We start from the raw sequence: 51,052 nt of genomic DNA on the forward strand, positions 1-51,052 counted from the left end.
ACAAATTTACAAGAAAAAAACAAATAACCCCATCAAAAAGTGGGCAAGGGATATGGACAGACATTTCTCAAAAGAAGACATGCATACAGCCAACAGACACATGAAAAAATCTTCTAGATTTTCTAGTTGATTTGCACAGAGGTGTTTATAGTATTCTCTGATGGTAGTTTGTATGTGGGGTCAGTGGTGATGTCTTCTTTATCATTTTTTTATTGTGTCTATTTGATTCTTCTCTCTTTTCTTCTTTATTAATCTAGCTAGCAGTCTATCTACTTTGATATTTTTTTCAAAAAACCAACTCCTGGATTCATTGATTTTTTTGAAGGGCTTTTCCTATCTTTATGTCTTTCAGTTCTGCTCTGATCTTAGTTATTTCTTGTCTTCTGCTAGCTTTTCGATTTGTTTGCTTTGCTTCTCTAGCTCTTTTAATTTTGATGTTAGGGTGTTGATTTAAGATCTTTCTAGTTTTCTGATGTAGGTATTTAGTGCTATAAGTTTCCCTTGTAACACTGCTTTAGCTGGGTCCCAGAGATTCTGGTACATTGTTTCTTGTTCTCACTAGTTTCAAAGGACTTTTTGATTTCTGCTTTAATTTCATTATTTACCCAGGAGTCATTCAAGAGCAGATTGTTACATTTCCATGCAGTTGTGTGGTTTTGAGTGAGTTTCTTAATCCCGAGTTCTAATTTGATTGCACTGTTGTCTGAGAGACTTTTTGTTATGATTTCAGTTCTTTTGCATTTGCCGAGGAGTGTTTTACTTCCAATTATGTGGTCGATTTTGGAATAGGTGCCATGTGGCACTAAGAAAAATGTGCATTCTGTTGATTTGGCATGGAGAGTTCTGTAGATGTCTATTAGATCCACTTGATCCAGAGCTGAGTTCAAGTCTTGAACATCGTTGTTAATTTTCTGTCTTGTTGATCTGTTTAATATTGACAGTGGGGTGTTAAAGTCTCCCACTATTATTGTGTGGGAGTCTAAGTCTCTTTGTAGGTCTCTAAGAACTTGTTTTATGCATCTGGGTGCTCCTGTATTGGGTGCATATATATTTAGGATAGTTAGCTCTTCTTGTTGAATTGGTCCCTTTACCATTATGTAATGCCCATCTTTATCTATTTTGGTCTTTATTGGTTTCAAATCCGTTTTGTCAGAGACTAGGGTTGCAACCCCTATTTTTTTTTTTTTTTTCCTTTCCATTTGCTTGGCAAATTTTCCTTGGTAAATTTTTTAAGAAAATCCATTCAGCCACTCTATGTCTTTTGATTGGAGAGTTTAGTGTATTTACATTCAGTGTTATTATTGATAAGAAGGACTTACTCCTGCCATTTTGTTATTTGTTTTCTGGTCTTTTTCTTCTTTCCTTCCTTCCTGTCTTCCTTTCAGTGAAGGCGACTTTCTCTGGTGGTATGATTTAATCTTTTGTTTTTGTGTATCTGTTGTAAGTTTTTTGATTTGAGGTTACCGTAAGGCTTGCAAATACTATCTTATAACCCATTATTTTAAACTAATGACAACTTAACACTGCCTGCACAAACAAACAAGGAAAAAGAAAAGTAATAAAAACTCTACACTCTAACTCCATCCCCGCTGCTTTTTAACTTTTCCTTGTGTCTATTTATATCTTATTGTAATGTCTATATGTTGAAAAGTTGTTGTAGTTATTATTTTTGATTGGTTCATACTTAGTCTTTCTACATAAGACATGAGTAATTTACATACCACAGTTAACAGTGTTACATTATTTGTGTTTTTCTGTGCTTACAATGACCAGTGAATTTAGTATCTTCAGATAATGTCTTATTGCTCATTAATATCCTTTCCTTTCTGGTTGAAGAAATTCCTTTAGCATTTCTTGTAGGGCAAGTCTGGTGTTGATGAAACACTTCAACTTTTGTTTGTTGGGAAAGTCTTTATTTCTCCTTTATGTTTGAAGGATATTTCTGCTGTATATATTATTCTAGTGTAAAGGTTTTTTTTTTCCCTTCAGCACTTTAAGTATGTTATGCCACTCTCTTCTGGCTTGTGAAGTTTATACTGAAAAGTCTGCTGCCAGACATATTGGAGCTCCATTGTATGTCATTTATTTCTTTTCTCTTGCTGCTTTTAGGCTATCTTTTTTATGCTTGATCTTCAGGAGTTTGATTATTAAATGCTTTGATGTAGTCTTATTTGGGTTAAAGCTACTTGGTGTTCTATAACTTTCTTGCACTTGCATATTGATATATTTCCCTAGATTTGGAAAGTTCTCCTTTATTATTTCTTCTGTTGTTGTTGTTGTTTTTGAGACAGGGTCTGATTCTGTCTCCCAGACTGGAGTGCAGTGGCACAATCTCATCTCATTGCAACCTCCATCTCCTGGGTTCAAATGATTCTCATGCCTCAGCCTCCTGAGTAACTGGGATTACAGGAGCACACCACCTCGCCTGGCTAATTTTTGTATTTTTTTCATAAGGATGGAGTTTCACCATGTTGGCCAGGCTGGTCTTGAACTCCTGACCTCATGTGATCTACCTGCCTCAGCCTCCCAAAGTGCTGGGATTACAGGCATGAGCCATCATGCCCAGCCCCATTATTGTTTCTCTGAATAAACTTTCTACCTCTATCTCTGTCTTTATGTCTTCTTTAAGGCCAGTAACTCTTAGATTTACCCTTTGAGGCTATTCTCTAGGTCTTCAAGGTATGCTTCATTCTTTTTGCTTTTGTCTCTTCTAACTGTATGTTTTCAAATAGCATGTCTTCAAGCTCACTAATTCTTTCTTCTCTTGGACCAGTTCTGCTATAAAGAGACTCTGATGTGTTTTTCAGTATGCCAACTGCATTTTTCAACTCCAAAATTTCTGTTTGATTCTTTGAAATTATTTCAATCTCTTTGTTAAATTTATCTGATATAATCTGAATTCCTTCTGTGTTATCTTGAATTTCTTTGAATTTCCTCAAAACAGATTTTGAATTCTTTGTCTGAACAGTCACATGTTTCTCCAGGTTGGTCTTTGGTTGTTTATTTAGTTTGTTTGGTGAGGCTATGTTTTCCTGGATAGTCTTGATGCTTGTGGATGTTAATTGGTGTCTGGGAGTTGAAGAATTATGTGTTTACTCTAGTCTTCACTGTCTGGGCTTGTTCATGCCTGTCCTTCTTAGGAAGGTTTTCCAGGTATTCAAAGGGACTTGGGTGTTGTGATATAATATCTGTATTAGGGGCACCCCAAGGCCAGTAATACTGTAGTTCTTGCAGACTTATAGAGGTACTGCCTTGGTGGTTTTGGATAAGGTCTGGAAGAATTCTCTCAATTACCAGGAAGAGACTCTTGTTCTCTTCCCTTACTTTCTCCCAAACAGAGTCTCTCTCTCTCTCTCTCTCTTTCTGTGCTGAGCCACCTGGAGCTGGGGTGGGTTGACATGAACAGCCATGTAGCCACTACCATTGGGACTATGCTGGGTCAGACCTTAAGCCAGCATAGCACTGGGTCTTGCCCAAGGCCCGCTGTAACCATTACATGGCTATCACCTATATTTGCTCAAAGCTTTAGGGCTCTACAATCAGCAGGTGGCAAAGCTAGACAGGCTTGTACCCTTCCCTTCAGAGCCACGAGTTCCCCCAGGCCCTGGGTGGGGTGGACCTAGAGATGCCTTCAGGGCAGTAGTTTCCCTTCTAGCCCAGGACATAAAATGCCATCCAAGAGCCAATAGCTGGTATCAGGGACCCCAAGAGACTGCTTGGTGCTCTACCCCACTGTGGCTCAGTTGTTACTTAAGGTGCAAGACAAAGTTCCCTTTGCTTTTCTGTCTGCTTTTATCAAACAGAAGGAGTCTTTCATTATAGCCACCATATCTGGGAATGTGCTGGGTTTCACCTGAAGCCAGTAGAGCTCAGAGTCTCACCCAAAGTGTATGACCTGGGTATTGCTGCTCATTCTTCAGAGCCCAAGAGCTCTGTAGTCAGCAGGTGACAATGCTTCCAGGCCTGGGTCCTTCCCTTCAAGGCAATAGGTTCCCTTCTGGTGCAAACTGTGTCTAGGTATGTTGTCTGAAAGCTAGGGCCTGAAATGGGGACCTCACAACTCTGCCTTGTGCCCTGTCCTACTGTGGCTGAGTTGATATCTGGGATGCAAAACTCCTCTTTACTGTTCCCTCTCCTCTGGCAGTAGAAGGAAGAAGCTACTTTTATTGCTGCAAGCTGGACTGCCTTGGGTTGTGGGAGGGTTGGTGCAGGCTCTTCCTTAGCTGCCCTGGTTGGTGTCTCACTAGTCTGCATGCACCCAACATCCCCTGGCTCTGAGCCCAGCACACTAGTAGTTGCCTAGGAACTGCAGTCCCTGTGGCCAAGATTGCCTTTCAGGTTTATTTAGAACCCCAGAGCAGTTTAGCTTGTGGTGGTGAGGCTTGTCAAAACTTAATTTCCAACAACTAGGATGGACAATTCTTCTCTTGCTGGGGTTGGTTTACATAGTCCCTCCGTTGGTGGGCATCAGCTGAGTTTAGCCTGGTTTTGCTTTCTACCATGACACAGCAGCACTGAGTTGTTGCGGGAAGTCAGGGACCCCGAATGGAGGGACCGGCTGAAGCCATAGCAGAAGAACATAAATTGTGACGATTTCGTGGAGATTTATTAGTTCCCCAAATTAATACTTTTATACTTTCTTACAACTGTCTTTACTGCAATCTCTAAACATAAATTGTGAAGATTTCATGGACACTTATCACTTCCCCAGTCAATACCCTTGTGATTTCCTAAGCCTGTCTTTACTTTAGTCTCTTGATCCCATCATCTTTGTAAGCTGAGGAGGATGTATGTCACCTCAGGACCCTGTGATGATTGCATTAACTGCACAAATTGTTTGTAGAGCATGTGTACTTGAACAATATGAAATCTGGGCGCCTTGAAAAAACAACAGGATAACAGCAATGTTCAGGGAACAAGGGAGATAACCTTAAGCTCTGACTGCCAGTGAGCCGGGAGAAACCGAGCCATATTTCTCTTCTTTCAAAGCAAATAGGAGAAATATTGCTGAATTCTTTTTCTCAGAAAGGAACATCCCTGAGAAAGAGAATGGTCCCTGAGGGTAGGCCTCTGAAATGGCCCCTTTGGGTGCTGCTGTCTTTTATGGTCGAAGACAAAGGGATGAAATAAGCCCTGGTCTCCTGTAGCTCTCCCAGGCTTATTAGGATGAGGAAATTCCCGCGTAATAAATTTTGGTCAGACCCGTTGTCTGCTCTCAAACCCTATCTCCTGATAAGGTGTTATCAATGACAATGCGTGCCCAAAACTTCATTAGCAATTTTAATTTCGCCCCTTCCTGTGGTCCTGTGATCTCGCCCTGCCTCCATTTGCTTTGTGATATTTTATTACATTGTGAAGCATGTGATCTCTGTGACCCACACCCTATTCGTACACTCTGCTTTTGAAAGTTGCTAATAAAAACTTGCTGGTTTTATGGCTCAGGGAGCATCACGGAACCTGCTGACATGTGATGTCTCCCCCGGACACCCAGCTTTAAAATTTCTCTCTCTTGTACTCTTTCCCTTTGTTTCTCAGACCAGCCGATGCTTAGGGAAATAGAAAAGAACCCACGCTGAATATCGGGGGTGGGGTTTTCCCCAATACTGAATCCAGTGCAGATTCCCACAATCACTGGGCGATCTCCCTGTCCCAAATGCATGAATTCTCTGTGCCACATGGCTGCTGTCAGGGGATGGGGAGAGGTGGCATTGGTGATTCAAGACTATCTTTCCTACTCTCTTCAGTGCCTCTTTCAGCCACATGAAATTAAAACCAGGTGCTGTGATTGCTCATGTGCCTTTTTGTTCTTAAGAAGGTGCTTTTTTTGTGTGTAGATTGTTGTTAAATTTGGTGTTCCTGAGTGGGGGATGATTGGTGAAGGCTTCTATTCAGCCATCCTGCTCTGCCCTCTAGTGATTTTTATTTTTTCCACATCCAATATCTTATTGATCTTCTTAGCAACTGATAAGGTAAGCAGACAGATGGTATTATTAATATTATGCATATAAGGAAATCTATGTCTTTTTCCTGCCTAAAACTCTGAAATGGCTTCTTGCTGCACCTAGGATAAAGTTCAAAACTGTCCTTCTGATGTGCAAGGCCCCGTGTGATATGGCTTGCTCCCTGTGTCTCTACTTTTCTGTTACTATGTAGCCTTCCTTTAGTTCTACGAACATACTAAGTGTCTTCCCTTTTTGGAATTTTCAAGTATAAAGTTCTTTCTGTCTATAAATCTCTCTCCCCCTTTTCATCTTGTTAAGTTTCATCTGTTCTTTATATCTCAACTTAAATGCCATTTCCTCAAGGAATTTCAGGCATCCTAGGCTAGGTTAGGGCCTTCTGTTCTACATACTCATGACACTGTGGCTTTACTCCTCAGAACACCTATCACAGTTGTTAGTCAAACAATTATTTATATCATGACTTGTTTAATGTCTGCTTTCACCATTAGGTTCTAATCTTCATGAGGATTGGGGCTGCCTGTCTTCCTTATTCTTTCTACTCAGAATTAAGTGCAATTTCTGAAACACCCCCAAGCACTGTACCATATTTGTTAAATGAATAAATAAAGTGAGTAATACAAAGTCACATAAAAAAGCTAAACTAAGAAGTCTAGATTCCTGGTTCAGTAGTTCTTCCAAGTATATAAGGCAGTAGATTGATAATATTGATGATGTGAAGTTTTAAGAATTTGTAATTATTTCTCAGTAGAAACTGAATGAAATAGTAGGCAATGAATTTTTATCATTTTATGAAAGAAGAAAGATATAAAATTTAACAATAATGTTGATTTCATAGAATGGGAAAATATGTTTACAAAGTAATAAAACAGCTGTTTAAGTAAATAACTACAAAGATACAGAGTATAGGTATTTATATGGTCTAGATGACTTTTTAGTTTTAACGTAAGTTTTTGAAAGACAACTTGGAAATTGAAATTGTGGATTAAACATTAGGGCAGCCATGTGAGTTTTGTTTTTCAAAGTTATAAAATCTCAGTTTATAAAAAGCCTTTGCATCCAGGTGTGGTGACACGTGCCTGTAGTCCCAGCTACTTGGGAGGCTGAGGCAGGAGAATCAGTTGAGCCCAGGAATTTGAGGCTATAGTGAGCTGTGATTGCACCTGTGAATAGCCATTACACTTCAGTCTGGGCAACATAGTGAGATCCCATATCTAGAAAAGCCTTTGTTGTAAAAAGAGTATATCAAGGAAAGATTGGCCACTCTAGGTACAGTTGTTACAGGTCAGATTCTCTGGGAAGAAAGTTCAGAGATTAGCATGCAGAAAGTTTACTAGGGAATGTTCTTGGATCAACACCTATAAGGGAATAAAGAAGGCAGGATGATTGAGAGAGAAAATTTGAACTGTATTGTAGTCACAACAGCTATCTCAACTGACTCTCAGGAACTATGGAGCTAAAATGGCCCTGCGCCAAAGGCAGTGAGCCTTTGTAGCCCTGTATTGATCAGTCATTTGATACCAGTTGCCCTGGGAAGGGAGCATGACATTGGAAGAGGTGGCTGTCATTAGCTGAGGGCAGTATCTTGAGGAACGATATTGAGGAACAGCTGTGAACTGTCCGTCACTAATACTCATGGTAGCTGGGGGAATGAGTGTTTCTGGCCTGAAGCGAAGGGGTGATCTGGACAGTGCATTAAATGTCTATTAAAGTTTACTGCTTGTGCTGCTCAGATCCATTTGCCGGTAAAAGTTCTGGGAACAACTCCTTCAGGTTTTTGGTGGGTTTCTTTTCTGGGTGAAAACTTTTAAGAAAGATTACTGGGATGTATCCCACTGCTGCAGCTGGTCTTGAGACTGGGCAGAATCCAGCTCATGATGGACAGTTCTGACAGCATGGTTATTTACTGTTCTGTAGACCATGCTTTCATTTCCACCAGGGCCCAGTAGCATGTCAAAAGCTGTGTTTTTTGGAAGATACCTAATTTTCCACTGCTAGTGGTATGCCTTTGCTCTAGAATGCTAGGGAAATTTTTTTTTTTTTTTTTTTTTTTGAGACAGAGTCTCCCTCTGTCGCCCAGGCTAGAGTGCAGTGGCGCGATCTTGGTTCACTGCAACCTCCGCCTCCCGGGTTCAAGCCATTCCCCTGCTTCAGCCTCCCGAGTAGCTGGGACTACAGGCACCCGCCACTACACTCAGCTAATTTTTGTATTTTTAGTAGAAACGGGGTTTCACCATGTTGGCCAGGATGGTCTTGCTCTCTTGACTTTGTGATTCGCCTGCCTTTGTAGAATGCTAGGATTCTTTTCTCTTTTTTTGAGATGAAGTCTCGCTCTGTTGCCCAGACTGGAGTGCAGTGGCATGATCTTGGCTCACTGCAACCTCTGCCTCCCGGGTTCAAGCAATTCTCCTGCCTTAGCCTCATGAGTAGCTGGGATTACAGGTGCCTGCCACCACACCCAGCTAGTTTTTGAATTTTTAGTAGAAACAGGGTTTCACCATGTTGGTCAGGCCGGTCTCGAACCTGACCTTGTGATCCGTCCGCCTTGGCCTCCCAAAGTGCTGGGATTACAGATGTGAGACACCAGGCCCGGCCAAATGCTAGAATTCTTAATTGTGATTCCCATATTATGGCTTGCTGTTAGCTCCACACAGTGTTTCTTCCCATCACAAATACCTGTAAGCCCATAGAGTCTGTTGTGTTCTATTGCCCAAGTGGCAGGACTGTTTGTATCATGACCTGGACTTGCTGCAGAACACTTTCCAGCACTGGGTTGCCTTTAAAATTGTCAGCCTTTCGTGCTTTCTGGTAAATAGGTTAGAGTAATATTCTCAAGTGTAGAATATGCTTCCTCCAGAACTCAAGAAGCCAGCCAGACATTTTACTTCTTTCTTTGTGGTGGGAGGCAGGAGATGCAATTTCTTCTTTTATTTTAAGAGGATGTCCCAGAATGATCCCAGGTCATTGGACCCCCCAATATTTTACTGATGTTGCAGACCTTTTAATCTTTGTAGGGCTTCCCTCTGCCCATTAGAGTGATACATTTGTTTTTAACATAATATCAAAATTATATTTTCTTCATAATAAAACAAAAGATGATTCTTAGAACTGGATATCACCTGGCCCTTTGTTTTCTTATTTCCTCCCAGTTCAAAATGCTTGCATCTCTTCACAACCAGCATTCTCTTAGATCTGCAGCTGGTCTCAACACACTGAAGCCTCAGCACAATCTTCTTTGCACTTTTAGCCTTTTTCTAGAAAACCAGCTTAGGCTGCCCACCATAGCCACTCTGCTGCCTGTCATAATGTCACTTTTCCTGGGCATAAGGAGAATCCTTGCCCTTCTTGTACTGTATCACTTTGTGGGGTTGGTGCTTGCCATACATCTTACAGAATGTCGGGTGGGTTTTAAGAATATTTGCCATGTTTGTTGGAGCACTGTCAGCATGGAAAGCCAACGTGTTATTTATTTTACTAAAGCTTCCAACATGCTTGTTACTTCTTGATATTCTGGCCCAATTTGCATATCATTGATATAGCAGACCAATGTGATGCTCTACAACACAGCAGCATGATCCAGGTCTCTTTATACCACATTGTTGTATAGAGTAAGGGAGTTAAGTTAGCTCTTGGGCAAGGTTGTGCATGTACACTGTTGTGAGAACTATTTCTGATAGAGATGGAAAAGAATGCATAAGCCAGATCAATGGCTGCACATCATGTACTAGAGGCTGTAAATCTGCTGTAGCACCTGGCACAGTAGCTGCAATGAGGGCTAGTACTTGGTTGAGTTTGTGGTAGTTTACAGTTATCCTTCAGGATCTACCTGATTTTTCAGGTGCTAGACTGGTAAATTGAATGGAAATTAGGTGGTGACACCACCCCTAAGTCCGTTAGGTCTTTAAGGGTGGCACAAACATCTTTCAGTTTCCTCAAGATGCAATATTGTTTTTGATTTACTTTCTTGGCTGGCCAAGAAACTAATGCTAAGGTTGTGCAACTACCAAAAAAGTCTTCTCCAATTGGAGTACCCACTGGGAGAGTCTATGGATTCAGTGGACCATCTGTGAGCTGGAGTCTTTTTTTTTTCAAACCATGTCTCCACTCTAATAGAGGGTAGTGACTGATGCTTTGAGTTCTTAGGTATAAATGTCAGCATGGACCCTGGATCCAACAGTCTTCAAAATATTTGAAATTACCCTGTCCCCAGTATATGGTTGCCTGAGTAAATGGCTATAGGTCCCTTTTGGACTGGGGAATCATTACCATGTATACTTGCATGGTGTTGCAGAGCCTTCCTCCTGAGGACCCAGCATCTCCTTCAGTCAGTCAGTTCTGGGCCTCAAAACTGGCTCAGGTACAGAAACTGGGCAAGGGATTGGCCTTCTTATGTACCCACAGCCTCCCGATCGTCCATCTCTGATTTCTTTTGATTATGTGAATTGAGCAGTACCCTTGTTGCCATCCCATTTATATTTCCCTTAGGAATGCTATATTCTATTAATGATCTCCATAGCACTCTGTGAGTCAGACCCTCCAGCCTGCCATTCCAATCTTGAGTGTTCACCTTACTTCTGATGGCTATGTTCCACTACCTGGTCTCCATTATTTTAGGATTTTATCATCCAGTCTGCTATAAAGGGGCCCAGTTTTATAATGGAATTTATTTCTGTCAGCCCTGGCCAACAGAAGACAGCCACTACTGAGCTTCTCAGTGATGCTGGTGTCCCTGTAGCCAGTGCATTTCTTATTGTTTTGGTAAACAGAGTCCTCTGGGCCTTGCAGCAGGCCAAAGTGAGCTGGTGGTTTTTCTGGCCTTACTTACTATATGTATGCTAGTATACCCATTTTTCTAAGTCCTTTGATCCCTCTTCTACCATCTGCCATGGCAATTGGAGCATTCTTTACTAGATTTTGTTTTCTCTAAAGTTCAAAGGATCATCCTAGTAGTGTGCTAATATGAATTTTCAGGGTCTTTCAGGGTCTTTACCAGGATGTATAATCCTAACGAGGGTTTCAAAATAAGTAACTTTTCATTTATCCAACCTCCTTTGATCCAGCACTCTCAGCATCCAAGCCTATATGTACTTTCTTGCCTCCTATTGGTACATGTTGTCTAGATTCTGCAGCTCTTTGCAGATACCATCTCTTTCTGCTCAGCAGGCCCAGCTCAACATCAACTATGTTTTGTTGTGACTTAATACTAGATAATCATTGAATAGCCAGGGAGACAAGTTGGGGGAATGTTCTGAGGGGATCCATGCTGTCTTGCAAGGACGGAGCCTGTATATCATCTTCAAGCAGAGGGGAAATGCTAGATTTTTATAGGGAGGAGTGGGTTACTTCTGGAAGTCCAGAGAGTTCAGGAGAACTTGGTGATTCATGATTTTCAAAGATATGCTATTCCATATCTCAGGGTCTCATTTCTTCCAAATCAGAATCTTGGCCTTGGCATAGTGACTTGGAGGAAACAAGAATTCAACTCTGCTACTTGTAAAGTTCAGGTTCTGATCCTCAGCTTTTTGTCCCTTGACTGAAGGAGATGAGACTCTTTATATGCAGGATTGAGGTGCTCCGACTTTGATAATTAGCCTTCAATTGCTGATTAATCACCTTCAGCTTTTCATTATCTTTCTCCAAAATCACTGATTGCCCCAAGAAATAGCCTTCACTATCCTTACACTTGCCATTTCTCCCATATTTCTCAAGTGCATGAGGCATTACACCTACCAGTCATTTTCTTTCAGTTGATTACCATTTCAGTTCTCCAGTGGTGGACATTTTAACAATAGCACCACTGACACATGTCAGGGGCCATTTATGCTCCATCTACCATAAGTGAGGAGATCAACAACAACTGGTCAGTTGGCAATTTGGCTCAAAATCCCATTTGAGAACTGTCTTTCTTGTCCCGTGAGATTAATGTCTATGACAGAGTGAGGAAACAGGATTGGACAGTCAGTTTGGGTTCAGGGGCTGGGATGGTCTACGCATAAGCGGGGCACTGTTGGCTCCGCAATGAGGCTTGGACTTTGCTCCCATGCGTACATTAGTTGTTGGATGTAGGTTGCTCCTGGGGAGGGAGAATGACCTTGGGTGAGGTGGTATCTGGGTGATGTACTACAGTGTTCACTATGACAGCCTTTCATTTTCCACACAGTGTCCTTCTTTACCTTCCTCCTCTTAACAATTAGGATGGGTACAAGAATGACTAATAAGTTGTTGTCCATGTTGACTCCCCTTTGAAAACTATCCTGAAAAGTTAAAAATATGCCAGGCTAAGTTGTTTCCTTGTAATGTAAATACTCTAAGTGCTTACGGGCAACTGGATCTGCCAATCGATTTTATAGGCTTTGCAAATGTGAGGTGCTAAAAAAAGTATTTGTTGCATAATTAAATGAACAAATAACCAAGTGCCTACTGTATATCTGTGGTAAATCATTCCTTTAACCACAATGATTGGTAAAGAGCTGAAATTAGATTCGGAAATCACCCAGATGGAGTTATATGATCTTTAACTCTTCCTTGGGTAGAATGGAAACAGAAAGAGAACTGCATTCAGACTTATCAGGCCTGGATACATGTTTTGACTCAGTTATTCATTATTCACAGGCTGTGGGAACTTGAGCAAATTACTTAACTTCCATGAGCTTTAGTCCCTTTATCTATATATTTAGTGCAATACCTGTCCTGTTTTCCTTAGAGTGTTCTTATGAGAATTAACATGAAATATTAGTAGACAAAACATTAAAAGCTACAGAACATTATTATTATTATTACTACTACCAATATTGGTAATTCCTTTGCCTGTTGTAAGAAGTAGGAATGAGTCAGGGAACACAGAAATGGCCAAAATTTAAAGAAGGAGAATAGGAAGCTTGCACAAATAACTTCAAACTATGAATTATAAAAAATTAGCATGCAAATGGATGTTCCTAGCAGATGGTTTTGGGGCCATTTGTTATGTCTTAGTTTTTTAGTGGGAATAATATAAAAGAATGACTAAATATTTGATTATTCAGTTAAACGTGTATTTGTAATATTCATCTTTGTGTTAAATTGAATCTCTTGCAGCATTTTCTTTTATATCGTCTTTATCATTCACAACTTCTGTTTCTCCTATGCGTCATATAATGAGGCTCATTGTCAAAAGGGTGTTTATCTGGTGTTGATTTTTATCAATCTCTGTTAATTGTTCAGAGATGAGTACTCCATGCATGTGTTATGTTACATTATTTCTTTAAACCATACCATTAAGATTATGGATTTGGGTATCAATGAACATCAAATACCTTCATTGAAGGAACTGTTTTATATCCTCATACAAAGACCTTATGTTATGCAATAGCAAGTAATAATAAAAATCATTGTTTCGAAAATACCTTTGTTGACCCTGAAGCATGGATGTTTTTTGATTGGTCAGTATTCCACATGTTCTTTCCAACTTGTTTAAACTGTTACTTGTGTGATAGAACTATAAATAAAATAATATATATTTAATATATTGTGTATACACTACACACTCCATGCCAAACCATTGATAGGCAGAATATGTATATATAGTCATATATACCTAAAGATATATATATATATTTAAATAAATTATTCAATGCCATGTGTCTGGATTATCAAAGGTAGAATTCTACAGTCACCTTTTTCATCCTTGCCTTTTTTTTTCCTGTCTTGTTTTGAGACACAGAAATCAGGTAGGAGAATAGAGCGGTTCAGTTTGTGTTATAAGTTGACAAACTTGCTTCACCCACCAGAATACGTTAGCAACATGTTTATTTTCTTGATTTGATTTCCATCAACCTAAAACATTTCCTGAAAAAGAAATGTGTTCAGCACAACTCAGGTTCATCACCCACCATGAACACAATCACCACGGGCTACTTAAAAACAGGAAATAAATGTTCCTATCCCCAGGATCTCAAAGCCTAGTAAATGACTAATAAATAACTACAAAAAAAAGACAGGCAGAAGGCAGGCCTCCTGAGAGCCTCAGGAGGAGTTTCAACTAGTTGATGGAATCAGGTAGAAGAAGATACTAATTTATACTGTGTGGGATAGGGGTGAGGTGTGGGAAAACATCTTGTGGTAGAGTTTAGGATAAACCTAGACGGTCATCCTTAACCATTATTGTGTCTAATGACCTGTTCTCAAAATAATGTTTGGAATGTATAAAATGAAAGAGAAAGGATTATAATTGAAACCAACTGTATCAAAATAGCTATTGAAATATAAAAAAATTGTGATATAATAATAAGTACACTTCTTTATTAAGGCATTAAATAAAAAATTTCATTTGCAGGTGTAATAACTATTGTGATTTTAAAGTAGTAATGAGCATAAGTAATAATTCAAGATATCTGTAATGACTATAATGTGATATGGATATATCTGTGATTTCTATTTGTCACAAAGTCTTATGTACTTCTAATATTTTTATTGTTTGTTGCCTAGATTCACAGTAAAAAGAAATACTACATTTCAGTTAGGAATTATTGGAAATGGAAATGTAATTTTTCTCCCATCCAAATCACAAATCTCTTAATTTTACCTCTGGACCCTTGGGGGTCTATGGAGTACAGGTTTAGAGCCACTCGCCTAGAGGATGAATAGAACATTGATAGGGAAATAGAGAAGTGTGAGAGGGGAGGACCTTCCCAGTATGGTAGAACAACGTTGTTGGGGATGGCGCAGCAGGGGGCGTGTTTGAGGGGTAAAGAGGTATGTCTAGAGGCTGTGTGAATGGAGTGTGCACTGTGTGGGGCAGTATGAAAAAATGACGGATGCATAGGAAATGGGAGATCATGGGGCTCTCTCAGAGGCCTTGGCAGGCCAGAAGGAGGAATTGCACCAGTGAAGAGCCATCAGTGTTGTCTTTGAGCAGGAAACTGACATAAATATGTTGTTTTAGGGAAGTAATTTGCAGCATAATGGGAGTTGTGTTAAAAAGGCTTGAAGCAGGAAGCCTCTTAGCAGCTTATTACATTGGTCAGGAGAAATATATTGAGAGCTTGAACTAATTCAGTACAAGTGGAAAAGAGAAGAGGTAAGCAAAAGACTATAGATAGGCAGACTGAAAGGACTTGGCAACGGGAGAATAGGGTGGGGGATGCAAAAGTGAGGAGAAAAGCTGATTCTAAGTGCTTAACTTGTCATACAGGGATGATGGTGAAGCAATGAACCAATACAGAGAACACAGCAAGAAGGGTAAATTTGTGACAGAGGACTAATAAATTCTTTTTGGGTATATTGAAAGTTGAGGTATTCTTGAGCTTTTCATGTGGAAATGTTCAGCAGGCAGCAAAAGTGAATCTAGAATCTGGACAAAAGTTCAAGAATGAAAATGCAGATTTGGTAATCATAATGAGAACAGCTGAAATCAAGGGAGTGAAAGAAATTGCCAAAGAAGGGCAAAGGTGCTGAAGACTGAATGTTGTTTGACTTCTCGGCTGTGCAAAATACGTTTCAAGAACTGCTTAGCAATTTTGCACAGTTAGTCCTTACTTCTTTAGTTGCATAAAGTGAATAATGTGCCTATTTTGTTTCTGATACTCTGCTTTTTCAAAGATCAATAAGATACTGGCCTGCTTTCAAGGAATTAATATTTTGAGTAGAGAAGCTGATATATGAACAAATAAATATAATTAAGCACAATAATAGAATTATGTACACAGTAGAGAATGATACAGAGAAGGGCAGGATTAACTTCAACTGGGGTGGGAGTAGGGAAGGCCTCCTAGAGAAGGCGACAACTGATTTGGGTTTTGAGAGTTGAACAGTAGTTTGCCAAGTGGGAAAGGTGTTTTAATCAGTGGGGATGAACTGTGTAAAAGACTGGTGTATCCAATGAACTGCTTTCCTCCTGTTGTTTCTTGTGACTAATCCCCAACTTGTGTTATACAAGATTTAAATGTTGGTAAGACCTGAAATCCTTTCTCTCTGTGAGTCGCCCCTCTCCTCATCTTAGTCTTAAACAAGACCCCTCAAATTTGGCCATGAAACAATTTTGTGCTTGAGCTAATCTTTTAAGTTGAAGTTTAACTTCATTTTTTCTAGTTTTGTTCTTTCAAAAATGAAGATAATTCTGTAATCATCCTCTGTCAAACAAAAAAAAAAAAAAAAAAAAAAGGTCTACAAAGTGTCCAGTAAGTACAGCATTAAAAGTAATGGCATGTTTAATGGAACATAATTTATCCAAAGTTCTCTGTTTGCCAGCCCTTTTTTGCATCTGGATTATGTTCGTAATAATTTGTACTCTTTCATGGGAATTAAGGCTTGTTGGGGCTCATGTTTTCAACTGCAGCCTGTCAGCATTGTTCATGTTATGTCCCAGCTGGTTGAAGTTAGCTTCATAGTAGAGTCATTAAGAAGTATTTGTTAAATAGATGTATAATTTTTAAATATGAAAAATCTCAATGTCATGAAAATTAATTTTTAAAATTTTTCCTACTTTATATCTTTATGGCATTGTATCAAGACAGGATTTTCTCCTCCACCTCTTTTTTTGGGGGGTCAGGGTTCTAACCATACTCTCTGGAGTTCTGGCACATACCTATCACAGAAGACAGAAAAGATTCTTTGGAAAAATAAAGAAATCAGAACAACTCCGTAAGCATATCAATAGAGTCTGCTTGAATATGCAACCAGACAAAAGAAATATTTGTCTTTTACATATTTAATTTTGAGTCAGACAAGGAATGATCATTTTCCTTTATTTTCTCGGTTACCCTGGGGCTGTACAAGTCATACACAGCTCCATTGGAGAGAAAACTGGATGGAACCGTTTGGCTGAAAATCCATGTCCAAGGCCAACAAGAAATTGCTGAGACACTGCAGAAAGAGCAGGGATAAATAAAAGGTGAAGACAGACAGAGACCAGACAAGGAGGACTCAGTTACAGACTGGTAGAAGACTCAAGGAAGAAAATGAAGGTTTGTAACTTCTAGACTTCTTGTATAGGCTTGTCTATCTAAAAAGATACATAAATCATATATATTAGCATATATCAGGCATTTATCTGTTCAGGGGAGACCAATTCACAAAAATGCTAATACTCCATGCTTACAAGGTTCTGAAGAGTAGAATAAATACCTATTTAGGGAAAAAATTCTATTGCATTTTGTGCGGTCTTATACATATTACAGAGCTTGGGGGAAGTGGAAACAACCTTCTCCTAGAAACCTTCTTTTTACAAATGCAAGGATGGCCTGGAAGTGGACCTAAGGTCCTTATGGAGCCACTTTGTCTAAAATGCTAAAGAAGTGGCTCTCACATTGATCCACATAACTAGAACCAGCTGAAGTCTGGTTTAGCCTATTATGGCCTTCTAACTTGAATTAATTGATCAAATAATTAAACATTTATTAAATTATGCAGTATCCTCTATGTTCCATGTCCTGTGTAGGGGCTTAGGAAACAAGGATGAGGATAAACATCCTTTCCTTGAGAGGCTGAGGAACATTAAATGTAAAAAAAACACCCGCAAAAACAAAAATCAAAAAACTATCCTTCCACCCACTGCAAAAAAGAAGAAAAAAGGCTATCAAGTCATTGTTTTGGAGTTGATGCATTACTGGTGATTGAATTTTTATGAGTGTGATGTGTAGCTACAAAAGGCCCAGTTATGTTAAAAAAAAAATTCCTGTATGAATCTTCCTGAGGCCTAGATTTGGCTTATATCTTCTCTCTGGTTCCTAAATTTTATTAAACAACTTTTTCTTAGCCTGTTGAATTTCCCACGTGAAGACCCCTTCAATCCACAGTTCAGGCTGTCAGGAGTCCAATCTTCCTGGAAGACAGTGACAGCCACAAATTCAGGTTGAATCCTTATTCTCCCCTACATAGACCGATGCCGCTGGAAAGAACTGCATTTACCTTAACTCGTTGGCAGAGATAGTAGTGAACATATGTACTTGTTGGACTTTTATTTCCAGGCCCAGAATTGGACTCTCTATATCCAGTTATTCCTCTTTCTAATCTGTTGCATTCACTCCTATGGTCTTCTTAAAACATAGATCTGATTGGGTAATTCATAGGGAAATTATCCAGTCCTTAGCATGGTCTCTGTGGTCTCTACCATTTATCTCCATCCTAACTTTACAGCTTCATCTTCTAGTCCAGTGGCTACTATGGGATACTTGTGTTTTCTAGAAATACTGAACTGAATGCTTTCATGATCTTTACATTTGCTGTTTCTGTTTCCTCCACTTCTCTCTTTTTTTTTTTTTTTTGAAACTGGGTCTCACTATGTCATGTAGGCTGGAGTGCAGTGGTATTATCATAGCTGCCTGTAACCTCAACTCTTGAGCTCCAGCTATCAGTCTTCCAAGTAACTAGGATTACAGGCATGTGACACCATGCCTGGCTAATTAAAAAAAATTCTTTTTTATTTTTTGGTAGAGATGATAGGGATCTCACTATGTTGCTCAGCCTGGCTCAAACTCCTGGCCTCAAGCAATTCTCCTGCCTCAGCCTCCCAAAATGTTGTGATTATAGGTGTGAGGCACTGTGCCTGGCCTTTTCCTCCTAGGCAATTAAATATCTCAGGCTGTTAAAATCCTGCTCATCTTTTAAAACCTGATTTAAATATCACGAATACTCTAGAAGAGCCTTCAGAGTTTCCTTTCTTGGTATTAATAATTTCTTTCTCTGGGCTTTCACAGAACTTTACTAATACCACCTATAGCACTAAGGTTATAGGCATTAAACTAAATGGTATAAATCACAGTATTTGGCATAATGAAAGAGTTAAATAAATATTAATTATTAGTTTTACTTATCACATTGTGCCTAAGATAAAATTTTTTATATACCTGTACGTAATGTATAAGTAAGTCCTCCACTAATCTATAAGTTCTTTAAGAATAAGAAAAGATAATAACTTACCCCTTTTAGTGCCTAAAATCTTAGATTTGTGCTTTTTACCTCGAAAAGCACAAAAAGCATTTGTTGAAACACTGGCTGAATGAATCTGTTACTAGAATTTAGAGAAAGAAATATAGAACAGAGCAGCTTTTCACCCTGATATGTGCCAAGGTATTCTGTTGGGCTTTATGTACTTTACCTCATTCAATCCCCACAACTACCCTGTGAAACATATATTGATCTTGCTCTATGAGGAAATTGAGACTCAAGGAATTTAAATATACCACAAGTCAGCACCTAGAAAGAATCAAAGCCAGAATTCAAAGCTATTGCATTTCTGACTCCAACTCCTAGGCTCTTGCTCCCATAATATTTTGACACTAAATGACATGTTGTCCCTAAGGGGGCTAGTATGTGGATGCCAAAATGGCTCCTAGCAAGATTACTAAATACAGTTCTCAGAGAGATTTCAAAAAGTTTTAAAAAGTCATCATTTCTTCATTTTTTTTTTTCTTTTTTTTTTTTTTTCTGAGATGGAGTCTCACCCTTTTGCCCACTGGAGTGCAGTGGTGCCATCTCCACTCACTGCAACCTCCGCCTCCTGGGTTCAAGCGATTCTCCTGCCTCAGCCTCCTGAGTAACTGGGTTTACAGACATGTGCCACCATGCCTGGCCAATTTTTTTTTTTGTATTTTTAGTAGAGACAGGGTTTCACCATGTTGACCAGGCTGGTCTCGAACTGCTGACCTCAGGTGATCCGACTACCTTGGCCTCCCAAAGTGCTGGGATTATAGGCGTGAGCCACCACACCCAGCAAAAAAGTCATCATTTCAATCAAAAGTTAGATTTCGGGTTTTTTTTTTTTTTTTTTTTTTTTCTTTTCTTTTTTCAAAGGCGTCTCCAGCCCCTTCAAGTTATGCCTTTGGGATAGACCATAAAACCGCATTACAATTGTAAGTTCGCATGGGAGTAAATAAAACTTTTACATACTAATATGAATGAGTGTGTTGGCAAGAGGATCCTAGGTGTGCATAAATCCTTTAATTACAGTTTCTAGTGTGAATGTTTATCCTTTAATTAGAGGTGTGTAGTAGGCTTCTTTGTGGGGGCAGAGGAGGAAACTGGAACCATATGGTTGCTGCCTTATTTTCATGTGTGCCCTTCCAGGGATTGTAAACCTTAAAATGGCATTGGAACCCAGCACTTTCGAATCTGCTAAGAAAGGCGGGAACAATAAGTCTTTGTGCAAAGGTTGAATATACATAATGGAAGTGTAGCCCTAAACCTGTTTGCTCCCACATTTCTTTGCCCCATTTTGCTTTGACTAATTATATAATCTGCAACATAATAGAACCAAGTGATTTTACCTGTCTTGCTGATTACATGCTTTGGAGTAGCCTTTTGGTATGAGGCAGCTTTTAATTTGCTTTAGATTTGGAACTATAAACAATAGGACTTCCCTGAGAGAGAAAACCATTGAGAAGACCAGAAAGAGAGAGGGGCAGAAAGGAGAGAATTTGATCTTGGTGAGGTAAAAACAGCTCAAGCCGTGGGTAGGAATTTTTATTTGCTACTTATCGGCTCTGTGCTTGGCAAGGTTCAAATCTCTCCGAAATTCAGTTTCATCATCTACAAAATGGGGATAATGACCCCTTCCTTGCCAGGCAATAATGAGATTTAGAGATAATGTGCACTGGAATCTTGGAAGCCCAAGAAAAATGTCTGATGTAGTTATTACAGGTTTTATTTTTTTTTATTGAAAGGGCTCGTTTTTCAGCACTGTAAGCAGTTCTGAAACGAACCAGGGTTCAGGACAAATATGATTACTGCTGATGATAACTTTCTTGGTACCTTTTTCTTATTTCCTTGCCCTTTTCATGTCCCTTGTTTTCCTCTGATTAAATTAATATTCCAAATTCACCCTTATAAGCATCTTTTTTTTTTTTTTTGTACTTTTAGAAAATTCAAAATAAACTGGAGGGGTTGATCAGACCAAACAATTACAGACAAGCTTTGTTTAGAAGTCAAAAATTGCCTCTTCCCTTTGCCCTGACAACTTTCCTCCTTCTGGTCTTTTCTCTCCCTACATGTCAGTAATAAAATGTATTGTTAGACAGATCAACAGATGAATTACCTTGACACTTTGGTGGGTGAAGACGTAGATTTGGATAACAGACATAGCTGAAATGTTTTCCTGGGGGTGTCCAGTTCTCTTATTTATACAACAATTGTTATCCCAGAAAACAACTGGTATATACCTCCTCCAAACTAGGACAGTTCTTACAGATGTGGACTAAGGAGCTATTTGCCTAAGGGATTCATTAGATTTTGATTAACCTCCAATACATTTGCTCTAAACAACATGGAGGATTTCCCTCAGGCCAGGCTGGGGTTGCCAGCTGTGACAGAGATGGACATTTAATTTGTTTGTGATTGGGTTGTCAAGGCTGGATATTTGTCATTTGAGATTTCTACTTTACTCCTTTCCCCCAAATCTACTTCTAACAAGAGAAATCTTTAAAACGAGGTAGATTAAAAATTGATGATGTAGAGTGTGTACTGGATTGGTTTCTATTTTATTTCACTTAGGGAAATCATAATTTGGGGATCAGTGATTAAAATTTCTGGCTATGTACGGGCAAAGCTCACACTGCTCACAAAACACCCCAGCAATCTCATCCCATTTCTTAGGGAAGATTTAATAGCAGGTCTGTTCAGTGAGGCACATACAAGTTCATTGCCTTTATAAAACACTCTGCAGGAATTTTACTAGTGTCCAAGGCAGTGCTGTTAATGGTTTCCATCCACACATTTCTATAAAAGAACAAAAGACAGCTTGTGTTAACCTTAATTTCTTGGTCTTTTTTGCTTCCTTGATAATTTTCTGAATTCAAACATTTACACGGAGTCTTCCAATCATTTGTATTAGTTAGCAACCTGCTACTATTGCAATATTTCACTGTCCTTGTGGTCAGAGTTGTTCTAAGACTGCATCGTCTAAACTGGATTTGGCTGCTTCGTACTTAGCTTCATGTCACATTTCAGCTGAGACACAGGCACAGTTTCTGACTTATGCTGCTGCATAGAAGGGTAAACTGAAGTTTGTGTTACTCACATATAATTTCTCAAAGCCAAATTGGGCGACAGCAATGCTGGGTGTTTGTTTTAGTGTTGTCTCTGGCCTTCAGTTTAGGTCTTTGGTAATCACATGTCAGATATCAGGTGAAGTATTGTAGTTGAAATTTTCATATACTTTTCAGAAATTAGACTATGTCTTAACAATCTTTAAAATTTGTGATTTTGAAACCTTTTTGGTGGACCCAGTGTGCTCTGGGACTTAAATTGTTATTCCTTTTCATTCCCTGCTGCCATGGCTTCTGTCTGCTTTGGTTCTGAGCTCTATGTTGAGACATTTTAGATTGTAATACTTTTTTAAAATTTCAGTTCTCAGATTAGGTTGGTCTAGTTAGGATGCAGGTTTTATATTAAATACAATTTTGATCTTGTTTGTTTGTATAAGTAGACACTTTGTGAATACCCATGTAGAATATAAATGACCAATGTTTGACTCCATCACCAACCAACTGAGTGCCCACAGGGTCCATTCAATTTGCCCTATGTGCTCTAGGGTCTAAAGAATCCAGTTTGATTCCTGTTCCAGTCTTCAAGAAGAGGGAAGATTGATCAAGTTAGCAGAAGTGTGAGAAATTATGAGCATGCATCACAAAAAGCATCCGTTGACACACTAAAATGAGCATATCTTGTGCATTTTTTTCTTCATAAGCCGTTACTGCTAATGATGTGGTAGAAGGAGCACTGCACCTGGAGAAGGAAGATTCTAGTTATGGCCTTTTCACTAACTTGCTGTGTAGGCTTGTTTAAGTCATTTAATTTTTTAAAAACTCAGGTTAGATGTCTGTCAATGAGCAAGTTGTACTGAATGATTTCAAAGGTTCTTTCTAGCTCTAAAAAAAAAACCCTATGATTCTCATAAAGAAATGTTTTATTTGATTGTGACATTTCATTTGGCACCTAATTCTGTACAGATGTCTTAACTCGGAGTATTTTGGTTCTTATAGATTTAATGCATGGAATTTATCATTCTATTAATGTACCTTGGAGTGAAAAGCATGTCTGTGTATACATCTGCTCTCACATTTATAATATGTATTACATCTTTTTAATGTACATCATGAGAAATGCCAGTGGACCTAAATGAAATATTACTATTGTTGCATTCATTTTTATGAACTCTGTCAGGCTAAATGAATTAAAAAAGGAGCAACATGTACTACAAAAACTACCTTTACCATATACTCAGGTGTCTGTGTACGGCATAAGCACAGATATCGGATATGCTTTGGGTTTTCTGTACCAAGAGCCAGAAAAGTTTCTAATGTAAAGATAAATTGAAAATCAAATGGACGTTCTGATTTTTAAACATGAGCCTGAGCTATTGTTACAGCACCTATTGTCTTTGGCAGACAGCACAGCTGGGGACTTTGTAGTTCCTTTTGTCCTTTACCTGGTGATTGAGCAGGTGAGAGGGAAGTGAGCTGGATGTGAGAGGTTTATAAGAATATGAATAATGGTGGGAATGATGAACTGAGGATCAAGAAACCTGTGGGGACTCCCTTGGATGGACATACTAGGGATCTTTGATCTTCAGCTCTGTATATATTTCAGAACACTTTACATCTTCCTTCTCTCTGTCCTTTTTTTCTGCCAGCTGTCTGGACGACTTCTCATCTTACTTCTTCTCTATAAAGGCATTACAATCTTTTTTGGAAATCTCACTTTAGCCTGAATGTTTCCAGACTTGAATAGTAAATTCACCCCAGGAAGAGTTCTACCTTGACATTTTTTTTACATGAAGAATATAAAAGGATTTGGGAGGCAAGGACTGGAGAATAGGACATGGGCTTCCAATTTGGGAGGTGATACTTAAAGTTCACATTAGCAGTTCTTGTTCTAAGTTGTTATTTAAAAAATGACTTACGGATGTCAGAATGTTTTTGCTTTGTTTTGCTTTATAACTTTTTGTAAAAAATTGCAAAATAATCTGCATAAAGTGCACAAATCTTAAGTGTACAGCTCTGTTATTATACACACACATATATACACACACATTGATATGGTTAGGCTTTGCGTTCTCACCCAAATCTCATCTTGAATTGTAATTCCCATAATCTCCTTAATCCCCAGGTGTCAAGGAAGAGACCAGGTGGAGGTAATTGAATCTTGGGGGGCCATCTCTCCTGTGCAGTTCTCATGATAATGAGTGAGTTCTCACAAGATCTGATGGTTTTATAAGGGGCTTTTCCCTCTTTGCTCAGCAGTTTTCCTTCCTGCCGCCTTGTGAAGAAGCTACCTTACTTCTCCTTCACCTTCTGCCAAGATTGTAAGTTTCCTGAGGCCTCCTCAGCCATGCTGAACTGTCAGTCAGTTAAACCTCTTTCCTTTATAAATTACCTAGTCTTGAGTAGTTCTTTATAGCAGTATGAAAATGAACTAACAGACATACTCCTTGGAATGACCATCAGATTAAGATTTAGAATATCCTTAGCACCCCAGAAGGCTACTTTGTGACTTTTCCCAGGGTATAAACTCATCAGTTTGTATTTACTAATGTGTTGCAACATGTTTAGAAGGTTTATGGTTGTTTAACTCATGGACATTGCCATGAAAAATATACCCTAATAGTGTTATTTTAAGAAACAAACCCCAAGGATCAGAAAACTTATTTGGATAACATTGTAAGTGTGGGGCACTATTTCCAAGGGAAACTTACCATGATCTACAGGTATCTTTTTATTGAGGGTCATTGCAAGACACAGTAGAATTCCAGCAGTCTCATTTACAATCACACTCATCCTCAATAGCCATATTCATGGCTTCCTGTGTAATGAGGTGATTTATCATGCTATGTCAGCCATAGAGAGTTCAGTATAAATGAATTTGGTTTCTTAAGAAAAGGTATTTATATCTAAACACTTTTACAATAATCTGACATTGCTCTTTAAAGGTAAGCACATATTATGTGATTTGCATATGAAGAAACCATGCATTACTCTTACTTGACTGACTGTCGGTTTCAGCAGCTGCACCTGGTAGTGCCCAGGTCTGTCATTGTTTCCATGATGGAGCTCATTTTTCAAGGGTTAATAACATAGACCTTAACATTCACTTTGGGTTGAAACTTGGCAACCACTATGAGTTTATAGCCTTAGGAGCTGATTTTAGACAAAAATGGTTTAAATTGATTTACCCTTTTCAAATTACAGTATGTCAAAATAATAGTACTTTGCATCAGTTCTAATGCTTTACGTTTATTTAATGTTAAAATTTGTAAGCTACTATTCCCGGGTGATGATTTGGGGGATGCGAGCTATGAGACAAGTTAAATGAACGTTGGTTTCCATTGAGAATTCCAAAATAAATTTGCCAACTTTGATTATTTTTCTTTGGTAATATCATTGCTATTCTAAAAGAAGAAATGCTATTGCTCTCACCTTTATTAGAAGAGAGCAGTTGTGGCCGTGAATGCAATTTGAAAAGAACGATAGAAATAAAATGTTGGAAGTCATGTTTAGTTGTGTAACATCCTGATGTCACAAAGGATTTCTCTCAACTCAGCACCGCTGAGTGGTATTTGAACTAAGATAAGCTGGGGTGTGTGTAGTTGTTCATGGTCTTAAGCTCTTCAGTTTTGAAAACTCCACTCAGAAAGAAGAGGATATTTGTATTTCCACTGTAGCACACATTTTTGTTACTTCATTGAAATGTACATTTTTATTTTATATACATTTATTTAAAATATGAACACTCCCAGCCTCTTTACTGAGTCAACAAAAGTTAAAACACCACATTCATTTCTCTCCCTTTAAAATTACTTAGATGTCAGCATATTTGTATATTTAATGTGCAGCCACATACTAAAGAAAAAAATGCTGCTGGGCTACATCTATATTGAAGCCATCTTCTCAATGAGAGAAGAGCTGGACTAATGAGGACATCATACTGTCAATTTTTAAACTTTGATCAATTTTTGACTGAGAATGATACAGACAGAAATTTGGAGAAAAAGTTCTCACATATATTAGACACAATGAGACTAGGACATCATGTGTCAAAAGCTGCAACTTTGTTCTTGTATTGAACAAAGACAAGGCTGAAGAATAAGAAAAGCTATAAAGTAGTTAGTATTATAGAGCATTCTGTAGTAAATTACAGACAAGAGGATGAAGAAATATAGTCCAGATGTAGCAAAGGTACAGAAGGAATAGGATTAGCCTTGGAACCAGGAAGTTTTGGATTAGAATTCTTTTATCACTTATTAGGTCACTTGGGCAACCTTGAACATACTAATTTTCCTTGTTGATTTTCAGTAAGGTGTGAATAGTGACTGACTTCCAGTGTTTTCATAAGAATTAAAATAATGTATTTGAAGTGTTTGTCACCTAACCATTGCTCAGTAAAAGGTGAGTGTTATGATGGTGTAACTGTAAGAATTTAAACAGTGAACTTACATCTAAGACCACATCACTCTGAATGTACCCAATCTTGTCTAAAAAGGGAACTTACAAGTCATAAAAAGTTTCTGCCAGTTATATTACCTTCTCTTGAGGAATCTCAGAGTGCACTTATATCAAAGTCTTCTTCGTAGCAGATTTTTCAAAAATCTTCATAATTTCTCTATATGAAACTCACACTCAGGACAAGGACACTTTGAGGGATAATGCTTCTCAAAGAGGTACCTACAATATCTATACACATGGTATCTGACCAACTAATCTGATCCTCTCTTAGGGAAAGTTTAAATTCTGGTCATACATAAAATGATAAGGCAGGTATGAGGTAAAACAGAAAGACATGCAGAGAGAAGACAATAAACATCCATGGACTAGAAAAGAGAATAGAGAAAAGCCACAGTGTGGTGATAGTAAATAAATCAATTGTGCCCAAACCAGTAAAGCACAACCACTATGAACAGCTGGACCACCTTAATGGTAGAACAATTGAGCCATGAATAGATACTTCTGGAGGGGAAACTGTGAGTGGCCATGGAGTGCTCCCCACTGCTCCTGCCCTACTAGAGTTAATGTTGTATTTAGAATGATATTCCAGTGCTCCCTTAGGTCTGGCTCTGTGTTGCTTTTGTGTGATTTCCTGTCTCTTATTTCCCCAGTTATGTTACCATAAAGCTGCTTTAACTGAGGGAATTTGAGTATGTAATCCAAAAAAGGCCGACAAATACCCACAGTTTGACTGATAGATCAAAGTCAAACTAGAGAAGGACCCCACATATCTTCCCTTGAGTCCATGTGAAGTCATGGATGTGTGAAGAAGAGTGGTATTTGTGAGAAATTTTGAAGTGTTTCTAGATCATACAACATGAGTCAGGAAGAAGTGAGAGATGAAGCTGGAGAGATCAGTAGGGGCAGAGAGCTCTTTAAGGTAAAGTATGCAATGTGAAGGAGCTTGGAAAACTGTGGAGAGAAGTAACTAAAGGGTTTCTAAGAAGGGGAATGATATGGTTAGGCCTTTAGGTATATCAGTCTGGTGGTTTTGCAGAAGATTGTTTGAAGGCAGCAAGACCAAATAAAGGCAGACAGATACAGACTGTTGAAGAGACTAGCTTCTGATCACCAGGGCTTTCACTAAGGGAGAAGCAGTAGGGATGGAGAGGAGAGTATGATATTCAATAACATTTTAATTGACTAAGTCAGAAATGCTTGGTTAATGTAGAGAATGAAGTAGCCAGTCAAGGATGATTCCTAAGTTTCTGGTTTGGATGTCTCAGGGGATAGAGGTGATATTAATTTAGAAAGAGGATATAGCAAGAAGAGATGAGTTTGGGAGAAGATGATAAATGCCACTTTGGATATGCTAAGTTTATGATGTCTACAGGACATTCGGGTAGAGTTGTTTAGTGGGCAGTTATATATATGAATAGAAAAATCAGGAGAGAAATCAGTGTTGGAGGTAAAGGACACATCCACTTTTATGTGGTATTTAGAGTCACAAGGATGAAAGAAGTTTTATGAGGGTAAAGGAGGAACAGTATTTAGAAGGTGAAGAAACACCACTGAAGGGGTAGGTAGAGGAAGATGAGCCGATGTCAAAAGGAGAGAAGAAATAGTGAGTGGATTGGAGAAAATCAGGAAAGGATGGTTGAATTGAAGTCGAGGTAGAATAGAGTTTCATTAAGGAGGAGATAATTATTAACAGAATTCAGTGTAACTAGTGAAATACAGAAAGATGACTACTGAAATAAGGAACATTTCAGTAGAAAGGAAGCTATAGAGGACATTGCAATGGAGCTGTGAATGAAAATGATGGATGCTGATGTTTTAAAAAGTTTAGCTGGAGACATGGTGGGGTGGGGAGAGAAGCTAGACCATAATTTGGGGCAGATATGGGGCTAAGGGAGATAGAGAATTGAGGGATAATCTTTTTCCACTGATGGGAGCAGCTTGAAGATGTTTATACGCTGAAAAGGAGACAGTAGGAGAGAGAGAGAGACAGACTGGCTTGAGATGTATGTAAGAGAGGTTCACCTGATTAAATGATTCCTCAACCCAGAGGAAGAAGAGGGGTCTTAAACAAAGGAAAATTCACCTTTTTCTCTGAGACTGGAAGAAAAGTGTCAATGTGTGTGGCCATAGATACACTTGTAGGTTGTAGTGGGTACAATGAGATAGAAAGCTGGATGTTGGGATCACACCAATGAATTCAATTTTCCTGATGAAGAGGGAAGCAGTATTAACTGCTATGAATGAGAGGGGCAGGGTTGAGCCTCTGTGGAGACTGAAGAAAGTCTGGAACTACCAGTTACTTTCAGGATTAGAGAAGGATGCTGATTATAAGCAGTTAAAATGCTCTTAGAGCCAGAGGGAAGAGAAATTCAGACACTATGAATGTATAGTTAGGCCCTTCTACAAGGTTATATGATTTTTTTTTTCTCAGGCAGTACTCAGCTGCCTATAATTAGGCTTATATTTTAAAACTGCACTCAAGTTTTTCATGTGTAGTCATTCAAATAAGAATTTTTGTCTTTGGTTTATTTTAAATGCAATTTTGAAATGAAAGTCAGGGGATCTTCACACTGAGATGGTAGCATTTGGACTGGGCACTGTGGAGTGATTCTTAATCCTATTTTGTATTTAGTTAGGCTTTTCACCTCATGCCATAGTCTCTTGTGGAGAGCATATATTTAGCTTTTAAATAAAGTGCATTCAAATTTGGGGAGGAGATTTTAAATAAATTATTATCATTTCTTGGGGCACCTTGGGTTATCCAAGAACCAATATCATTGCTGCAGCTACTGCCACTTGTTTCCTGACAGAAAACATATTTGAGCATTAGCTCAAGCAAAAACACCCAAAACAAGTGGATATATGGTCTTTAACACTTGGATGTAACTGATTTGCTAGCTGCATCATCCTCATTATCAGTGTTAACTCCCAAAGACAGAGAAGTAGTTTTATATACAATAAAGGCTTATCTGAAACTTTGCCCCCAGCTCCAACTGAATATCAAATTTGAATTTGAAAATGCTAGCAGAAATCTTTTCTTACAAGAATTTATCACTTTTGTTTTCTCTTTTGCTCCTCCAACTTCTAGCTAGACCTGTGAAGAACTGTCAAAACAGCTGTAGAGGAATTGTGTTGGAGGCAATAATGACCCCTTTAGTATCAGAGAATAGAAAGATCTCGAAAACAAAGCCTGTTGTCAGGAGACTTGCACCCATTCTGGCCTACTTCCAAGTGTGAGTAAGGTAACATTTAATTTCTGAAGTGGAGACTCGAACCAAATTGTTAATCTCTCAAAGTTTAACCAACAAGAGGTGATGATGATGTTTTAAAAAAATTAAATAAAAAGTGTCTGTTTTTTGGTAATAATTATAATATAACACTTATTCTTCTTAAATTTCTTGTCTTTCATTAAATTTTGCCTCAAATTACCACTCAAATTTTTCGTGTGTGACCATTTGGAAGTAGAATTCTTTCTTTGGTGTTAGTGTGTTATAAAATTTTCATAGTTGCACACATTGCTTTTAGATATTCAGTTTGTTTGATTTGAAAACTTTAGCAAATAATTTGCCTCTAAATTTTGATTAGCAGAAGACTTATCTACATTAACTTTACTAATAAAGTGGCCAAAGTGTATTGATTATCAGACTGTAAGGAGTTATCTGTTGCAAAAAGGCCAAACCAAAACAGATAAGTGGCTTGTCATATAAACATTTATGAGCCAATGAATGACAGTCCTCATTTGAAAGCAACTAGTATAAATTTGGCCTATACCACAGTGGGTGTGAAAATTGCAAGGTAAAATAAAACAGATGAGACCATTTAAGTTTGAAATGGAAGAACAGATCACTGGCAACAGCTATTTACTTTCACAGTCACTAAAATAGGGTGTTTTGTTGTGAAAACTATCAATACAGGGTGATGGATACCCTGCTTAAAGTGCCAATATGATGCCATTCTGAACTGCAAAACGATTTCATTACAAGTGTATGGGGAACCTTTAAACATGACATTACGATGCGACTATAATGTAAGATAACAATGGAAAAACAATTTCAGAGTAAGTGTAAGGAGACTATAACCATGCAGTTAGAAGGCCACTGGAATGTGAGATTATAATAGCTCAACATTAAAATGCTGAAAAGGATATGGCCATTTGCTTTTTTTTTTTTTTTTTTAAACTGGGAATAGCCTAGACAACATTTATACTCATGAATAGTAACGTCATAGAATGTATTTTAGGAAGGAGGGAAGCTTAGTACTACTATATCCAGCTCTTATCCCCATTCTGAAGTGTATTCCCATTTTTTTTCCATTTCTTGAGGTTAAGTTGGAGGCAGTTTTTGTTCGACCTTATCACTCTCCTTCAACCATACCACTTTGAAGCTCTGTTGCAAGTTCAAAAACATTTTCTTTCTGACTCACATCTAGCCCTATGACTTGGCTGCATTAGCCACCCATGGGATATAATTTGAGTTCAACTAGGATGATTTTCTACTGCTTATTTTATCTCCCTGGCTTCCAGTTATCACTGGACCTCAGCTGAAATCTTACCATTAGAAATGTATTTCTTTGAGTCTAAAATGATTTAAAAAATTTTTTTGAGAGTATATAATAAATTAAAATTTAACAAGTACTTATCAATGTATACAATATAAGTACTGGTTAGAGGAGTAACATATTAAACTTGAACAGTCTAAGAAGCACAGACTTTGTCATCAGACAGACCTGAGTTCATATTCAGCTCTTCTACTTAGCTATGTATAAATATGGGCAGGTCCTTACTTTTCTAAGTCTTGAGTTCCTCATCTGCAAAATGGGGTTAATACCACCACTGAATTCTTAGGGTAATTGTAATATGAAATAGATACCACGTGTGAATGCCTTGCACAGTGTCCAGCCAATATGAGGGGCTTGATAAATATTCTCTCCTTACAAATATAGAAAGGGATAAGGGATTGGGTCAAGATGCTAGAGAGTGGAGTAAAGGAGAGAGAACAGAGCATAGTCACAACGGCAATGTGATTAGGGATAAGGTTTCTCCCTAAACTGGACCTATTTACAGTTTATTTTTGAGCCACTCCAATTAAATTCTAATTAAGCAGCCTCTTAGTCTTGATTATCTAAGGTACGCTTGAGTTTTCTTATCTCTTCCTGTTCTTCTGCATCTTTGGATTATTGTGTTTGTCCACAAGTACTGCCACATTTAGTACTGCTCTATCTATGATAGTGGGACATTATGTCCTTGGGAGATGACTTGTGGCCACTGTCTGAGCTGTTCCTCACTGAGCCTCTTTCCTTTAGGCTTCTATCATGCATGGTGCTACCTTAAATAATCTCATCTTGGATCACAACCTGGGGTGGTGTTTTCCCAGCTCCTGAGGTTACACAAAAGTGTGTAAACAGGAATTTTATTACACCACTGAACCAGTTTTAAATCTATCCATCAATCATACTCAAAGGACCAATCCACTAATAAGATCAAACACAGTTTTGTGAGTGTAGAATGCAACATTTTCTCCCCAGATGTTTTCTTCTGGTAAGAGTCTTGATTTTAGCTGTAGTATTAGTTTTTGTCTAAAGCCCTCATAGCATTATCAAGCATTCTCATGAAGGAGTTACTTGACTCTAAAAATATATTATTGTATTACTCCGGTTTAGTGACCCCATTCACCATATGATTGGTTAATTTCCTTAAAAGTCTTTCTATAGGGATAAGTCACCAAAGAAATAACTCACTCAGAGTGCAAGACCCCTGTTGAACATATTTTATGGCCCTAGGCACTAGCAGTGCCAGTTATTGAAGGTGATTCATAAATGATTTTTGGAGTAAACTTCATGTAGACTACAAACCGATCCAAATTATTCAAGGCAGTATAATCTGGGTGACGTGGAATGCAATACTGTAACACAACTACTTTGCTGTTAGCCCATAATGAGCACCAACTATGAGAAAGATGTGAAGATAATCATTTTCTCACATGGAGATAAGATTGGGGAAGAAATATATTTGTTGCGTGTCTCCTGTATGCTAGACTTCGTATGCCTCATTTCATTCACTTACTCTTGAAAACAACCCCAAGAGTTGTTTTGTCATTTTGTCATAAATATGCATTACCATCCATATTTTATAAAGAATGAAAACCAAGAGAGGTTGAGAGACCTGTCTGAGGTGATACACATGGAGTGTTGAAGCTAGGATTTGAACATGACTGTCCGGTTACAAATCCTCTGCTATTTACACTCTATCACATTGCTGCCCCTTGTGTGAATTCAATTACAATCCACTAGAGGAAAAAATAAAAGAAAATAAAGGACTGGATGGCAAAGTAATCTGTGATAAGTGCCATGTGAGTGGAATGAAAAGTACCAAAGGGTTTGAAGGAGGAAAAGATTACTTCTGCCTGGATTCTGTCTTCACTGTGGCATTTATCTTTTTTTTTTTTCCATCTGCTCTTTGGGGATGTTGTTTTCCTTCACTGATGTGCTCTTCTCCGTCTACCAAGCAGTGGTCAACACTGACTTCTTAAACTGCCTAAGCCAGTAATTATTGCCTAAAATAAAAAACCGAGTCCCTAGACAGCTTGTTGTGTTCCTCTATTCTCATTGTTCCCTAGAAGTGTTTCCCCTGGATGACTCTTCTATCTCCACAATGTGTTAAAAGTATACATGTACTCTGGACCTTAAAGTATAATAATAAAAGAAAAAGAAAAAGAAAAAAGTGTACTTACTCTTCAAGGCCCAAGTCAAATGCACTTTCTGGGAACTCTTCCCCCAGCAGAATTAGCGACAATTTCTCTCTTGTCTCTCAGCACACTGACTATACAACTATTTGATACTTGTTACCTATTGTTTAGCATGGTGGAATCATGCTAAGCATCAGGTCAAGTTATGTTTTCTTTTGGAATTTGGACATTTACTGGCACATTTGGACATTTAGTGAGGTGGACCTGATAGAAGTCAATTTAGCTGAGTGATCGAGAAGTGTCTTTTGAGGACAGGGATGATATTAGGTAACAAGAGAATCCGAAACACAACTTTTGTCTAAAAACCATCATCCTTATGGTAAGAAGGTGGAGTTTCTTTGAAGAGTTCAGCTTTCCTTCTGCCAACATGCAGTTGTGTCTGGGGCAAAAGGTGGTGCGGTGTGAAACAGGATATGACTAAAACATTTGAAAACTATTTTCATATAAACTATGAGATTTTGGGGGCAAGAAAATAGCATTGCTAGAAACTGACAGAGTTAACATTGTATGAACATGGCATCATTCTTATGGCATAATACGGCAAGTGCATTGGGCCTGTGGAGGTCACAGCCTGGTTTTAGGTCATCACAGACTTCAGCACAGTATCTCTGTACCTGACGTCTGTAGACTTCTGGGGAGGGGTTAGGCTCCATGGCAAACGGTCTGCAGTTCCATGTTGTCAATGGGCAAAACAGTGTTTCCTGAATGAATGCACTACTTCCTTTCAAATATACGTAGAGATTCTTATGATGAATAAATATGTTTATTGAAAGGATTACTGAATTTACTGTCATATGTGTCATTAAGTATTTTTTTCAGTTAACAGACACTAAAACGTACCTATTTTTGTACAAATGTGGTGAATATGAAACCTTTTAAGGTTAAAAAGGTGTTTCCATACTCAGAGAGGATTATTGGTGAGGGGTGGAGTTAGGGACATCTGGTGGTGGCAGCTCCTACTGATCAGCTCCATGAGTACTAGCTCTTCTTTACCATCTATTACACAAACATTGGTGACTGGCATTTAGTAAGTCAATTTGAAATGAATGAATAAGAGAATGAATTAACAGTTTTTGGGTTGAGAAATGTCTACCCCTTCTACTATTGCATTCTGACCCATTACATAGAATTCCATGTATAGGCCAGTCCCCATGAAAGCAAGAAAAAAATTTAAAAAAAAAGAAAAAAGAAAAAGAAAAAGTTTACACTTTTCATCCAGTTAGTACACAAATATTGTGATAATTTATATCCCAATAGTACAGTCATGTGGACCAAGATCAGCCCCTATATTGGCATGTGAACTTATTTCTACCCAGTGAGTCAGTTAAGATGGGAATAATAATTTAATTTAGTGTACTTCACTTGTGACTGTCACAATAAACCCTGATGTATGTATATTAGTTGCAAGAGAAAGATAATCCATGTCATTTGAACTTTCTTTCGCCAGCTTTAAAATGTGGTTTGTAAAAAGTTTTAATTGACAATGGAAAAACTCTGGTGAAATTTTCAAAAGGAGTAAATCATGTTCTCGGGATAATTTCAATTAAACCATTTTCTATGAAGATGTGTCAGCTTTGGGTATGTCATGAGCCAGGTCTCTTCATATGCTTTCGCACATAGGCAAAGATTTGCTGCAAACTCTGTGAGTAGGATAAGTCTAGGCAGGTTTTTTCATTTCCCTTCTTCTTTACTTGTGGGACTGTCAACTCTCAGAAAATCTAGTGAGGCCCTAATTTGTAAACATTCAATGTATCCTCATATTATTGAAGCAATCATGGGAGGGGATATTAAGAGGAAGTAGAGTCATGAAATTCAAAGGGAATTCCACATCGTTCAAGATGAAAGGGAGCTTAGAGATCGTCATAGTCCAATCTGTTCATTTTACTGATACAGCCCAAAATGTGAAGTGACTCGTACAACATTACGTTTCTAGTTAGTTGTAGAGTTGGACCACCAAGACTTTTCCTGTTTCAAAATCTCTACTTGCTCTGGTCCCCATTAAAAAAATTTTATGTGGATTTTGACTCTGATATCACCTCTTCCAGCACTGGATGACTTAATAACTCTCTGTGCCACTGTTCTCCATTTGCCACTCTTTAGAGCCTTTTTCTACCTGTGACAGGAAGCTGACCTTTAAGGAAAGCAACAGAAAGCTCCATTGCCTTCTGGCTTCTGGTTGAGTTTGACCAACGGGAGACTTGGCAGGGTACTCTCAGAGGAGAGAGAGATCAATGGATTTATAACCCTCCAGGCCTGGACTGCAAGTCACTGGTGGCTGTGTTTGATGCTGAAAACCAGAGTTCTTGTTGGAAGATCCTTTCCTTTAGCTATAGTTTTTTGTCTGTGTTCTAGTAACTGCTCCTTTCCCTCTCTACTGAGGCCTACGGGTAGTGGTGACTTTCCACTTTTACTAGTTCTAAGGTGTTTTGCTTTCCCTTACTGGTTTACCTTAATACTGTCCACACATTTTACAAAGTCCCTTTATTAAACTCTCATCAATTACCTCATTGAGTATAAAATCTGTTTCCTGCTCGAACACCAATTGATATACTCCATCCTCTGTCACCTTTTTTTTTTTCCTTCAGCACAAATTACAAGCTACGCTCAGCTTTAATAAATGTGTTTACTTATTTATTACCCGGCTTTCCTGACCAGAATGTGTTTCCATGGCTTAGCACAGTGCCTGACACATGGTAGATACTCAGTACATGTTTGTTCACTGAATGGTTCCAGACATAAAAACTTCTAGTTCAAAATTCTTTCTACACGTCACAATGAGAATGACTCTGTAGAACTTTTAAGGGATGAATCTGCCTAAAGGGAAATTTTAACTCATTTCAACGTCAAATATAAACTGTATAGGCTTTTATGGGTTCGTAGTTGCTATTTAATATATTGTTTCTATGGTAAAATGTACTCCAGATCAACCCATTTTTTCCCATTAGATTATAGTTTCATGAAGGCAGGAAACAGATGTATCTTCTCCATGGTTGTATGCTGAAAGCTTTGCACACTGCCCGGCACAGAGGTAAGTTCTTCTTTGTGCTGAAGACCAAGCTAAATACTAGTGACTTGGAGATGTATGAGGCAGGATCTCTCTCTTTGAGAGGCTCATAGTCTTACTGAAGATATTGACAACAAACAAGAATCGCAACGTAAGCAATAGGTGATACAGTGGAGGTCACGGGACAGTGTTTTAGCCTTACAGAGAAAGGAGAGAAGCCAGGGAACTCTTGACAGATGATCTGGGTGAAGGGAGTGTGGGGTGGTCTTCCAGGACTTTCCTTTTCTGAAACAGCTTATTCAGGGGTGTAAGTTCAAAACTGACAGATTCTAAAATAAAATTTTTATCCCCAGTCCATTTAGAGCTGAGTATTTCATGTAAAACAGAACTTTCCTACTTCTTGACATTGGCTTTCTCTTTTCCTTCTTTTATCCTTTTATTCAGGAAAAAAAAGTAAAAGCAGTAAAAATGACTTTTGAATCTGGATTTTCTGAGTGTTGATCACGTCAAAAGAGAGCAAAATCTGTTCAAAAGATGATAAACTGATTATCCAAGTGTACTCTTCTAAAGCATCATGAAACTTAGCTGAAATTGACTGCAAGAAAGAAAGGAAAGAAAAACTTGTTATATTCCCCACCAGAGGGAGACAATTTTTTTCCTTTTGACTTTCAAAACCTAAATTCTGATTAATGCAGATTTGAAGAGTACAATACAAGGTTTACCGGGGCTGATTAATACCCAGGGGGAAAAAACAAACTTACAGTCTAATTTGTTTACTTTTGTCTTTTAATATCAAATTATTTTCGAGATCTAAATTCTGTTCTGCCAGCACAGTAAATGCCACTTAACATGCATGGAACTTTAAGAGCTACTTGTTATTTCAGTGTCGACTTTATCTCTAATTATATTAGTATGGATTCAGATAGGACACTGATAACATAACAACATGGAATAATTTAGCATTAATTATTTTATATAGTAAGACATTTACAAATCAACCCTAAACTGAGAGAGACAAGGGGCATGGTGGTGGTGGAGGAGAAAGTGATAACAATGTCTCTTTCTATTGGCAAGACTGTAGATACTGGAACAAGCTGAAACCAAGTCAGCTAATTTTCAATGTGCCACAACTGTACACAATTTAAGAACGAAATTAGCTTACAGTAGTTGCTAATTTAGGAAAAATGGTACATGAGCAATAGTTCCTTTCTATGACATATCTGTACTTAGTATAATTAAACATTTTATCAAAAATATAGAAAAATGTCTAGAGATTTATAGTGTAAGACCTACTGTACTTTAAAAAAAGTCCAATTTCATGCCCAATTTAATAGATACAGTGTTAGATCTACATGTCCAGTGTAATTACTTGGACATTTCATTCTTCTCTATGGTTCTTTTTAGAAACCAGTTCAGATATGACCTTGTGTAAATGCTTTTTAAATTACTCTGAATCATTTTACAAATCCAATTAGTGCACAGTCAAATCGCCTCAGCTCACCTCATTTGACACAGGGTGCTGCTGAAGTAGCTTTACTGCTTATTATGATTCCTGTTTACTTATTCTTTGTCATTTTCAGAATGTTTACAACAAAAATATGGAATAATTCTCAGAAGCTCACATTTAAACATGGGATAATGTGGAGGCATCAGGTAAAATATTTGTCTGGTTAGGAGCATGAGTTTCTTGTCATAATTCAGTGGCGGTAAATGGATGCTTTGGAAAAGCATAAAGTGTCACTTAAGTTTCACTTGCCTGAGGTATCATTTAATCAGCAAGCGCAGTTAATAATTTTGCTTTTCTATTTGTCAAGATCTCAATATTTTTTCAATATGAAGTCTGCTCCAGTGTACTTTACATGACACTTTATAATTAGTGGTACTTGAGAATTTGGCAGTTTAAAAAATTCATACAACATTCTTAGTTACAATTTATAAATGATTTTAAAGTATAATTAACATTCATCTTTACAAGTTATATGCAAACAAATATGCAAATTTAGAAATAAATATGCAAACATATAAAATGTTTTTGAATTAAGTAGTCCTTAACATTTTTAATGAAATCAATATTTTATTCATATTTTGCACACAATTTTGAGTACTTACTGATTTGGGGGGGTCTACAGCATATATGCTTTTGCATATTGTAACCTCTAACTACCAGCAACAGGAAGGAAATGAGAACGAAATTTTTTTTTCTTTTTTGGGATGAAAACCAAGGCTAATTTAGTAGACAAATCCAGTAGGTGCTGTTGAGTGGATTATTGATGCAATTAAAATGGTCTTTTACTCCTTGAACTCTTAACCGTAGATGACACAAAACTCTTGCGGATCTCAAGAAGACAATGCGGAGGGCATCAACAAGCTGTCCCCTACTTTCTTGTGTGGCTATAAAGGCCAACACATTGAGTTGGTAGCTGTGGATTTTCAACGTATTACAGTCTGAAAGCAGAAGAAAGCAGGGTTCAGTATAAAATGAACAAATAATTATTGGGAAAATGCACCTTAGATGGAGAAGTCGCTATGCAAGAGTACAGATTCAAAGTTTAGTTATTATGATTTTAAAAACAATCTCTTCTAAAAAGTTAACTGATTCAAGATCTTAGTTCACTCATTCAACAAACGCTCATCTTTTTAGGCTCGGTTTCCATTCTTCCTCTGCAAGGAAGATTTCTCACTACCAGAGTCCTCTGTCTCTGAAATAATGTTGCGTTATAAGTTAACCAGGCAATGATTTTTATGTGGCCACCATGGGCAAGGAATACATTCATTGCTAGCGGGGGTACAAAGAAGTATCAGAAATAATTAACTAGCATCACACAGTTTAGCTCTAAAATGTTCTCCAATTTTTACAGGTATGCATGCTTTATTATCATTTTCAAATGACAAAATTCTTGAGGGAAAAACTTCATTTATACAAGGGATAATGAGAAGAATTTGTTTTTTGAGTGGCATCTCTGATGAATTAGTAGTTGCTCACTGGTATGCTCTGTAAAGAATGATTCTGAGGCTGTGGCATTAGCAGTACCAGCATTGCCATGTTTTTGTTATTCCTGCTCAACTTACCATCTTTTTAAAAGAAATAGTATTTTTTTTTTTTTTTTTTTTTTTTAACTAGAGAATGAGGGCTTCGTGATCCATTTGATTTCCCCTTTGTAACTGCCAGAAATTCAGCAGGGAGTTTTGATATAAATTTCTTCTTCTCTTTTATTGCTTGACTTTTTTTCTTTTATTTTGTATGTCATGTTACTGTACTAGAGTTTGTTTTTGACAGCTGGTTGCTTTAAGTCTTTTTGAAAGAAACAAATCATTGCATATACTTACTTCTTCCTGTAAGTTTTATGGTGCCTAGCATAGGTCCAGGACCCTAAGGAGTCATAGAATAAATGCACTTTGCATGGAGAACACTGAACTTGGTGCTATGGAGGTCCCATATGGTAGGTGCACAACGATGCATGAATGAGTAGGTGAATGAATGAATGAGTTCGGAGGGAATTTAAACCATGAGAAAAATCATGATGGTTTGTGACTTATGAAGGAAAGCATCTGTCAAATCTTGGCTGATGCCTTAAAAAAGGCGTAGAATGATGATTGGACGAGGAGGAAATGGCTTAGAGGAAAATGGAGGTTTAGCAAGAAGAATTTAAACGGACAGGAGCCATCATGTAATAATATTTGACTCCTCTCCATGGGCCTATTTGCTTGTGTGGAATGTAAAATTTCAGGGAACAGGAATTTTAAAACATTAATTTGGAACACATTAGTGTGCCCTTCCACAGAGTATGCCAGAGTGTTTTTAGGTTGTTTGAAGATGAAGATGATCCTCTTACCTACATTATTTCAAGTTCAAAAATTAAAAATTATAGGGCATGGTAATTTCAACTTGTAGATTTAGGGTAAAATAATTCATTTAGATGCATCACAAATTAATCTTCCCTCATAGAATCGGAACAAGCAATTGAAATTCTGTTTTGTGGCAAGCTGCTCCGTAATGTCTGTGGGGACTGGTTTTGTTTATTTGCTGCTATATGATAGTCTTAGGTAAACAACATACAGCTATAGCTATGTGCATCTGGGTAGGCTTAAACATTTTTATTATGCAACTTAAAAATGAAAAAGCCAAATCTGCTGCACTTAACGAAACAGCTAAATCCCATTCAGTGTAAAACAAACCCCTACCACCTTCTTGTCAAGTAACCTTGGCCTTTAAAGACCATCCCCACACAATCGTCACTTCCATATGCCTTTCATTCTTCCCATAATCTAGGATTTTTTTTCCTCAACGTTTTGTTTCTCTGGGCTGAATTTCATCTCAGTTGATTGCCCAATTCACTTTTCATTCACTCATAATTGTTTTTTGAATTGTCTTAAATTCTCAAATGGATTATGACAATTTGAAAATTAACAATGGCGCCTTAATTGCATGGGGCTGTGTGATCCACAAAACCCTGTTGGCTGATGTTTTTACCCCCACCTGTAATTTTTTTTTTTTTAAACCAAATGTGAAAAGGTAGAAACACATATAAGCATAAAACACACGTGGTTGTGATTTACAAAAATTGTTGACTTTCCAGTATTTGGAAATTAACCACGGACACTTGCAAAACCATTTTACAAAAGAAATTATTTTAAAAATTAGATTGGATTTTCTTTCTCTCAAAGTTAGCTTCTTTTGTGAAAGCAGCGATATATGCAAGCAGGGCAACGTTTTCTAGATGTGTATGGAAATTAAGATTCAGGAAATATAATCATTATTCTTTAATTATGTAACTTTGGCTGGGCTCTCAATGCAGCTTGGCAATCCTCTCACTTGTCCCCAAAGGACTTCCTCTCGAGTTCCTCTTGAGGCAGCTGTTTGAAACCTTTAAACTCATGCCATTCTTCTCATGCCCCTCACTCTCAGCCCTTACTTCATAATTTACAAAGACTATAGCAGCTCCAAGCTGTCTCCTTGGACTCCCTTCTCTTCCACCCACAGACTCGCCTACAGAAGCACACATCTTTTTTTTTTTTTCTTTGAGATGGAGTTTTGCTCTTGTTGCCCAGGCTGGAGTACAATGGCACGATCTCAGCTCCACCTCCCTGGTTCCAGCGATTCTCCTGCCTCAGCCTCCGGAGTAGCTGGGATTATAGGCATGCGCCACCATGCCCAGCTAATTTTTGTATTTTTAGTAGAGATGGGGTTTCATCATGTTGGCCAGACTTGTCTTGAACACCTGACCTCAAGTGATCTGCCAGCCTCGGCCTCCCGAAGTGCTGGGATGATAGGTGTGAGCCACCACGCCTGGTCAAGAAGCACACATCTTTTAATATTTCTTCTTCAGTCTTAAAGTAAGAGGGTTTTTCTTTCATCCCACTATTAACTTTTTGGGTTCATTGGATTCTATCTCCTGTGACCTCCTCCCTAGATGTACATTTTTTTTCTTTCTTTTGTCTCTGAATCCCTCTCTTCAGCCTGCAGACATGATCAAATCTAGTTTTCCCCATCTCCTATTGCTTCAACCTCCTCCCAACTCTCATCTTATCTACCTTGGCCTTTTGTGTGCAGCCAGTCTTCTTTTGCTTACCATCCTCCTCCCCACTCACCATGCATTGGGAGTTAGTTAAAGAAGGCCACACCTATTCCCGGTAATCACCTAGGAGCTCATGTTCTGTCCTTTTCTTTTCTCTCCTAGCTCATAATCTTTGTTCTCTATTGCTTGGTTTTACACCCTGTCTTCAGAGAGCTGTTTCTGGATACTCAATTTTTGGTTTTATGGTTTCCTCGATTGTAACTTTCATATACTCCTCATTTAAGCTATGTCTCAACCTTAGTTTTTGGGCCAAAGTTTGGCCCTTTCTGCCAGGAAATGGGATTTTAGACATTTTTCTGAACTATGAAGCCTTTTAAAGTTGTGCTTTGGAGTACTCTTTCTGTTCTCTACAAAAGCACTGTCCTCGTTTCCTCAGCTCCCACTCACTTCTTATCCAATTGAAGCTGGTCTTGCTAAGATGACTAATAAGTCCTCTTTGACCCCCACAAGCAAGATGACTTCCTAATGCTAGATCCAACAGCCCACTGGCCAACACTAGGCCAAGTGGCCCTTTTCCAATTTTCAATATTGTCTCATCTTTTAACACTATCAACTACTTCTGACTTTTTGATATTTTCCAACTGTTGGCTTCCAGCACATCTATCAGTATGCATAATTTTACAGATTATCTACTACTCCAAGTCTTGAGATACAAAGGGGAATGGAACATGGTCTCTGCCCCCACAGATATTACAATGTAGGGTAGAAGAAAGACAAGTAAATAGGCAAATACAATTCATGATGTAAAGTCTACACACGGAAAACACTCACTCCTATGCTTGTGGGGGTTAAAGAGGACTTATTTTTAGACAGAAGCTTGAGAGATGATTAGGAACTATCTAGGTCATGTGGGACCAAGGGTGAGAGTTCCAGGAAGAAGGAGAAATTCTGCCAAAATTCAAAGGGGAGAGGACAGGAATGTTCAGATAACTCCAAGGAGTTCAGTGTGATTGGAGCACGGCGGTTAGGGTGTGTATTGTAAGAAATGGGTCTGGACAGGAGGCAAGGACCAGGTCATGGGAGGCCACATGAGCCATTTTTAAAGAGTTTGGAAATTGTATAAAGGCAATGAGAAACTACTGAAAAATGTTAATATTATACAGAGGAGTAACATCATCACAATCACATTCTGGAAATATCACTCTGGTTGCGGCGCTAATGAATTTGGTGATGGTAAGAATGGTGGCAGGAAGTTGGATTAAAACGTTGTGGCAGAAATCTAGGCAAGATGGCCTTGGTCTGATCCCGTAGAGGGGTAATATGGATATATGGAGGTAAAAATAAATGGTGGGTTTTAGTGATATCAAAGAACAATAATGGAAAAGACTTGGTAATGGATTGAGCTATCCCTTTCAATTATCTTCAGTTCCTTTCTATCCCATTGTGTCACACTTACCCATAAAAATGATAGCATTTCTCGCATTTTATGTTATTTTTCTGTTATAGTATAGGGTCTATAACTAGGACTCTATTTGATTAATCTCTATCTCTATTGCTCAGCTTGATGCTTTGTGGATAACAGATAAACAATCAAGGCTGGTTGACTGAGTGACTCAACTTCCCTGGGTAATGTTTGATATTAATTTGTAGTACACACCTCTGTCAAATTATCTTCCACCCCTCTCACCCTTCCATTCATTATAGAACCATAAAGAATGTTTCCCAGTTTGAACCTTAAAAAAAAAAAACCGTGCAAGTAAAAATTTATTCTTATGTTTAAGCTCTTTATAAATATTTATTTTTAATAATGTGAAGCCAGATACTCTGTCATCCCTTTATTAGCTTTCTATTGCTGCTGTAAAAATTACCACAAACTTAGAGGCTTAATGCAACACAATTTATTATTTCACAGTTTCTACAGGTTAAAAGTCCAGGATAGCTTGACTGCGTTCTATGTTCAGTGTATCACAAACCTGAAATCAAGATATTGGCTGAGCTAGGCTCTTATATGGAAGCTCTGGGAAGGTTCCATTCTAAGGTTGTTTGGCTGTTGGCAAAATTTAGTTCCTTACAGTTGTAGGATGGAAGTCCCTCTGTCCTTGCTGGCTGTCAATTGGGGGCTGCTGTTAGCTGCTAAAGACCACTCATATTTCTCTTCACCTGGCCTCCTCCCTCTTCAAACCAGCCATGGCAAGTCTTGTTTTGATTCTCTCAGATTTCACCCTTTGACCTTGCTCTCAGGTTTTTAGGACTCATATGATTACATTGGGACCACTGGTATAATCCAGGGTGATCTCCAAATTTTAGAGTCAACTGATTAGCAACCTAAATTACATCTGCAAAACTCCTTTTGCCATGTGATGTAATATATTTTTGGGCATGATATTTTGTCATATTCACAGTCTGGAGACTAGAATGGAACATTTTAGAAACTCTATTTAATACATTCCTATTTTAAATTGGGAAAAGTTATATAATAAATTAGACACCCCTATAATGTCATATTGTAAATTAATCAGTAGTGTTGGCCATGACTTTTTCCAGAAAGTGTCCTATAATCTTATCATATCTATCATTTGTTACATACTGAGTTTTTAGATTTGTTTTTTAACCTTTCCACCCTTCTACCCGAACCTACTATGTTGAATGGGTAAAGGATCAGTTTTCAGTAGCCAAGATGCCCAGATAATAATGTCCCAATGATGCAAAATATACGAATATAATTTTGTGACCAGAAACAATTATAGAGACAGATTTTTAGCTCTGAGGAAGGAGAGAGGAGGCAGTGTGAACCTGTTGTAATCATACCAAGCCCTTGTAATTTCTGATCCTGAGGAATGGAGAATCAAAACTTTTCATTTTGGATAATTAAAATTCCTTGATAGCCCCCATATTCAGATATGACTTTTTATTTATTTAATACATATTTAATGAGCATCTGTCAGGTTCTCAGACACTATTCTGTGCACTAGGAATATGATGTTGGATAAGGCATGCCAGGTTCCTGTCTTCTTGGAACTTCTTGTTGCTGTGTACTTTGGCAGACAAAGGAGTAAAATGGCAAAAAGAGGAGAGATGGGGGTGGTGATCTCTTCTCATATGAACCAAATGCTCTTCTCATATGCTCAGAGAGCTTCAGATACCAATTTTTCTCTTTTCCTGAGAGGCAGCTGATATAGTTTGGATGTTTGCCCCTCCATATCTCATGTTGGAATGTGATCCCTAAGGTTGGAGGTGGAGCAGATCATGGGGCAGAGGTTTGAATCATGGGGTGGATCCTTAATGAATGGCTGAAGGCCATCCCTTTGGTAATGAGTGAGTTCATGCAAAAGCCATTTGTTTAAAAAAGCCTGACCCCCTCCTCTCTCTCTCTCTCTCTCTTGCTCTTTCTCTTGCCATATGATATGTCTGCTCCCCTTTCACCTTCTGCCATGATTGTAAGCTTCCTGAGGCCAGAAGCTGAGCAGATGCTCATGCCACACCTGTATACCCTAAAGAACCATGAGCCAATTAAATGTCTTTACAAATTGCTCAGCTTCAGGTATTTCTTTATAGCCATGCAAGAATGGCCTAACACAGCAGCCTTGGATTTGTATGAAGGAGAGACTCCACAGGAGAGATGGCCTTGACCAATATGACCTAGCAGGGATGTAGGTCGTAGAGACAGACAGAGTTGGAAAAATATTCTGATTAAACAATAGTGAGTTTTCTTTTTTCAAAAAGTTTAGCATAAGGACAAAAATGCCTAAAGAAAATGTTTCAAGGATGACTTTAAAAATTCAACTGTCAAAGTCCTAGTTTGATGTGTAGATTATTGGGAACATTTGGTGACACAAGAAATAGTTAATGTTCTTTGCTTTTGTATTATCACCTTGTTTGGTGTACTGAGGCCCTGATGAGTTCCCAAAGAATATCAGGATGTGAATACAAATTGCCAATCTTGTAAAATCAGTTTACCAGTCAAATAAAAAAAAATTCAGACTTGTCTTTCTTTCATACAATGCTCAGAACACCAGTGCCATTGAGCTTGTTTGAGAATAAAGATGAGGAAATTGTCAGTCATTAGGTATAGCACTAGCAAATGAAAACAATATTTGAGAGACCATTTATTACCAATTTCAATTCAGCTTCATTTGTGGATACAAACATATTGTGAGTATTTATCCATTTCTTCTTATTTTTTAGAGAAACAAAAACAGAAACGAAGATATCCATGACACCTAATGTTATAAGGAGAAGAAAGCACTTGTAATCACAAGGGTACTGAGAAAAGGTAACAGACAAATTTATATTTGTGGAACCAGGAATCTTTCTGATGACTTTTGGGAAGGGTGGACATACAAATAAAAATCAGTCTTTTTCTTGGTAAGGATTTGACCCTGGTTCCAAATTAACCCAGGAGTTGATAAGCACAAACCTGGAGTCCAGTTTTTATGCAAATGTAACAACTCTGCTTATACCTTGAATTACTTGTATGAAGTGGGGAAAATTTTTTACTCTCTCTAAACCTGTAATTTTAAAAAATCTGTATGACTTGGATAATAAACCCACTTCCTAGAATTTTTATGAATATGAGATGATGTGTGAACTATCTAGTATGCTATTGAGCATATGGTTTGTGTTTAATCTGTGGAAGCTAGTATTGCTATTATTGTTGTTTTTATAAACAATAGCACTTCTATCTACATAATTCTCAAACTTTCCCCCTGAAGCTCAAGATGCTTTAGTACATTAATTATTGTTAACTCCAATGCACAGATTGAGAAATTGGCAAAAAATTTGCAAGCCACAGAGTGGAGAAAGAAAATTCCAGGTGTCCATATTCCTTGTCATGTAATTTGCCACTGTAATTAGATCTTCTACGTGATGAGACCTTTAGGGGACTGCCTCAGAGTGCTGAATTGTTCAATTTGTTAGAGTGGCACCATCAAAATGACCTGATAATGTTAACACAATTGTCCTTGTACCAAGCAGAAGAATCCTTTCATTCCTTTTCTGCCTGTAGTTCCAGGGCTACACAAGTCCAGCAAAAAGCAGAAACAGTGAATGAACAATTATTTGGGATGATGCTAATGGCTGATGTCTCAGAGGAGGCAAGCACCCTTCCTCAGACAACCCAATTTCTTGAACTCTCAGCCTTCTTTGGTTTAACTTTGAATTGTTAACCCTTTACTGCCTGAAACTGTGTCTAATTCTCTGTGCCTTTGGAGTATGAAATTCCCAGTGTATCATCTGTGTTGATTTTGGTTCCTGTTTCATAAGCTCTGCATCACAGACCTTTGTCTTGCAGTTATCCATGGTCTGGATGACCAACTTCAGCCTTAAAACCAGGAGCAGACTTTTGCAATCAACTTTTGCAAATTCAAGGGGAAAAAAAAGAAAAGAACTGTGTAGGAAAGGAAGGATATAGCTTGATATTTTTACTGCAGTCTCCCCAAACCTCTTACCCACCATGCTTCCAACATCATTATTAATCCACACCTCCTCTGGAGTTTTATGGGCATGTTGAATTCATTGTCATCTCCAGAGAAGAACACAGCATAGTGTGGGCAATTTAAAACCACATTCAGTTGCTTTATTTTGGCCAAAAGTTTAAACATTTTTGTTCTTTCTTTATTTTTTTTTAGTTTGTTAAGCCATTTGCAGAACTACTGCTATAGATTAAACCTGACAGGTCTGAGCACATAGTATAATTATGTGATGCACACATGTGTGTATTCCCCCCTTCCCTACACACACACACACACACGCACATACACACATTCCATCAGCATGTCAGATTTATGGAATTTGAAATGTTTCTTTCTTTAGAGAATGGTATAACATTTACATAAAATATCAGCTTACATTTTGTGAAATTTGACAAATTACTCATAAATCTCTCTTTCTCCCTTAATCTGTTCTTGACATGTCCCCAAAAGTTTTGAGATGGCCTTAGTGATACATCTTATACTCATGTCAAGTATTTTGTTGACATCAATAGGAATTTTACTCATCTAAAAAGCCCTGGATTGGGTTACCAGACACATGAAGCAGACAAGAAGCATTCAAAAGTTGCCAGTGAATAAGAAGTGTCAAAAAAGTCACCACCACAAGAGCAAATATCCCTGGGTATCCATTAAATTCAATAAAAGGAACATATTTGGCAATGTGCTGTTTGACATGGATTTGCAAAAGAGTTTGCCAAATCATTTTTTTCTTTTTCTCTCTGAAATGTCAGTGAAAGAAAAAATAGGGGGATGGTGGTCCCATTATCAGATAACTTCTATAATATTGTATAAGAAAGATAGGTTATTTGATATTCAAGATACATATAGTGCACAGAGGCACCAATTTGGCAGGGAATTGATGACTCTTTCACCAATCTTCTAAGCACTGGCTTATACAAAGCCAGTCCTATGACTTATGGCCCCATTCTTGAGTAAAACACATTAGTTCAATATCTCTTGATTGGTATCTTAAAAAATTGTTTAAAACAAATGTTCTTCTATTTCTGTTTTAGCATTTACTTTGTTTGCATATGACTGAGTCTGTTTCTTTTTGGTAAATTTAATTTGCTACAGTTTGGCCCCTAACACTGAAAGAAAGGCATCCTCTGAGATAGGGCTGCCAACTATGGCAAGCAGCATTGCAAAGCATATAAATTTGCTCTATATACTTTTCAAACTTCTCAGATGCAGTCACTGACATTTGGCCTGATCAAGGAAACCCTGGGGATTGGAAAAACACAAAGCATACTACTGTACTGACATGCAAAATGTCTTATAATCTGTCTTTACCTTTCATGACTGCAGTGGTCTGGATAAATTAGACCAAATTGGGCTAAACACTGTCCTTGGCTACACTCACGTAGCTGTTTTCAACGGCTAATAGGAGCTGTGTGTGCACATCCAAGGACAGGATTTGGCCCCCTTTGTCTTCGCACAAGCAGTTGCTTTAGTTGATACGATTATTCCTGAATGACTGTTTTATAAGCAGTGTTTTTGCCCTGTTTAAATCTTTTTTCACTTTATTCTTCATAGTTAAGACATTTATGAATATGGAAACGCGTAACCTAAAATCTTCGGTTTCTGGAAAAATAAAAATCTCCCTAATAAAACCTGTGAAAATTGCAAATGAACTGGGAAAGAGGTAAAGCAAGCCATATAAACGTTGGCAAAAACACAAGTAACACTGAGAAAATGTGTTAACACTCGTTAATGGTAACAATCTGATTAAAATTTTTATAGCACATCGATCCTTGGCCTTTCAAAAGGGAATCTGTCATTAAATAATATTTTCAAGGAAAATACATGTCACCAAATACATTTATTTATTCAGATGCAAAAAAGCTGAAATAAACTCTCAATGTAACTCCACCCTCTTCCCTCAGAAAATTATTACATAAATCTCACTATTTTCCAGAGGATAAACCTTTTGAAATAGAAGAGAACCAGTCTGACAAAGAAGTTTTTATTACTGAAAATTGCAACTTTGGCTCATCTTTGAATTTTCTCCTAGAAAATAATAAATACAATCAGCGCCTTAAGGTTTTGGAAGGGACTTCTTGCATAAATCAATATAGGGTACGAATAAAAAGGAAGACACAATAATTTCTTGACTTTTTGAGGCATTTGCAAGGATTAGCTCATTTCCTTTGTGCTTTGAGTAAATCATATTTATAGTTCCTTATTGCCCATTCGCTGAAGATGATCAATTGAAGAATGTATTTAGTTATACATTGGAACAGGGACTTTTGAAAGTTCATAAGTATATGCATTATCCATGCCAATATAGAAATAATTGCAAGTTAAATATTTTCACTTTTTGTGGGGTCATAATCCTTTATACAATAATTTAAGCAAAATAATCCCACTCAGTTCTTCGGTCGATAATTTGTCTAAGATAGTGGACTTTTTTTTACTACCTGCCAATGTGAACAGGTTCCAGGTATTTGAGATCTGTCATATCTTTGCTTGAAACATTTTGAATACCAACTCCAAAAACTCGACATTAATAAAACATTAAAGTTCCAACTTATGCCCATAAAAGTCAAGAAATACAGAGTTAAGGTCGACCCAGGTCTCTTAACTCTGTTCTCCTGCATGCATGCATGGGTGATGGGGCAGCGGTGTGAACTGTTGCTTAAATCAGTCTTTCTGCATAATCTGAAAATGTAATTGAATTAGTGCATAAAGTATTTACATACCCTGCAGTAGAGAGCCCCACACACTATATTATCCACATTCCCTCTCAGGGCCTTCATTTTAACTCCTCACTGCAGTGTTCCTGCGAGGCTTCCTCAAACATTCAGAAATTGGACTTGCAAATACAATTTCCCTTCTTTTATGAGGCTTCAAGATGAGTGATGCACACTCAGCTTTCCTAGTTGCTTTCAGCTCCTGGCCAGACAGATAGAGTTTGGGTAACATTCTTCCTTTTGGTTAATATCCTCAGGGTTTGCTAGGTATTAGACAATGTCATTCTGTGGCTAAGGATTATTTTATGCTCTAATTCAACAAGATGCAGGACTGCTTGCCATATTAATATGAAAATTAAAAACATCAGATTGAATTTAAAAGCATAGTCATATAGCAGACTTTGGTTTCAGGTAGATCTATGTTCCCACGGAGTCCTTACTCTGCCACATACATTAGTTAAGCTTTCCAAATAGCTGTTTTTTTCCTCTATAAGATGGGGATAATAATCGTCCTCAAGATTTTTTCAATTCAGTGAGATTGTGAGAATTTAAAGAGAAATGTATGTAAAGTGCTTGGTATATAGTAAGCACTTAATAAATATTTGCTGTTATTATTAGCACTCATTTTGGTAGGAAATAATAACATATTGCTTCAATTCATTTTTTTTTTCTTTCATCTGTCATAGAGAATGGGATAGGGGCCTTCAGTAGAGTTTGAATGTTCAGAAACGTTAAAAATGAAGTTGAACAATAACCATAAAAAGAATGCTCATCCTCATCCATAGTTCAATAAATGTGCAGAAATATCATTTTTCATCATTCAGATTGGCAAAGATGAAAAAGAATGGTAATATCCAGTGCTGAGTATGAAGAAATAGGCTTTCTCATACACTGCTATAGCACTAGTGAACTAGTATGCCATTTTAAAAGGCAGTTTGGCGATGAGTATAAAAATTTAAAACATGCATCTTGTTTGACTCGGCAATTCTACTCTTATAAATTTATCTTAAGAAAATAATCAAGTACATGTTCAAGAATAGTCATGAAAGTCCTACTGAAAATTGGAAAGAGCTTAAATGTTAATATGGGACTGTTAAACTGTAGTGCAATCAGACAATGGAATACTATAAAACCATTAAAAATGAATGAGTTTTACATGTGTGATAGGTTGAATTGAGTAGTCATAAATTGTAGGGCAGACACTTGAAATGATTCCTGTTTTTTTTTTTTTTTTTTTTT

General features: G+C 37.9%; 1 long non-coding RNA gene across 1 annotated transcript; it reads left to right on the top strand.

Annotated features, from left to right (window-relative positions):
* The first annotated feature begins 16,691 nt into the window (after window positions 1–16,691).
* LOC105541174 lies at window positions 16,692–46,175 on the top strand. The gene is made up of 3 exons (XR_001006304.1): window positions 16,692–16,900; window positions 29,460–29,604; window positions 45,820–46,175. It is a non-coding gene; the product is annotated as an uncharacterized LOC105541174 (long non-coding RNA).
* The last annotated feature ends 4,877 nt before the right edge of the window (window positions 46,176–51,052 follow it).

Source organism: Mandrillus leucophaeus, unplaced genomic scaffold (assembly GCF_000951045.1).
Source record: "Mandrillus leucophaeus isolate KB7577 unplaced genomic scaffold, Mleu.le_1.0 Scaffold235, whole genome shotgun sequence".
NCBI lineage: Eukaryota > Metazoa > Chordata > Mammalia > Primates > Cercopithecidae > Mandrillus > Mandrillus leucophaeus.